Genomic DNA, 72,089 nt, shown 5'->3' with positions numbered 1-72,089 from the left:
TGACCCACACGGCTCCTCCACCGCTTCACTGTCCTCGAGACACACTTGTGGGGGTGGCGCCCAGGCCCAGAGCAGCGCTGCCAGCTCTGCCATCTTCCCCAGGTGGCGTTCGCTCTCCTGCCGCAGCTCCTCCTGTTGGCGACGCACCTCCGCCGCCTGCTTCCGCTGGGTGGCCGCTATTTCGGCCACCATCTCGGCCAGCTCTTTCCTTTCCTGGCTCTGGTAGGTACCCGCCATGCCGCCTCCCGGGTTTCGGCACCAATGTGGCATGAATAAGGCACGGCGGGACCACGGAGCGACGTTCAGAGCCAACTTTATTTGATTCACATCACACCACACCACCACCAACCCCTGAGTCCCCGTGTTTTAACACGGCGGGCGTGATTGCGGATGCCGTGCAGGTGCGTCCGTACGGCCCCGCAGACCACGCCCCACCACAAATACGTTTGTCTCTCTTGTAAATGAGACATCGAGTCTAAATGGGGCTACCTGTATAAACAAAGGTAAAATAAAAACCAATTTTGTCATCTAAACTCTGGTAATTTTATTCTTGTTAATTAAATAAAATATCATAAGATTCTTGTAGACTAAATCACAAGTTGATTCATTTGACTAAAATTTAAGGTTTGTTGTGTTTTTACCGGTAAAAGTTGCTCCATGTGGTTTATACAGAGTCGTATTGTTCTTGGCATCAAATGCAAAATGTGTCCAAGTGTTTTTACTTAACCTCCTAGGACTGCCGTCCACATATGGGGACATGACATTTTGGGTTGTCTAGACCACAAACTAAATTTTGCTCTTTCAAATGAGCCATATGGCTCAAAGGGGCACAGTTGTTGTTTCACAGTTGTTGTTTTTGTGCTCAGGAAAAATTCTGCTGTGTTTAGACACCAAATATAGAGTTTTGCACATCATTACTCAAATGTGACTTTATGGTCCCCACGGACCGGTTTATGTCCAACAATATTTTATGGACCGGCCTTTAAGGCGTCACCGATAAATACAACAAAATAAAACCAGTACCTGTACCAAAATTTGTTCATAACACACAGGAAAAGACCCAGGGAAACCTAAACGATAAAAACTGATTAAAAACCCCGAAACCATAAATTTCACACCCGAGCCTCAACTCTTGCGGCCCGGTACCAAACGACTCAAGGACTGGTATCAGGCCATGGCCCGGGGGTTGGGGACGGCTGTTCTATCGAACACTATAAAGCCGACAAAGAGAAATTAGAAATGCATACCATGAGTTCAGGTTTTAGGAGAATAATCGCTGTCTTGTTTTCGGCAAGGGAAAAAAGGTTGTAGAAAAAAAATCTTTAAAAATGGATCAAAGTAATCACAAGGAGGTTTTTTGTGTACCCAGCGACCGCCAGCAAGCACTTGCCAACCGATTGTGGGCCTTTGCTGTGTAAATGTAGCCTTTGTGAGGTCCTCTGTTGCTGTGATCAAGAGGGAAATCTTGTCCAGACCCTACTGACTTTTGCCTGTCTTTTCCTCTGCCAACACAATGTGGTTGCCTCTCTAACTTGTTTTTCTTTTCTTTTTTTCTTCCATAGGCGAAGCCCCTAAATGACCCTATCCACTCTGAATGAGAGGGCAAGATTCGACTTGTTTCAGACTCTGGCAAACCACCAGCATTCTTTACCAGTGTAGAAGATTAGACTTGACAGCACAGTTTTACCTCCCGTCATTGGTTCCAGTCAGAGAAAACCACATCTGCTTTCTACCTCGAAGGGAAATAGAAAAGGAAGAAACATCCGTTTACTTTCCATGATTAGTTCCTCATCTTCTTCTCATTGCAGTGTTTTTCCATTTTACCTCAGGGATCCTCTCCCACTGTCTACCTCCACCACTGAAACAGCCAGCCCAGTGACTGGAACACGAAGCAATAATACACCCGTGACCTGCCGCTGTTGTTACCGTGACAACCAGTATTGCCTCTCAAGATCTCAGTGCAACCGTGACGTGAGCAAAGACCTTTGACCTGTAACCACCTGCCAGCCCTTACCTGTTCACGGCCTAAATAGAACCGATCAACACAAACCTGGTCTGCTTCTTACCTAAAGGAAAACCCTCATTAAGCTCACACTTTCTACTTCAGGCAGACAACTGTATACCTCAGCAAACACAACTTCTGGATAGTCAGGAAACAGAAGTAAACTTTCAGTCACGACTCACTATCCTGGTGCTTTAATCTACCCAGCAGGCGACACATGCTCACTAACCTGATGCTTTAAGCCACGCAGTAGACTTCTCACTCTGGAATCTTCCAATTGCCTTAAAGGCACGAGTATAGCAACAGTAGCCAGGTACTTGCACAAAACTTCAGTTCATCTGATCCTCAGCAAAGTCACATCATACACAAGCCTCAAGATCTGAGCAGTAGCAGAAATCAGCAATCGCTCAGGGGACGGCTTTGGAAGTACCCCCACCGCCTTGAGTTTGGACGTCTCTGTGGGACAGCTGGAGTAGTGAAGCTACCCCAGGAAGAGGAGAAAGTATTGGGAGCCTCATGTTCTCTTACTACTCTGCAGGAAGATGCAAAAAATAAAGAACTGACTGTCAGATGTAACAGAGCGTTATATGCCCGAACGAAGTAAACACAGAACATATCCGTATGGTGACGGAGAAGAATAAAAGAAGGAAACAAAACAAGCTTCTCCTACAGATGAGAATATAATGGTGAGTCGTTTTTTTTTTTGTTTGTTTCACCCCCCACCCCTACCCCCTTTAGTTTTATATTTTTCATTTCTTATAGGTATCACTAACTGACATTTGAATGACATTTCTGCCTTATTAAATGATACAGAGTGGAGCCAGACAGAAGATTAGGGAGAGATGGAAGGAGCGCTATGCAGTAAAGGTCATTAAATGCTTCAATAAATCTTAACAAAGAAACATCACACTACTTTCTAGCCACACTGAGGTTTATTGCTTTAAACAATTGAAAGTTAAATATGACAAATTATCAGTGGCTGTGTCACATTTTGATGGTGCATATGGTGCCTTTAAGTGGTCCTTAACATTTAGCTTGATGGCTATAATAGAAACAAAGTCGACATTTAGGGCCATCTGCCTAAAAACTTGAGTAAAACGTCTTCTAGTATTTCGAAATCATGTGCTGTGAGATGATAAAATGTTCAAAATATAGATTTTTCTAGTATGACTCCAGGAAAGGATGGAAAACAGTGTTGCTCTGTCACTGAAATGTCTCGGTGTCCATCGTTATGAAATCTTGTTGAGACTTTTAGGGTTCCAGGACACTGTATCAATGACTTTGGGAAGCTCCTGACCTTTTCATTTGTCACTGAAATATCTCTGTAGCTGTTGGATCGGATGGTTTGGTATAAAATCTGGTACGTTTATATTCTCTATGGTGAATTTTGACAAGTGTGATCTTTCATTTTGCACCAATGTCACGTTTAGCAGTCGAAAATCTGCCATTCCTGTCAGCTACAGTAATACTTTGTGCTTGTGCTAATAGTTAGCATGCTAACACATTACACTAAAGAGAATATAACCAGCATGTTGACATTGGCAGTTAGCTCAAGGCTCTGATGTGCCTAAACTGACAGAGCACCTAGGTCATGAACATGTTCTGAACAGATCTGTGAACAAAGCTCAACTGAGCTCTACGAGATTAATTTTAAGCTCAGTGAGATTCTCGTGTGTTTCACCTGTGAGAACATAGCCTCCACCTGCAGATGTAGTTTGCTATAGAGAAAGTTTACTACTTTTGTTTGGGTCCTGCTCAGAATAATAATTTAGTAGGACTGAATTTTTCATTTAGGAGGTCTCCATCCTTCACTCCTGAGAGATTCAAAGGTCGTGCGTTGCATCTGCTGTCTTTTCTTTGGTCTTTTTTTTTCCTCTTTCTTTCTTCAGTACAGCAAACGACAGCTTGAATGTACGACATCGAATGCAGGGTTTGTTTATAGCTGTGATCATGGAACTGATCGTGCTTAGCTTTAATCAGCGTAAATCACTTTTTGAGGATCGAGTCGATGTGTTCCACTAACATTAAAGCCAGCTAATATTCATCAGATTAGCCCACCTGTCCCATGTTCTTGTTCAATCTTGTCTTATTTTAAGATATATGTAACCCATGTCAAGTATTGCGAACATGTCTTCCTTTTTAAAAAAAAAAAAAAAAACATGAAAAGAAAAAACAAAAAATGTCAATTTGCCGGTAAACAATTGCACCACCTCGTCTTCTAGTACATCAGAGGCTGTCCATGAACCTAAAATTAAGTCGGGCTAGCATTCATTAATTTATGCTGCATGAGTGACTGACTGGAGCTTTCAGGACTCGAAAGAGTCTAATGAGAGTGATGGAACAGTTTCGAGAACAAGAAACGGATGCAGGATAACAGAGCACACAATTATTCAAAGCTTGTTAAAAAAAATAAATAATTAAAGTCTCTAAGAGACTGAGGAGTTGAAACTTATCTCAACCATTTCGCTTAATAAGTGTGATAAGTGTGCAAATCAGGACATTTATGGTTGGGAGTTTAGACGAACGTGAATTATAGATTGAACTTTGGTGGTAGAGCTTTATAAATGGATAACGTGAGATGGTTTAACTTTGAAGTCCATCCAACCTTTTCTTACAGAACAATGGTGAGTACAAAATGTCACTGTGACATATACAGAGTTTCATTACTGAGAATATCTCCATAGTGTTAGACATTTGGTTGACTGCACAAAAGTTTTATGGTTGGAAGGAGGCAGACATTCTTTAATTCTTTACAAAAGCCTTGTTTAATTTTTAATTTCAAACATGCAGAGAGGGGTTACTGTACTGGATTAAATTCCTTGCAGAGCTTTCAGATGTTTCATTTGATCATGGTTAATGTCAAGGGTGTTGCATGTCTCTTTTATTTTTATTTATTTGTTATTAGATTGTTGTCTAACATATTGTGGCTAAAACTATCCGGTTGTTCAGTGATGACGCGACGAATCCTACTTCCGGGTCTAAAGTAGTCTGCGTTTAATATGGCTTTTGTGTTGTTAACATGTTCAATGTTATGTATTTTCTTCTATTTGATCTCAAAAAGCTCCTAAAACAGTCAGTGATCACTGTTGACCTCCCTCGGCTTTTATTACCGCTAATTATTTATTTAAGCTCAGTTTTTAAAACCTTAGGATGTAGCTACAGCCCAGCCCATGCAGCAGTATATGAATGACTAACCTCGTATTGTGGATGGATTATCTCAGTTGTTCTCCTGGCTGAAGTTTGGTCCTTTTACAGCATCCTGCCATGCGATTACATTTGTTCCTGACCACCGAGAACACTCACGTTAACTTTTATCGAGTGGAAAAAAAGTTAGCTTGTTTATATTATGCTAACATAGCTGTGTCACTAGCGGTCACGTAGCACATCATTATATACCAGCTAGCCAAACTTCAGTAACCCTACAAACGTCACTGCTGTTTAGTTTTCTGTCTTCATTTATGTTGGAAGTGATAGCAGAGCTGTACGTTTTAATTTGTTTCCAAAACCCCGCAGTCAGGACATGCTATATTGTATTTAGATAGAAGCTAGTGAGCTAACTCCCTGCTAACTTCTAACTCCGTTAAATATCATAAATTCCGTTTTCATGGATGCCTGGATGTTAAACTCAACTGTTACACCTGGTAGAGCAGAACGCTGATCATTTTATTAAAGATGAAAGACTTTAGACAGTTTTTCAACTCTCAGTAATGCCATAGTGATCGTTTCATATATGGACCTGCAGCGGAGTTTAGGTCCAGACACGGCTAGTGACGTCAGACTGAACAACCGGATAGTCCCCACCAAGGTGCTGTGACGTAAAACTACATTTAATCTGAGAACTGGTAGTTGGAGGTCTGGACTAAGCAATGTTACATTGTGGCTTAGATAAAAAAAAACTTTACTAAGTCATAAGGCGACGGTTGAGATACAGCTGTAGAGATGATGCATAACATTGGTCCTGCATGTTGACTGTTGTCTGAAATGCACTGACACAATACAGATATTTATTGATGTGGCCACACGCTGATTCCTCTAAGTGTGAAGATGTAGTGCAGAGGATGAGTTTGAAGAGGAACAGGAATTACAAAGTCAGATTTCAGCTGCGGTTTAGGGAACGGGAAAGATGGAAAAAGAAGTTTGAGGGAGGACGGAAAGAGACAAAGATGAATTCTCAGCCTCACCTGAGAACCTTTGTCCCCTCCATTCAGCTCTTCCACAGGCAGACAGGGAGTCTGAGTCATGCTTATTATGCTCCATCATTGATAGTCTCCTCACGTCATGCAGTGATGTATAGAACGCAAAGCCAGCATTAGTCAGTCAGGTCAGTGGTTTGTTAGCGTGGCAAGCACAATAACTGAGCAGTTGTTTTTGTGTTGAGTTTAGGAAGCTTTGGCCATGTTGAACCAGTCAGAAGGCTTGGAAAAGCACACAAGTGTGTTAAATGGCCCAGCTGTTCTGTCACTGCAGAAAGGGCACATGGGGCAACGGAGGCTGGATGACATCCCATTATCTCGTCGTGTGTGCGTGTGTGTGTGTGTGCGTGTGTGTGTGTGTGCGTGTGCGTGTGCTTGCGCAGATACAAGAGAGTGGAGCTTTGAATGAGTCATCCATGTGCTCTCTGAGACAATTGCTGCAATCATGCTCTCCCTCTCTGTGTGTGTGTGTGTGTGTGTGTGTGTGTGTGGGGGGGGCAAGGAGCATGAGACCAAAACAGAGTCCACAAATACAAAAAAATGGATCAAAACATGGAAGCACTGCCCAAAGAGGTCAGAAGGTTAACCCGGGGGGCGACAGCACAAAAGTTCACAGTTCAGCTGTTCCGGGGGCCGGCCACGTAAAAAGTGGCAGTGGCGGCAGAACAGATCCGGAGGCCGGCCGCGTGGAAGACGGCAGTGGCTACAGAGCGGGTCCGGAGGCCGGCCGCGTGGAAGGCGGCGGCGGCGGCGGCTCCCAAGCGTCGGGCGTACTGGTCGAGGCTTGGTGGGCACAGGACGAGGCAGGATGAGACGAGGCAGGACGAGACGGTGGCGTGGCAGCAACAGGCGACGGAGCTGGAACAGATGCGGGGGCCGGACCAGGCGAAGCCGAAGCGGTGGCCGGACGAGGCGAAGCAGAGGCCGACCGCTGGACCAGGCGACGTTGAGGGCAAAGCAGAGGCCGGACCGGCGTGGGTGCAGCTGATGCAGAGGCCGGACCGGGCGAAAGCGACCTGGACCCTCCAGCGGAGACGAGGAGGTGCTGGCCGGGCTGACCAGAGCCGCTAGCGGAGATGAGGAGGTGCGGGAGGGGTTCCCCTGAACCCCCAGCGGGAACAGATGCAGAGCCAGCAGGTGCAGAGACTTCTGGCTGAGGGGACGCTAACTGTAGCTGCACAGGGCACGCAGTCGGCTTGGGATGCAACGGCTGGGGCTGTGGAGGGCAAACAGTCTGTCCAAAGTTTGTCAGCATCATGCAGTCCTCAGCTGGCGGAGAAAGCTCACAAAGGCTTCCAGCTGAGGTTGGCAGTGTCTGAATGGGTTGCTGAGCTATGAACTGGGCTGGTGACTGAGCTAACAACTGAACTAGAGACGGAGCTGGTGGCAAAATGGGGAACTGGGCTAATAACTGAGCTAATGACTGTGCTATGGACAGAAGTGCAAGTTGTAGTTGTGGTTGTAGTGATGGTGGAACAGCAGGTAGTTGAACTTGTGATTGAGCAGGTGACTGACTCTTGGCTGCTCTCCTCCGGGGAACAGGAACGGGTGCTGGGCCTGGCCGAACACCAGCCATCCCCACCCGAGGAACTGAGACGGGTGCAGCAGCCAGCAGGGTCACAGTTGACCTCACCCGGGGAACTGGAACAGGCGCAGGCAATGGCTGGGTGTCCATCAACCCCACCCGAGGAGCAGGTATGGGTGCCGGGATGAATGGAACCTCTGCCAGGCTGAAGACAGAAGCAGGGACCTGCTGGACCTCAGCCACCCTCACCCGAGGAACTGATACGGGTGCGAGGGAAAGCTGGGCCCGCGCTGCCCTGGGTACAGGAACTGGAGGCAGAGTTAAACTGACATGACCGGGGAACAGAAAAGTTAACCTGTGCAACCAGCTCTGCAGTGCTCAAACTAAAATCTTTTGCCAGTCTGTGTATAGCAGATGAAACCTTGCGGCTCTTAACCTTAGCAGGCATTGAATACACAGTTTCAAGGAGTCCACGAGGAAAAACAGAAACTGTCTCCTGCTTAGCAGGCACGAGAGAAGGTGAGGTTACACAGGTAGCGTCCGAGTTAGCACTTTCAAGTTGTGGTACAGAAAAAACCACAGCCTGAGAAACTGACGGAGCAACACTGGGAGTCACAGATACAAGAGCTGGTTCAAAGATTAAACTGTTCATAGCAGAGGAATGGCTACTAGTCTCTGTGTCACCTGGCTCAGGCAGAATGCTAGGAGTAGACCTTAAATTTGCTTGCTCAGCAACACAGGTCTCATTCTCAGTAACTCTTTGAGGAGCTGAGAAAGCAATGGCTGGTTGAGGAATATCAGACACGTCTAAAGACAAAACAGGCTGGAACATGAGACAGTCACTAGAAGGAGCATCACCTAGAGAACACTCAGTCTCAGATGGTTTGTGCTCCTCAGCCTGCACTGTCACATCTAGAGCTAATGATGGTGGTGGTGTGTGGCTGAGCTCAGACTGGGAAACCTCAGAATGTACAGGCTGATTAAAGCAGTTCTGCGGGGCTACCATGCTGGTAGCAGTATGTAGGTGAGTCTGGTGTGGAATAACAGTCTAACTCTACAGGTGAAGCATTCATATTAGTTAACTCGGGGAGATCACTGCGAGCATTACAAGAATCTGAGGGCTCAAAAACACAAAGATTACTAGCGAGAGCAACTGGTGAATAATCTGACACGGAGGTGCCTCGCTGTATAGTGTCTCTAGAGTCCAAACACAAAGTGGCAGAATTGTCTGAGTTAGGCAACACAATATCCACGGAGGGCCAAACAGTGCTACTCACGGTGGTGGATAAGTCATGAAGTCCGTGTTCAGAACATTTGGGCTGAGTGTGTGACGCACAGACGCTGAGCTGTACTGGCACGACGGCGGCGTGAACGCCGTTTACGTCGAGAAGGGGGAGGAGATGAACCAATATCTATTGATGACATATATTTAGATTTGAAGGCTGCTGTAAGATGAGGCAAAGGAAGGGGACTGTAATTAAATAAAAGATCAGTGATTACTGCAGGGCTCAATGAAATTTGTCTCTAGTGACTGCTTTGGAAACTTTTTAGTTGGATACTAAGCTGATTTGAAAATATTACGTCGGTTAAATGCTGATGGTGTTTGCATGTATTAGGTTTAGTTTTGCTCTATTTAGATAAAGCAGCTGTCTGTTCTTGTAAATTAAGAGGAAGAAGAAGTATTGTAATTATAAAGTCTTCGTTGCTTCTGTTTCAGTTAAGTCTCATATCAGAAATGTAAATCTTTTGAGAAATAGTCCCCGTCAAATGGGATGAGCCTTAATGGTAGCACTGCTGGTATAGTCTGTTGCTCTACTGCGTTGTTTTGCCATGTTATATATTTAATGTTAATACTTACCGTTCACCCGCATTAACAGTAGTTTTGCTCGTTAGCTTGCATTCCGCTAAATAGATTCGTTAAGTCAGCTGACAAAGTCGAGAGCTGTAGAAACTAGAAGCTGCTAGCGATTTACCTCCACTTTAAATGAATTAAATGTCATTATAATTCCATGCCCTGCTTCTTGTTCCTGCTGGGTCAGCAGGGCTGAGCATCAGGAGCTGATTGTTCCTACGTGTTTTGAGCAGCGGGGGCAATTATGCGGCTGCAGCAGGGCCGCAGCTTGTGAAAGAATAGCACCAACGGTTGACGGAGGGACGAGGGAGAGTGCAGTCATTCTGACACATCCACAGAAACATGGAGGAGAGGCGAAAGGAAGGTCAGCCGTGGCAGACCTACATTGTTGGCGGCCCTCACACGCTGGCTCATCATTAGAGAGGTACACAAAGGAGCAGAGGTGGAGGGGCTGCAGGGATGTGGAGAAAGCTGGACAGCTTTGATGTCAAAAGGCTGGTGTGTTTGTGTGTGTGGAACAAATGTATCTGCTGTGAATAAAATATGGGCTTGCAAGTCTTTGTAATCTGTTTTTGTGTACATGTTACACAGCGTCCCAGCTTTTTTTTTTTTTAACCTACAAATAAAAAAAAATGACTGCAATAATTTATTATTGTTTAATCTGTTTATATTTGTTTAGTTTTTTGTGTTTAGCAGTTTGTCTCAAACTGTAAAAAAAAAATCAGGTTCTCACTAAACAACAAAACATTAAATGTTTTGTTATCTGTCAGCATTAAGGTAAAATACACGAAGATTACAAATCCTCACATTCTCAGGTTTTAGTATTTAATGTAATCAGTATCTGTTAATCAGTTGATAAGCTGAACTTTATGGCTTTTAAATTTGGACACACAAAAGATCACACGCGAGCTAGAATTTGGTTACTGTAGCTTCCAAATTCAAGGTGTTATTTGTTTTCAGACACAACTATAGCTCAGGGACTTCTAAATCATCATGCTGTGTAAAATCAGAGTGTACATGTTATCCTGTTAAGATGCTACTTGAGAAAAATGTCTTTGAACTCTTGTTTCTTTTTGCTTTTTTTAATCTATTTTCCCTCTGACTACGGAATAATTACTGAGAAGTGCATGGTACTCTTTAGACTGGTACTTTTCTACTCTATTTGACCAATGAAGGAACTTTCTTACTACAAGACTGACAAACACATTCATACAACATGCAGACTCGAGGAATCGGGGATCACACCGCCAGCCTTCTGAGCCACAGCCTTTCCTATTAGGAATTTTATCTTGATTGATAAGAACTAGTAACTACTACAAGTCCTTTGCAGACAGAGTACTTTGGAAAAGTCTTCAGCTACTCTTGTTGAAGATCTTTCAAAGATTTTCTTTGGACAAAGGCTACCTGACTATTTTGATAGGAATGATACTTAACACTGGTTCATCCCTTGAGTTGGGCACGTTTTTATGCTTGACTGAGTCAGTGATATCTACACAGAACTGACAATTTGGTAAATAACCAATTAATTTATAATAAGTGAAAAAGAAACAGTACATCATGTGAAGCGGGCTAACCAGGCTAAATGTCACGGCTAAAGTAGTTTTCACTTATGGGATTTTCCGTACAGAAAAGGACAGAAAATTAATTGTCCTTTCAGATGGAATGGTACAAAAGGAAGGCTTTGTGGCTGTGCTACATTAAACGAGCCGTTCTATTTCATATATCCAAAAGCAATGCAATGAAATTCCATTTTATGATTTTCAAAATGAAAGTAGCTCCTCAGTTGTTCAGGCATCATCTGACGCCCACACAGCTACTTTAAAATGCAAGTAAACAGATGAGGGGAAAAATGGGGGGTGATGCCCACTCAAGTGCACGCACAGATGCAAATTAAAAGGATAGGCATGCATACTGACTCGGTGCATACAGAGACAGTTGTATAGAACGCAAAGCCAGCATTAGTCAGTCAGGTCAGTGGTTTGTTAGCGTGGCAAGCACAATAACTGAGCAGTTGTGTTTTTGTGTTGAGTTTAGGAAGCTTTGGCCATGTTGAACCAGTCAGAAGGCTTGGAAAAGCACACAAGTGTGTTAAATGGCCCAGCTGTTCTGTCACTGCAGAAAGGGCACATGGGGCAACGGAGGCTGGATGACATCCCATTATCTCGTCGTGTGTGTGTGTGTGTGTGTGTGTGTGTGTGTGCGCCCACCAGAGAGAATGAAAACAGTCCGCCTGTGAAAAACCTTTTTAAGCACATGAAACATTTACAGTGGTTCGCTGTAGTCTTGTGTGTTTGTTTAGTTTGATGTTGTTCAATCTGAACAATTAACATGCAAACTTCATGCATGCAGACACATAGACGTGGTGAAGAGGACCTGCTGAAGTCCAAGCTGAGCATCAGAATGAGAAATAAAATGAAGATTTAAACGACTTTGAACGTGTCATCGTTGTTGGTGCCAGATAGGCTGGTCTGAGTCCTTCACAAACTGTCGATGTGTCAGAAAGAAACAAATATTCAGTGGGCTGCAGTTCTCTGGGTGCAAATGTCTTGTTGATGTCAGAGAAGAAAGGATTGACTTCTTCAAGCTGCTAGAAATGCAACAGTTTAATCAGGGTATGCAGAAGGATATGTGTTTGGAAAACACACCAAGCCTTGAAGCTGACAGGCTGCAGCAGCAGGAGACCACACCGGGTGCCACTCCTGTCGGCTAAGAACAGGAAACTGAGGCTCATAATGGCTCAGCAGACATTTGGATGGTAGGATGAACGACGTGAAAGCACAGATCAAACCGGCAGGTGGTGGCTGTAATGGTGTGGGCGCATAAGCTCAAATCATGTCAAACTAGTTTCTGCTGTTATATCATTGATAGGAAATTATTAATATTACTGTAGAAAACCTAAACTAACAGCTCACCAGTATGTACGGTCTTTGGTGAAGCCCTTAATCGGTAATTGCGCACATAGCACTTGATTACTTGTTGCTTTTATTTGCACTGTGTTAAACTCTTTGGATCCTGACCAGAACATTCACACAGAAACATTTTTTTTTTCCAGCATTTTTTTCTCTTAAATTATTAATCCATAAAAATATAATGAAGAGGGCTTTGAGAATATTGAAGCCCATTCCAACGCTCAGAGAACAGGCGTGCAAGAGTTTGTGTTATTTATATCTCCTAAAATGTCAGCTCTGTGAAGTTGGCGGTTAAAGTTTGTCGAAGCTGGCCTGTACAGAACAAGTGTGTTAACAAGTTGATTTGTCTATGACCAGTAAGACCAGACTTGGTTACAGCTGCTGGTCAGATTTCAGGGAGGTCTCGGCAGCTTTTAGACTTTATAACAGGACGATGCTGAGGAAGGCGACCTCTGTCATACCTGCTGCCGTTATCATGGTTAATAACACTAAACCATGAGTGTTGTTGCTACTACTGCACATTGCACTTTGTTGATGATCAAATTATGCTGTTGTGTCTGGGCTGGTTTTTGTGTTGTTTCATGCGTGGACATACTGCAGATCAGTTTTCCTTTGGGAACAATAAAGTTGAAGTGCTTTGGAGCTTCTGCTCACAGCAGCTACATAAAAGTGTCATGAACTGGCTGTGTGGAGGCAGATGAGGACCCAATCGCAAACTCACAGAGGCAGGAATGAACTCAAAATTCACAGCTTTATTGCTGGAGAGCAGAACCATACAAATTAAACCGGGAAACTATAACGTAACACACAGAGAAACACACGGCCATGGATGAGGGAGAACGCGACACCGAACTGAGGGAGACGCAGACATAAATACACAGAGGGTTAATGAGGGAAGTGGGAACACACGGGGAACACAGGTGACACCGATAATCATAACAAGACACGGCAGGAGTAAATGCAACACTGACGGGAGACTGTCAAAGTCTCCCAACAGCCCAACAGCCCAAACCCGAGAACCAAAAGACAAGAAAAAAAAGGAACAACCCACCCAGGGCGGGAGGCGGCGGACCAGGACGGAGGGAACGAAACCAAACAAAAGGCAAGGAGCATGAGACCAAAACAGAGTCCACAAATACAAAAAAATGGATCAAAACATGGAAGCACTGCCCAAAGAGGTCAGAAGGTTAACCCGGGGGGCGACAGCACAAAAGTTCACAGTTCAGCTGTTCCGGGGGCCGGCCACGTAAAAAGTGGCAGTGGCGGCAGAACAGATCCGGAGGCCGGCCGCGTGGAAGACGGCAGTGGCTACAGAGCGGGTCCGGAGGCCGGCCGCGTGGAAGGCGGCGGCGGCGGCTCCCAAGCGTCGGGCGTACTGGTCGAGGCTTGGTGGGCACAGGACGAGGCAGGACGAGACGAGGCAGGACCAGACGGTGGCGTGGCAGCAACAGGCGACGGAGCTGGAACAGATGCGGGGGCCGGACCAGGCGAAGCCGAAGCGGTGGCCGGACGAGGCGAAGCAGAGGCCGACCGCTGGACCAGGCGACGTTGAGGGCAAAGCAGAGGCCGGACCGGCGTGGGTGCAGCTGATGCAGAGGCCGGACCGGGCGAAAGCGACCTGGACCCTCCAGCGGAGACGAGGAGGTGCTGGCCGGGCTGACCAGAGCCGCTAGCGGAGATGAGGAGGTGCGGGAGGGGTTCCCCTGAACCCCCAGCGGGAACAGATGCAGAGCCAGCAGGTGCAGAGACTTCTGGCTGAGGGGACGCTAACTGTAGCTGCACAGGGCACGCAGTCGGCTTGGGATGCAACGGCTGGGGCTGTGGAGGGCAAACAGTCTGTCCAAAGTTTGTCAGCATCATGCAGTCCTCAGCTGGCGGAGAAAGCTCACAAAGGCTTCCAGCTGAGGTTGGCAGTGTCTGAATGGGTTGCTGAGCTATGAACTGGGCTGGTGACTGAGCTAACAACTGAACTAGAGACGGAGCTGGTGGCAAAATGGGGAACTGGGCTAATAACTGAGCTAATGACTGTGCTATGGACAGAAGTGCAAGTTGTAGTTGTGGTTGTAGTGATGGTGGAACAGCAGGTAGTTGAACTTGTGATTGAGCAGGTGACTGACTCTTGGCTGCTCTCCTCCGGGGAACAGGAACGGGTGCTGGGCCTGGCCGAACACCAGCCATCCCCACCCGAGGAACTGAGACGGGTGCAGCAGCCAGCAGGGTCACAGTTGACCTCACCCGGGGAACTGGAACAGGCGCAGGCAATGGCTGGGTGTCCATCAACCCCACCCGAGGAGCAGGTATGGGTGCCGGGATGAATGGAACCTCTGCCAGGCTGAAGACAGAAGCAGGGACCTGCTGGACCTCAGCCACCCTCACCCGAGGAACTGATACGGGTGCGAGGGAAAGCTGGGCCCGCGCTGCCCTGGGTACAGGAACTGGAGGCAGAGTTAAACTGACATGACCGGGGAACAGAAAAGTTAACCTGTGCAACCAGCTCTGCAGTGCTCAAACTAAAATCTTTTGCCAGTCTGTGTATAGCAGATGAAACCTTGCGGCTCTTAACCTTAGCAGGCATTGAATACACAGTTTCAAGGAGTCCACGAGGAAAAACAGAAACTGTCTCCTGCTTAGCAGGCACGAGAGAAGGTGAGGTTACACAGGTAGCGTCCGAGTTAGCACTTTCAAGTTGTGGTACAGAAAAAACCACAGCCTGAGAAACTGACGGAGCAACACTGGGAGTCACAGATACAAGAGCTGGTTCAAAGATTAAACTGTTCATAGCAGAGGAATGGCTACTAGTCTCTGTGTCACCTGGCTCAGGCAGAATGCTAGGAGTAGACCTTAAATTTGCTTGCTCAGCAACACAGGTCTCATTCTCAGTAACTCTTTGAGGAGCTGAGAAAGCAATGGCTGGTTGAGGAATATCAGACACGTCTAAAGACAAAACAGGCTGGAACATGAGACAGTCACTAGAAGGAGCATCACCTAGAGAACACTCAGTCTCAGATGGTTTGTGCTCCTCAGCCTGCACTGTCACATCTAGAGCTAATGATGGTGGTGGTGTGTGGCTGAGCTCAGACTGGGAAACCTCAGAATGTACAGGCTGATTAAAGCAGTTCTGCGGGGCTACCATGCTGGTAGCAGTATGTAGGTGAGTCTGGTGTGGAATAACAGTCTAACTCTACAGGTGAAGCATTCATATTAGTTAACTCGGGGAGATCACTGCGAGCATTACAAGAATCTGAGGGCTCAAAAACACAAAGATTACTAGCGAGAGCAACTGGTGAATAATCTGACACGGAGGTGCCTCGCTGTATAGTGTCTCTAGAGTCCAAACACAAAGTGGCAGAATTGTCTGAGTTAGGCAACACAATATCCACGGAGGGCCAAACAGTGCTACTCACGGTGGTGGATAAGTCATGAAGTCCGTGTTCAGAACGTTTGGGCTGAGTGTGTGACGCACAGACGCTGAGCTGTACTGGCACGACGGCGGCGTGAACGCCGTTTACGTCGAGAAGGGGGAGGAGATGAACCAATATCTATTGATGACATATATTTAGATTTGAAGGCTGCTGTAAGATGAGGCAAAGGAAGGGGACTGTAATTAAATAAAAGATCAGTGATTACTGCAGGGCTCAATGAAATTTGTCTCTAGTGACTGCTTTGGAAACTTTTTAGTTGGATACTAAGCTGATTTGAAAATATTACGTCGGTTAAATGCTGATGGTGTTTGCATGTATTAGGTTTAGTTTTGCTCTATTTAGATAAAGCAGCTGTCTGTTCTTGTAAATTAAGAGGAAGAAGAAGTATTGTAATTATAAAGTCTTCGTTGCTTCTGTTTCAGTTAAGTCTCATATCAGAAATGTAAATCTTTTGAGAAATAGTCCCCGTCAAATGGGATGAGCCTTAATGGTAGCACTGCTGGTATAGTCTGTTGCTCTACTGCGTTGTTTTGCCATGTTATATATTTAATGTTAATACTTACCGTTCACCCGCATTAACAGTAGTTTTGCTCGTTAGCTTGCATTCCACTAAATAGATTCGTTAAGTCAGCTGACAAAGTCGAGAGCTGTAGAAACTAGAAGCTGCTAGCGATTTACCTCCACTTTAAATGAATTAAATGTCATTATAATTCCATGCCCTGCTTCTTGTTCCTGCTGGGTCAGCAGGGCTGAGCATCAGGAGCTGATTGTTCCTACGTGTTTTGAGCAGCGGGGGCAATTATGCGGCTGCAGCAGGGCCGCAGCTTGTGAAAGAATAGCACCAACGGTTGACGGAGGGACGAGGGAGAGTGCAGTCATTCTGACACATCCACAGAAACATGGAGGAGAGGCGAAAGGAAGGTCAGCCGTGGCAGACCTACATTGTTGGCGGCCCTCACACACTGGCTCATCATTAGAGAGGTACACAAAGGAGCAGAGGTGGAGGGGCTGCAGGGATGTGGAGAAAGCTGGACAGCTTTGATGTCAAAAGGCTGGTGTGTTTGTGTGTGTGGAACAAATGTATCTGCTGTGAATAAAATATGGGCTTGCAAGTCTTTGTAATCTGTTTTTGTGTACATGTTACACAGCGTCCCAGCTTTTTTTTTTTTTTTTTTTTTTTTTTTTAACCTACAAATAAAAAAAAATGACTGCAATAATTTATTATTGTTTAATCTGTTTATATTTGTTTAGTTTTTTGTGTTTAGCAGTTTGTCTCAAACTGTAAAAAAAAAATCAGGTTCTCACTAAACAACAAAACATTAAATGTTTTGTTATCTGTCAGCATTAAGGTAAAATACACGAAGATTACAAATCCTCACATTCTCAGGTTTTAGTATTTAATGTAATCAGTATCTGTTAATCAGTTGATAAGCTGAACTTTATGGCTTTTAAATTTGGACACAGAAAAGATCACACGCGAGCTAGAATTTGGTTACTGTAGCTTCCAAATTCAAGGTGTTATTTGTTTTCAGACACAACTATAGCTCAGGGACTTCTAAATCATCATGCTGTGTAAAATCAGAGTGTACATGTTATCCTGTTAAGATGCTACTTGAGAAAAATGTCTTTGAACTCTTGTTTCTTTTTGCTTTTTTTAATCTATTTTCCCTCTGACTACGGAATAATTACTGAGAAGTGCATGGTACTCTTTAGACTGGTACTTTTCTACTCTATTTGACCAATGAAGGAACTTTCTTACTACAAGACTGACAAACACATTCATACAACATGCAGACTCGAGGAATCGGGGATCACACCGCCAGCCTTCTGAGCCACAGCCTTTCCTATTAGGAATTTTATCTTGATTGATAAGAACTAGTAACTACTACAAGTCCTTTGCAGACAGAGTACTTTGGAAAAGTCTTCAGCTACTCTTGTTGAAGATCTTTCAAAGATTTTCTTTGGACAAAGGCTACCTGACTATTTTGATAGGAATGATACTTAACACTGGTTCATCCCTTGAGTTGGGCACGTTTTTATGCTTGACTGAGTCAGTGATATCTACACAGAACTGACAATTTGGTAAATAACCAATTAATTTATAATAAGTGAAAAAGAAACAGTACATCATGTGAAGCGGGCTAACCAGGCTAAATGTCACGGCTAAAGTAGTTTTCACTTATGGGATTTTCCGTACAGAAAAGGACAGAAAATTAATTGTCCTTTCAGATGGAATGGTACAAAAGGAAGGCTTTGTGGCTGTGCTACATTAAACGAGCCGTTCTATTTCATATATCCAAAAGCAATGCAATGAAATTCCATTTTATGATTTTCAAAATGAAAGTAGCTCCTCAGTTGTTCAGGCATCATCTGACGCCCACACAGCTACTTTAAAATGCAAGTAAACAGATGAGGGGAAAAATGGGGGGTGATGCCCACTCAAGTGCACGCACAGATGCAAATTAAAAGGATAGGCATGCATACTGACTCGGTGCATACAGAGACAGTTACCTAAATTCACCCACACATACACACTCTTCCAACAGCCCGTAATTGCATTCGCTGGCAGAGAAAACAGCAGCTGTACATAGTCAAAGAGAGCGGAGGAAACAATGAACACACAGAGCAGATGACTGCTGTAAGTAAAAGAATGAAAGTGGAGCAAGCGAGGAATGGAGGAGGGCACGGCGCTGAAATGAACAACGGTGGAAACAAACAGGGTTTGAGTTTGAGAAAGTCGAGGCAGAAATTAGCATGCCGGGATTACAATTTGAAAAACATTTTCTACATATTCACGTTTATTTGTAATCAAACCATTACCTAAAAAGTCTTTAGGTAAAGGTAGCTTTAAATGTGCAGAGGGCTCTAAAGCATTTAATGGAAAGGTAAATGTCGAAGCGACTGATAATTCCATGTGGTTTGGTGGAAGGAAATGAAAAGGGTAACAGACATGATAATGCTGAGATGATCTTCAGATACTTTGGTGTGATCTTCTTTGTCTGGGCTGGTTTTCAGCAAATCTTAGAACAAGGTTCACATATACAATACTGTGAAAAAGTCTCAAGGCACTGCTTTCTTTTTGACATTTGTTTAGGAAAATGGGAAATGGGTACATTCTTGAAATAAGCAAACAAATGAAAATACACTATAGAAGCTCACAAGCTCAGAAGTCAATGTTTGGTATGATGACCTTTATTCTTCACTCAGTCTGAACCTTCTTAGGCGAGCTTTCTGCTTTTGCCTTTAAATATTATTCAGGAATATTTCTCCAGACTTCCTGAAGGACACATTCCAAAGCTCCTCTTTGGATGTTGGCTGTCTTTTATTACTTTCTCTGTTAAAATGGTCCAACACTGCTTTAATAATGTTGAGGTCAGGGCTCCGGGGAGGCCGAGTCCATGACTATGAATCCTGTTCTATTGTGTGTTTTTCTATCCAGGAATGTTTTTACTGCACTGGCTGTGTGTTTGGGATGAACAAATGAGACCTCAGAGAAATCAGACACTTTCCTGATGATGGTTCAAACTCTAACAGCATTTATGTGTTTTAATTTCCATCAATTTTGACCTGATCGCCCACACTGCTGACTGAACTGTAGGAGCAGGCAACATATCGAACGTATTTGATGTATCACAGGTTATTCCATGTGCGTTGGTTAAAATGGCTTTATTGTAACCATCGAGCATGTTGCCATGAAAATATTAAGCACTTTTTTTTTTTCTTTTAATGTCATTAACCCCCGTCCTACCCGGCACACTGCGCTGAGCATGCGTGTTTATGTCCTGCCAGATAGGGACAAAGCGAGGGAATGAGACTCGCTCGTCATTTGGACTTCAGGAGGAGGATGTCAAACAAAATGCGAAAATTTGCAAAGCATGCAGTAAAACTGTTGCCACTAAAGGTGAATTTATTCCACCAGCTGAAAAGTCTTTCACTATAAAATTAAGACTGTTCTTGGTCAGTCGCTTTTTGTAGTCACTGTCTAGACTTTTGTTTCTGTAATTTGACGTCATCAAAAATTTTATTTAACAGTTTTCTTATGTTAGAAGCACAAAAGACACCCTTTTAATTTCAGTTGTTTTGTTTGTCTCATGAAGTCTTGCTTGATGTACTTTTTTGTTGCTGTGATCTTTTGTTGTGTTGATCACAGAAAGACACTGTGAAAAACCTCGGTGGAAACTGATGGTTAAAGAATGGTTAAAAATAAAACATTTCAATTCATTCTGATTTTTTATTTTCACTAGAAAAAATCACTGAATGGTTGATTTGAATGAGTAAACCAGTGCAATTCTAGGCACGATATGACTGAAATAACATTGTTTTTGGAGTTTATTTAAACATATCGTGATATATATCGTGTATCGCGATATTGTAACAAAGTGCCTAAAGATACAATTTAATGTGTTACTTGCTCATTTTTCTGCAACAGTGGAACATCATTTGTGTTCGGTACCTTTTTCATGGTTGCATGACTCATGAACCAGAGTTAAGTGGTTTAACCAAAAAAAAAAAGGTCAGGTACAAGAAGTAGACTGACTTACAGTGAAAAAATTATCTTATTTATCTAATAGGTGACTTCAGTGCTGCCTGAGCCCTCAAATAGTAAGAGATCCATAATCAGTGGTTCTGACCACAGCGTCACCACATGGTTCATTCTTCAGATACTTCCTTGAAGTGCTTAGCTGGAAACTGGAATGTGTAACTGTAGAGAACTAACTCAATCTTAGATGTAGAAGTAAAATATTCAAGAATTTGTGTTAACAGCAAGCCCTACCTGCCTTTTGACATATTCTAAGCTTATATTACCATACAAGTATACATCTTCTCAAAAACATGTTTTGGGGTGAACTGTCCCTTGTAGGTATATGACGTTAAAAGGTTATATTATAAGGCTTATTCACAGTTGTTTTTTGGATTCAGGGCTGGCATTGCCTGTCTTTCACCACTCTTTAAAGAGATTCTTCCCTGTCGTTACCTGCTGACTCTTCTTGGATACCTCCAACTTGTTTAGTGTATTTAAATATACATCTGATCCACATGTCCATAAACACAATTTTTAGTGTGCACATTAGTTTTGGTTTCACTTATACCTACAAAGCTAACGACGTTTTGATGCGAGCCACAGGTTGCCGAGCTCTGGCCTAGTTAGACTGACAGCTGAGTGTAAGCATGTATACGTCTGTAGTCAATGCACAAAACATTCATCGTAACGTGGTCGAGCAGGTTTGACAGGGGTTTTACACAAATGAGTCGCTAACTGAAACTTCTTTCGTTTTATGTCTGTGAAGGTTCTCAGTCATCCAGGTCATCGTAGTCAAAGGAGCTTGCAAAGAAAAGCGTCTGGACTTCTTTAAGTTGCTTGAAGACGTTTCACCTCTCATCCGAGAAGCTTCTTCAGTTCTAAGGTCAAATGGTGGAGAGTCCCAGATATAAACCCAGTGGGAGTGACCCCCCACAGAGGGACAAAAGGACCCCCTGATGATCCTCTAATCGCCTGAGCCAAGGTGTGAAATTGGGAGTGGGACCCAATCAGCCAGAGTTTCGGGTGTGTTCATTGTGAAACCTGGCCCCACCTTATCATGCGAATTCCTGAGGTCAGATGGCCCAGGATGTGAGTGGGCGTTAAGGCGTCTGGGGAGGGAACTCAAAACTGGATTATAGATGGCAGAGAGTTGGCCATTCCTGGGCATTCCTCACTGCACTCTACAGCATCTTGACTTCTTTCATTTTAGTAACAACAATGCAATTCAAATAATATTAATGAATAAGAATTATTTTTAAAAGACACATTCAATGAGCATCATAAGAAATACTTTTTTCTTTTTAACTGTAAAAATAGTATGTGTTTATATTAGATTTATTATATTTGACTAATTGTTAGGACAAACATCTAACCAGTGATCACAAACATCTCAGTGTAGTTAGGCATGTAAACATGGTCAGGATGATCTGCTGAAGTTCAAACTGAGCATCAAATGAGAGATTTAAGTGACTTTGAATGTGTCATGGTTGTTGCTGTCAGACGAGCCGGTCTGACCTGAGGTCTGTAATAGTCAACGAGCAGCAGTTCTCTGGGTGATAACACCCTATAGATCCGAGGGCAGAATGGCTAATCCGCTATGTCGATATGAATGTTTACAGTAACTTAAATTACCATTCATTACATCCACAGTATACAGAGGAGACTCTTTGAATGTACAGCACGTCAAACCTTAAAGTAGACGAGCTACAGCAGCAGAAGACCACACTGGGGTCCACTCCCTTCAGCTAAGAACGGGAGACTGAAGCTGCAATTCACATAAGGTCATGAAAGTGAAATGATGGAAAGATTGTAAAAATGTTGACTGCTATAACAAGTCTCAATTTTTCTATGACATTGAGACGGTAGAGTTAGAAGTCACAGCATGAATCTATGCAGCCTTGTATCAGTGGTCCGGACTGATGGTTGTGTAATGGTGTTAGCACACTTTGGGTCCTTTAGTACCAACAATAGTGAGTCTACCTGAGTATTGTTGCTGACCCTTCATGAGGACAATGTGTCCATTTTCTAACGCACCGTGTCCCAAAACTGAAACAGTGTCAAACTGGTTCTTAATGAATGACGTGTTTACAGTTCTCAGATGCCTCCCAACCAACGCCTTTTGTTACAGCAAGCCTCCGGAAGTGACATTAGGTTATGCATACATTAAAATAGGCTTTTTGCAACATCATTTTGCACATTTAGATAAATATAAAATGTGAATATACAAAAAATTATTAATAACATTAATCATTAACATCTGTCATGGTGGAACATCTGTCTTCTGCTGCAGGTATTTTGCATCAAAGCACAGGGCGAGCGTCGGAGAACGCTGGTGTGCTCACATTTCTTCACTGCCGCCACCACCACAAGCTCGTTAAAGGCTCGAACACACAGAATCACTCATGTGCAAGCAAAGTCACACACATACACAAACGTACATGTTCACAAAAACACAAAACTGTCAAAACTCTTTGATTTTTTTTTCCCTCCTTCTAATGTGAGGAAGCCTTCCAGACTACATGTCTGATTTTATGGCTTTAAGTTAAATGCATATTTGCCATTACTGTAACTGATGGTTATTTCTCTGCACTTAACAAAATGTTTTCTTTAAAAAGCGATTTTAATGTGACGTAAATGAAGTTGAAATCACGTCTGCCAGTTGGAAATGCTGGAATTTGAATAGTATGTTTGTGTTAAATCATTTTAAAGATATCGTGTCCATATATTTTATAAAGTATCTGTGTTGTAGATGAATTTCTAAGCGCTTGGCTAAAAAAAATTTTTTTAATCTTATCAATAACAATGATCAGACGAGGCAAAGCAGGGTGAAATTCTCTCTGTGCAGGTTTGTATGGATTTATACATGAAGAGAAGATGTTGATTTAGTCCTACATGATAAAAAATGCAATAATTCATAAGAGCTTACAGTGAAATCATGACACAACATAAACGTTTACTGTTGTTGTTGCTTTGATTCACTGAACCGATAAATAATTTATAACATCCAGATGATGCTTTGCAAATGTTTTTTGTCTGTAAATGTAATTAATGTTTCATTGCTCCATTCCACTCTCTGGAGATATTACAGCTTTAAAAGTCTTTGAATTCTCCTGGGGACTAAAGTGTGTGTGTGTGTGCGTGCGTGTGGTTACAGTATTTGGACTGTTGGGTCAAAAGGACATTGCATCTATAGATTTCTCACACTCTGATGCCACCTAGTGTCATATTTGAAGAAGTGAAGGTGCTCAGGCAGCAATATTCAAATCTGTTCACATAGAATCACTGAGACGGACAGATGCCGACATGTTCATGTAAATATTTAGGAATGTTAGTGATATTTCATCATGATGATGAAGACATGTATATAACCAGTTACTTAGTATGGAACCGGTTTTGAAATTAAGCAGAAACTAAAAAGAGACCAAATCTCAAAATGTCTGTGAAGGTTCTCAGTCATCCAGGTCATCGTAGTCAAAGGAGCTTGCAAAGAAAAGCGTCTGGACTTCTTTAATTTCCTTTAGTGTTGGGCCCGCTGAGCCTTGTCCACAAACTTGTAAACCTCTTCTAAGATTGGAGAGGGTAGAAGGGTTTCCAGCCAGAGTCTGGCTGATCTTGATCTGGAGGGCATCCATAGTGAAATGGACCTGTCTTATCCTTTCACTTCAAAGGTGATTTTGTCCTCTCTGTAGAATCAAGTCTGCTCTGTATCCCCTGACAGTGGATCCAAGGCGCAGGCTCTTAGGAACAACTCTGCTTTGTCCACATCTTAGGTTGAAACGGAGATAGACGCTAGTTTCCTTGATTCCCTTTCATACTCCCGCACCAGTTGAAGGGTGTTCCTCCCAAAATGTACGGCAGTATGTCTGTGAAGGTTCTCAGTCATCCAGGTCATCGTAGTCAAAGGAGCTTGCAAAGAAAAGAAGTCCAGACGCTTTTCTTTGCAAGCTCCTTTGACTACCAAATCTCAAAGTTTTACTGCTTATATTGATTCCAATAATGAAAAGCTGCAGATCAGGTAATAATCTCTTCTGTTCCTGTTATATTTGTGCCCTCACAGAAATGACCCCCCCCCCCAGTGGTTGCTCAGCAGTTGTGAATTGGTTTCTAGGCCTGTGTGATGGACAAATCAGTGAAGTTAAATAATTTTGATGGTGCTTTTATATGACGCACTGATCTACAGTGGACTATTTTCTCTTTATTGCAAGTTTTGCTTTTGGATTGTTGTTCGATTGATCAGAGACTTTTGAAGAAACGAGTCTGAGCAAACTGTTACCTTCTGATATTAATCTGGAGTAGAAAAAATAAATTCTTTAGTGAATTCTTAAACAGATTCTAATCATGACAATAACTGTTCTTGAAGTCAGTCTAAGGAGCTTGGAAAGAAAAGCGAATGGAAAGTTTCATGAAGACGTTCACCTCTCATCCAAGAAGCTTCAGAAGGTCTTCAGGAAGCTTCCAGCCCTTCTTCTTTCCAGCCTGCTGAGATTACCATGAGCTGGCTGACTGAGAACCTTCACAGACGATCTCTGTGTTATTTTCCAATTAAAAAGAGGGAAAATTGTCGCTCATTTCTTTTTAATGCAGTTCTATTAAGGTTTGTTTACAATCTTATCAAAATCCATATAACCCCTGTGTCATTAAAACGTGATTGTTTAGCATTTTAAGGGTCTGAGCTCTAACACTGTGATGAATTTAGGCATCAATTCATGAGTGTGTATTCAGACCTCTCGGTTTTCTTCACATCTAACTCAATCTTTAAAGTCACACTTCAGAAGTTCTCATTAGACTTGCTGCATGTGACAACACAGAGTCTCTGTGCCGGACGCAGGTCAGCTCAGGTTACACAACCAGAACAGCAGTGCTGCAGTGACTCTGGTGCCCTCATCTGGCCCTTCTGCTCCCCACACAGTAATACTGTAAGCATGCACTGACGGATGGTGGGCTGTGAGGGGTTTGTGGTTGTAGTCATACATAGTTACGTGTGTCTGTATAATCAGCTGGATTAAAGGTGTATTCTAGTTTTTATAGTTGAGTTCAAAAGCCTCAGTGAGCGGCCAGCTTTGAAAGGAACAGTCACTGTCCAAAAGGATCATGACTGTAGCACCAAACTATTAGCAGACAGTAATATTTTAATCCCTGGCAAGTGTCCACAGTGTTGACATACTAATCCGTGCTGAACCCTGCAGCTGCTGAAACATGATAGTTAATAATGAATAAAACTGAGAGGGCATTGTTTTTGTGAGACTTTGGAAGAACATGGCTCATGCAGTACAGTCCTGTAAACACAAAGGGAGTGTAAAGACGGGAGTGGAGCAGCGGTCCCAGGAGCCTGGTTCCTGATGGTTCCTGATGGTTCCTGATCACATGGTGCACGACTGAGTTTGTCAAAAAGGAAAGTTTGAAGTCTTAAGTTTCCTGAATCGAGTCGGTTCGACAGCTGAAGGCTCTGCTTCCTGTTCTTCACTTGGATGCTTTCAGTACACATTACAATGCACCGGCTCCAACTTTAGCATCATCTTAGAAAATGCAGGGTTGTCCATAGACATCAATAGAAGTGCTCACGGCATCATCAGACATCATGAGACCAAAACGTTATGAAAGGCTCCGTTTTAGTTTGTTTGTTTTTTCAAATGCACGATAAAACATTTTGCTCGTCCCCTCACACCTTTCTCATTTTAGCAACAAAAACGTAGAAATGAGTTGTACAGACCTGACCTTGTGAACCTGAACTGCAGACTAATTGAGAGCCTGATGATGCTGTGAACTGTGAATCTGTGAAAGTTGTCGAGGATTTTAGTCGACATGTCAAATCTGAGGTTGCTGTGGTTGATTTGGCTTGAAGGTGAGATGGCTGTGATTTCTTCACAGCTCTTTGGTGTTGTGAAATCTGGTGAGATCCTGATTATTTTAACAGTTTTCATCTATGAATGTTGAAGTATGCTGCTGTGTCCTCCTCTGGTCTTACCTGCATTTAGGGAGAGATCATTTTGCTGACACCACTCCTGCCACTGCTCTTGTGTTTTCTATCACCTCGCCGTCAGCGATCAGCACAATGACTGTAGTGTCATCTGCTGAGTGTATAAAGGGAAGTCTGGTCTGGGAAGTCACCCAGTCATATGTGAAGAGGGCGTATAGCATCGGATTCAACACTTATGCCTGGGGGAATCCACATGCTCACAGTTGCTCACTTATGCTTAACTGGTTTCAGACTCTGATATGGGTGTATGTGATGGATCCACTTATCCAGTTCAGGGTCGTTTGGGGCTGGGTACGCCCTGGACAGCGTGCCAGTCTGTCACAGAGCTCACAAAGAGACCTATTCATTCATGCTCGCAGTGATTCACACATGGCAAAATTTAGACTCTCCAGCAAACCTAACATATATATCTTTGGGCTGTGGGGGCAGCCGAGGTGCCCAGAGAGACCCCACACAGACCAGACTGGCCCCGGCCGGCCGAGGGATTTGAACCCTGGACCAGTGTTGCTGTAAAGCAAGTTACATGTATGAAATGGCTGTTAGGTTTCTGCAAACCAACCATATTTGAGAATATTACCAAGTTTGTGTTTACAACATTGAATTGCTGCATTGCTGCTGAAATAACAGTTGTTGATATTTGATGTGTTCAGAGCATGAAAGCCTTTCTTATCCTGCCTGAGATCCACAAACTGTAAATCTGTATTATCCAGATCTGTCTTTTAGGTGTGAGGATTTTAACAAGCTATAACAAGGATCGCACACAGCGTTTTAATTGCACACTTTATGGTGTACATAAGAAGTCTGATAAAAAGTGTAAAAACTGCAGACAAGTAGAGAAAGTTTCGTTTGCTGCTCTTGCTCAACAGGGTTTAAATGTAGCTGTGTGAGGGGGCAATTTAGCCTTCGGTCCTTTCAGAGGACTTGTAAGTAGCTTGTAGTAAATTAGATTTGGCTGGAGTCGGTTTCCTCTAATAGAAGCAGGATTTCTGCCGTTAACATAGTAGTGAGAACACAGATGTTGTTTTTATAAGAGCAAACAATCCCTGAAGTCTGAAGTCGGCCTCAGAACGTTTTCAGATTAGGCCGCAGTAATCTGCACCCTCCCCAAGTACCACTGCCCCTCCTTCCTAGCTCCCCCGTTGGCCAGCGGTCCCATTACATCATTGTTCTGGAACCAAGTACCCTTTACATCATCATTCACTCGACTCTTGCGCCCATGCTACGACGTACGCCAAAACCAGTGATGCAGTACCTGCGGCTGCCTTCACAGTCGAGTCCTGCCTCGACTGTGAAGGCGGCAACAGTGAGGACGCATTCGTAACTGTCCTGAAACCTCGTTTTGTCACACGAGTCGATGCAGGTGTGGAGGTCTGCAAAGTTTTCACCAGTGTTCTGTTTTGTTTTTTTTAATTTTTTTTATACACATCCTGGAATTTGAGTTACAAAAAACAGACGTGACAGGAGTCAAGAGAAGCCATCATGAAACCACCCCTGAAAATGTGACGAAGCAATTAAAGCACAAACTGGGTCGGAGGGCCTGATCAATAAAGTCAAACGTTACATCGGAAGCCTGTTCACGGGAAGATTATTGTTGTTACATAATAATAATAATCATAATAATACTATGGGAAAAAGAATTCTTATTATAAGTATTTTTGTGCGGCGTAGAGGTTAGCAGTGTCGCCTCACCGCAGCGAGTGTCTGGGTTTGAATCCACAGGCCGGGCCTTTCTGCGTGGAGCTGCAGTTTGCATGTGACTGCCCGAGTTCTCTCGGGATACTTTCCTCCCACAGTCTCGCATGCTTGTGTGTGTGTCCTGCCAAAAATCACATTTTATCCTCATTTCTTCTCAGACTTGTTGCCACTTGTTCTGCACATATTCAACTCTGTATATTTTATATATTTTATTATTATTATTATTATTATTATTATTATTATTATTATTTTTTTTTTTTTTTTTTTTTTTTTTTTTTACTATTTAATTTGTAAAAATGTGTATACACACACACACACACACACACACACACACACACACACACACACACACACACACACACAGGAAAATGTTTAGTATACACATCCAGAAATGCATACACTATTATATATTGTACATATATTTATTAGTTTCAGGTTGGCCATTCTTGTATTTTGCTCGTTTGTGTTGTTGTGTTTGCACATCTCTGTTGCTTGTGGGGCTCGCACACAAGAATTTCACTCGCATGTGCTGTGCCAGTGTGCCTGCACATGTGATGTGACAATAAAAGTGATTTGATTTGATTTGATTTGATTTTGACTTTCCTGATTCAAGGGGTAAAAATGTGTAAATCTAACACAACGCTTTGTGGGAATCTGTGTGAAAATTGCAAATCGGATTCAAATCTATCGCTGTCTGCATACACAAGCTGGCATTAAATGTGGGCACACGGCAAGCTTGCGTTCATATGGGAATATAAGCATGATACAAAGGTTTGAGCCACTCGTCTTAGACGTGCTGTGCTCATCGGCTCAGACTGATTACAGCTTGCTGCCTCTGTCTATGTTTATTAATGTAGATGTCAGTTATTTGCAGACCTTCAGCAGCCGGGCCAACCTGTGCGATCTGCTGCAGTCACAGTTAATTATTTTGATTTGAATTACTTTGGATTATAGATAGAATTAGCTAAGCGCTACAGACATTAATACTACAGCTACCTTAAATAACTGTGACTTTGATATTGAAAAAATAATACATTTTTTTAATCCAGCCTTTCATTCACATGATTGGATGAACATCCAGCGCTGAAAACAAATGAAAAAATGTCGTTTGGAAACAAAAGAAGAACCTGAAATATCACAATCGCATCTGTCATTATGTAACGCTGTGAATTAAAAATGTAGTGAAATAATTTATGATCCACATCATGTGACTGCCTGTTTCTCACTGCATCGTTTCTCTGCCCTTCCAGCTTTCTGCTCCGCCCACTGCGCTCCTCCCAGCCAACCGCTGCCTACAGTCTGGGATGGTTAGCTACTGAGCGGGCTGCCAGTGAACACTGAGCAGGCTGGCGAGCTCAGCGTCTGCCTCGCTGTCCTGTGATTGGCTGCTGGATGGGACTGAGGCCGAATGGAGCCAATGTCCAACAAGCAGGATAGCAACTCGTCTGAGGGAGATGAGAAAGGGTGAGACAGAGGGGTGGTGTGTGTGGTAAACAAAATGTGATGGAGTGTACATCTGCCTTTGGGGGTGTGTGTGTGTGTGTGTGTGTGTGTGTGTGTCCATTTTTGATGTAAACATGAAAGGAAAGCTAAGATTAATGGTGTGGCAGGGACAACAGATGAAAGCAGAGCTGTAGGCATGGATGATTAATGAAAGATTAAGAGCTACAGCAACACACTTTTTTTTTAGCTACCAGTTCAAATAATTTGAGGTAAGAAGTGAAAAATAGAAGCTGAACAAATGATTCAGACAGGCTGTTGTCTCAGCGGGTAAAGAGAAGGAATGCCATGAATTTAGCAGAATTTTAGGAGCAGTAAAAGGGACGGCTGAGCACTGTCACGCTGCCTGCTGTACTCGCTGTTCCTCCTGCACGTGCAGCTACACACACACACACACACACACACACACACACATGCTTTTACCGCTTCACGAGATAAATTCACAGAGACTCACTTCAGGCCTGATGAAGAAGAAACTAAAGACACAGCAAACTGAAGCCACTGCTGTGTGGCGAGGATGTTGGAGTACAGAGACCCAAAGAGTGTATTAATTAAATAAAACTAAACTAAATTAACAAAAGTGTAACAAAACGACGGTGAGGAGGAGCTGCAGCTGAACCGTTAGAAGGGCCAAAGTTTGTAAACAAACGAAATAAACATGGACCAACAAGAATCCATAGCTTGTCCCACACGTCCCTCTTTGATGCTACAGTCATGTAACTGTTTATAAATAAGTGATTATTATGTCTCAGTTCTTTTCTTCATAGTGCTTTCATTGTGAAGCATTTTGCCATATGTAGCAACAGTCACATGGAGTTTCTTTCCCTCTGGGCTTTATTAGTCACACCCACTGGTTTTATTTGTCTCCACTGGTTTTATTTGTCTCCACTGGTTTTATTTGTAGAGATTGTGGAAATTGCAAGAAAGTTGAAAAAGTAAATTTATTGAGATTTGCTTTATGTCGGCACATATAGAAATCAATATTATAGATATGATCACCAGCAAATTTAGCAGAACACTATTATCGCGCGTTCCTCCAACAAGCTGCACTGCATCCCCTTCTTTTCTTTTAGCTGCCAAATATATTTTCTTTTAATGAGAAGCTTTTCTTGTGAAGCTGCTGTCAAATATTGAGATTAGTTTAAGCCTGTCGGTGAAACACATGTTCCAAATCAGACACGTCCATTATCACATCCAAACTCCAAATTGGTAAACTTGTATTTTTATTGCACATAAAGCAAAATCTTTATTTTTTTTAATAATGAGACATGAGCTGACTAAACCATCTTGTTTGGGGGCTTTAATAGAAACGATATTGTAGTCAGTCAGTGTATACATCATTACAGCTTCCAACAAACTGCATTCTGATAGTTAAAATAAATCCATAATACATTACAGCAGGCGCTGGTTTGTGGAAGCCGCCATGTTGCCCGGTCATTTGAATACAAGCTGAACTGATTGTCCTTAATCATGTTTTATGTGTGTGGCTAAAGAGCAGAATCAGTAAACAAAGGCAGAGAAGAGGACTTAAAGGCATTCACGTGTCGAGGAGGCGAATAATTTGTGCACCATCAGACTCAAGATGTGAAGGGTCATAACCGGTGTTGGGCAAGTTACTTTGAAAAGGTAGTTAATTATAGTTACTTCTTGAAAGAAGTTACTGAGTTACGAGATTCTAAAAGTAATTAATTACTAGGAAAAGTAACCATTTAAAGCGTTACTTTAAAGAATCTCTCTCTCGCCGTCACTCCTGAAACTTGCCCCTCTTCCTAAACAACTAAATGTCAGGATGTTTTTGTTTTGTTTCTTTTTTGCTCATAAGCAGAGAGTGCTTGTTAGCGTTGTCCTTCGATGTTAAACGTGACGAAACTATTGAGGAAAAACAGACGTGTATATTGTTTATCATGACTCTGGTTTTACGTGGCCGATCAACACAATTAAAACACTGGTATATATCACCTTGTTGCTTTGTCATCTTAAAGTGGTCATGTGATTGTTTAACCCCTGAGCTCCAGGTGTTGTACCAAAAAGTGATCATCTGTCAGAAAGTGATTGCCGTCTGCGCGCAGCTGCTTAAAGCTGCAGCGCCCAGATTACTTACAGCTACTTCCGTGCAGCTGATATAAGCTGCGGTAAGCTGAACACAGCTTCAACCGTCTGTTTGTTAAAAAATAGTAATGCGACCGCATTTTCTTGTTAGTAACGGTAACGGCCTTGTAACGATAGGAATAATAATTAGATTACTCGTTACTGAAAAAAGTAACGCCATTATTCCCATCACTCGTCATAACTACTATGTTTTATCATCCAGCAGTAACCGGCATCTGGATAAAATGTCAGCCTCTTCCTGAGCAAAGTCAGGGCTCTAATGCACAGAAATGTGCATAAACATCCTTATTTATTTCTTATATTGTACTTAATGTCAACAGATTAGACATGCGATCCTTCTGGACAGCTGACCACAAGCCAGAGTTGTTTGTCCTACAGCGGACGATCCATAGCTGAATGCAAATTAAGAGTGTGAGCTGATCTCCACCATTCAATCATACAATCATTCTGTTGCTGCTATTTGCTATTTATTATGTTTCTTTGTCTTTCTTTCGTGCAACATTTTGTTCTGTGCAATATTTCGGCAGATGTGCAATTTCCATCCCTCAACATATCCTTAACGACCACAGCCATTCTGCCCTTATTTATTATTTATTATATTTCATTATGATGCCTGGAACACACCCCATGCTTCCTGTAACCCAACATCGTGTATATACTGTACATAGTGTTCTTACTTTTCTTACTTGTATATTATTTTCTTTACTTTTGCATCTTTGTGGTCTTGCTACCTAATTTCATTGTGCAAGCAACAGTACGATGTCTAAGTCTAAATCCATAGCTATGACTTTCCACATGAACCAGGAGATGGTGAAAACAGATCTCAGCTGACTGCACTGTGTGATCTGCTGATATCTAGATTTTACACACTGTTCCTTTAAATGTCAGGGCGTGGCTCGTTTGATAAATGCAACCTTTTTGCACCCGTGTATGTTACTCGGACCACATCACACACTCTTTAATGTGAAACACTGACTATACCTTAAAGTCACATATAGATTGTTGGATTCAGCACGGCCACATGTTTCCAGCAGAGCCTGTTTGGTGCTTCTGGGGCAATCAGAAGCACAGTGTATGTTTACAGCGGTCCCTCGTTTATTGCGGTTACGTTCCAAAAATAACTCGCGACAGGTGAAATCCGTGAAGTAGCCAGCTTTTTATTTATTTTTTTACAATTATTATCGATGTTTTACGGCTGTAAAACTCCTCACTACACACTTTATACACTTTCCAGAGACAGGCGTGAACATTTTCACACTTTTCTCTCTTGTTGAAACTCTCAAATTTCAAACCTTCGTAGAAAAAGAAGTCCAGTATTATAGAATGAAACCAAAGATCAAACCTTGTTTTCAGGTCCAGAACATCGTAATAGAGCAGCTGTGAGAGAATTCAACATTAATGAATCAATGGTACAGAAGTAGAGGAAGCAAGAAGAACGAGTTGAGTAAAGTTTGACTTATCTGACTGTTTTGTTTTGCTTAATTATAATCTGAAAAATATGGTAATTGCTACCTTCCTTTAGTCCAACTTTTTGTGCGATGGCATCTTCCCCTCCCTTTTGGGTGCTACCGCAGGTGCCTTTGACGGTGCAAAACATTTCATCGACATTGTTGTGTTTGTTGGGGAGAAAACAAACATACAGGCTGTGCGATATGACCAAAATCTCATATCCCGATAAAAGACATTTATCGTAAATTCTGTAAATTCTGTGAATCTCAGGCAGCTCGACTTGCGTGAAGTGTTTTCATCTGGGCGTCGTGTACCTGGAGTCCAGTGTTTTCCCCGCAGCATGAAGTATTTATTACGTGCTGCGGGGAAAAGCCTGTTCTAAGGTTTCTTTTTTTTAGCACCTGACGGCTCTTTTCAGCTTCTCATCTGTAAACACTCTGCATACAATTACACGTGATTCAGGTTATTTTGAAAAATCTCAAAAGAATCTTCAGCTTTATTGTGAAAGGTCTATGTGCATAATAAGCAAGCAAACCGTCGTTGTTGCTAACAACAACGCATAAAAGCAGTCGCTGGTCCGTCCGCAGTGTGGTTATATTAAATATAAGAGAAAGAACAGAGTACTTTGAGAAATGAATTCTATAGTGACCATCAAAACGATGAAAAACATATTGCCGTAAACAGTTTATCTTGCGACACCATGAAATAAACGATAGTGTAAAATGAAACGATAGACGTTTTCATATCGTCATCGGATATATATCGATATATCGAACAGCCCTGGTACAGCACTTCAGAGTCACACTGCTAGCCATCGAAGATTTATGTAAATTTGACCAGCTGAACGCATTCTGTACTGACCGGAGACACGGAGGAGATTGATTGACAATGGTCTACAGCCAATCAGGACGCAGAACACAATGCGCTGTTTTTTTTGTTTTTTTTTTAATTGCACACAAAATAAATCTGCGAAACAGCGAGGCCACGAAAGGTGAACCGCGTTACAGCGAGGGACCACTGTACATTCATTACACATTCACATGTTTGAAATTGTAATCATGTATTTGGAGTGCTACCTATATTTCCTCAGACACATAGAAGAACATCCAGACAACAGTGTCACAGCATTTCCTCTTGCACAGAGCACAGCAGAGAGCCGTCCATTAAGCAGAAGGAAAAAGGCCTCAAAACAGAGCTGCTGTGAGTCTCTGGTTATCCCAGTCACATGAGCAGAAATGTTGCTGGGACAAATCAGAGTTATTAAAGAGTAGGGGTTTATAAATTCTAAGAAATGCATTTATCGTTGAGGTGAACAGATGTCATATGCACAGTTAAGCAGGTTACCTCCTCTAACAGGAAAAAATATCAGCCGGATATCAAACAGAGCTGCCAGCTCTTTACACCATGGACTCACCCAGACTAGAGATGGCACGATACCACTTTTTTATGTCCGATACCGATACCGATATCATAAATTTGGATATCTGCTGATACCGATATGAATCCGATATAGTGTTTTTTAATCAACAAAACTGTTTTTTAAAATATCTTGCTGCATTTTGCAAGTCTGCAAGTTCATACTCAAGTTTAAAACAACAACTACACTAAAGCTATTCTGTTATACCTGTATACAAAAAAAATATTTCATAGTTCAGCAATACTGATCAATCTAATAAACTTAAACCTACACCATCCTCCCTATTCTGGTATTTTAAAGAGTACTTAGCGTAAATATTAAGCAACCTAACTAACAGGGTTCCAACTCCCAGCAACAACATAAATAAATAAAAAATAGAGAACCACCCCTCACGCGCCACCTCATGATGCTTAATCGACGTAATCAACCTTAATTTGATGCAGTGTGAAAAAAAATGCACAGAAATCAATTATTTTTCAAGAAATATTAAATAGATTCAACATCTTTCTTCAACAAAATTGCAGACTGCACAGATGGTACCTTCCCAAAGTAAAAAGTACTATAGCTTACTAGGGTATATATATTAGACTTAATAGTCACTATATACAGTAATTGACTTCTATTCATTTTACATCAAATTAAAACTTTGGGTGTCAGATAATTATTTATTAAAAGCTAGACATTTTAAATGAGAATAAGAAAGAAAAGTCTGTCTTTGTGCCCCCTTTTCCCTGTTAATGCCCTATCGGCCCCCCTGGCTAAACTTTGCTAGATCCGCCCCTGCACAGTTACCAGCCGTCAGCTGCGTAGAAAAAGATCCTCGAGTAGAAAGTAATAATAAATACATTCTAACAACAGCTTATCAAGCTTAAACGTTCTGCTGTTGTTCAGCCGCTGGTTTCCTCTTTCTGGTGCAAAGTGGACCAAAAACAAAGAAGAGACACGGACTCAGACAGAAAAGCCGATCAGCTGATCAGTTTCACGATTGAAGTAGCAGCCGGAGAGCGAGAGGCAGTCGCTTGTTAAGCTTAACGTGGGAATGCTTTACAAACATTCAGAGATGGACTTACACACTTGCTTTACTTCTCTCGGGATAACTTTGTCGGAGATGAAATGCCAGGTTGCTAGCGAAGCTCCACATGCTATCCAGACCACCGACAGGTCCCGCATGCCACAGCTGCTCTATCACGTGATGCATACTGCTCCGATGTGCTAACGTTCTGAGGTGAGTTACGGCGTGTTGCAAGTTTTGTGCGGTGCTTTCGTGATATTTAATGGATCGGATTACATTTTTTATTTTTCTCCGATATCCGATCCAGTAATTTAGGTCAGTATCGGACCGATACCGATACATAATATCGGATCGGTCCATCTCTAACCCAGACCACCACCAAAGACGACACAGGTGTGATTTTGTATATAAATAAAGACAACTGTCATAAACAGCATAAAGATGGTCAGAAATTAACACACAGGTCTCCAAAAAAACCAAAACAAACCTGCTTATTGCCATGCAGAGCTCCTCGCCACTCTGAGCCAGAAAAAAACCCCGATTAACTTTCAAAAGTTGCACGTGCCATGTACCTACCCAGCTGTATGAATAATGTATGCATGTTGGCGTGTGTGTGTGTGTTTACATGCATGCCTCGTACGAGCGCACGTGTGTGCGTCTGTGTGGGGATAAGCGCAGTGAAGAGAGCTGGATTAGGAGCAGTGAGGGCAGATGGAGCCGCAGAAAGCAGAGGACAGTTTGGGACGCCTCAGTATGCGACATCAACAGGGGATTGTCGCTTTGTGTTGTTTTTGCGCATGCGCACGTGTGATTCTCAGAGTATCATTGGGCACGCACGTGTTCCTGTGAGTGCTGCCTCATGCCCTGACCCCTCCCCTCTGTGCTGTCTGAGTCACGGCGTGTTCTAGATACAAGTGAGCACACACACACACACACACACACGGCTTCGCATAGCCTGGAGTCGGGGAGCTGAAATAGAATTTGGTGTGTGTATGTGTACCAATTTGTTTGTGTGTATGTCTCAAAATTAACCGCAGTGCAAAGCCTTTGAATGTTTCAGCAGGCAGTTAGCTTTTATCAGAGCAATTCAATTAATGTCTGCAAAGCAGAATTGCAACTGAGTGATTGGATGTGTGTTTGAAGAAGTTTGCATGCAGAATTTTGTGTGATTACAAGAATTTCTGTGCTTTTCTTTTTACTTCTGTGCTTAGAATAACCTCGTATGTTTGTAATGCAGAACTGAGATCAGTGCTTTCATATCGCTCTCAGCTAGTTGGATGGGGGGGGGTGGATTGGCATTTCATAGATACTGACTCCAATATCAGAAGTAAATTCTTTTAAACTCCTCGAGCCCACTTCAGTTCAGCTTTCATCATTTATGAGTAAAAGTTGAAAATAAGAATAGAAGGCAGTGATTTAAGATGTCCGGGACGCTGAGATATCGTAACACATGCAATATCCGTGCATATTGGAACAGGAATTGCAGTGAAGGCAGGTTCCAAATTTTTTGACCCTTTGCAGTCATTCCCCTGAAGTTTTTCACTTTAGTTTATTGTTGCCTATAAGTCAAAGTGGCAGTGGAGCCTTTGAATAGCTGAGACACGTGGAAGTCTTTGGAATGCAGAGATAATAAAATAGTTTTGTTTGGTCTTTTTTTCCACACACAACTCATCAGAAAACAATGTGGTAATTGAGAATTTGTAAGCAGAAAAAACTAATGGCAATGATGGCGGAAAAATTAGCTCCAGTGTATGAAATGAGTTGGTTGACACTGACTGGAGATGACTCACCGCTCATTCAGTGTTACACTTCCCCCACTTGAAATGCCTTTGAAACGTCAGCACAAAGGATGAATGACTGCATTAAAACCATGCTTCGTTTAGAGGCGTTTAAAGGCTCAACCTTTGCCAGGTTTGCCACCTCCAAAGTCTCTGAGATTCAAAGACAGTTATATTTCAGAGTGGTACCTGCATCTGTTTTAAACAGTCTTTGGTGTATTAGACCCAGAGCAGAACATATTAAAACAGAGTGCATTAAATATTTTACCTGTACTGATACATCCCAAGAGTCTCATTGAGTCACTGGCAAAACATTTTTGTCCACCTGTGGTTCCCACCATGATGTTCCTGTTTGTGTAAAATGTAAAAAGGTGGATTTCTACATATGATATTTAATTGGTGTCAGTATTTTTGCTGTAGTTTATCATGGCTGAATGCAGGCACATCGTCACAACACACTGTTTTGAAGAGGATCATTTCTGCTGAGAGGAGCTCAGATCCTTCAGATTTTTCAGCTCCAAAGACATAGCACAGTTCTCTGGGTGCTATTGCTAGGAAAGAGCACTGATGGTGGCATTTGCTCTGTGCTCTTGCGATTGCTATTGGCAGTCAGACTTAAAGAACATTTCTGTGCAGCTTGTTTTGGACATGAAAGACTGCACTAGATTTAGCTTTTCTACTCTTTTATGTGTGTATCTTTTTAGTCAGTGGAATCTCTGGTTTCACATTTCTCCTTTAAAAAAATGCTCTTTTCCTGTTTTATTCATTGATGAGTATTTTTTTTATCCTGACGTTTATATCAAACTGCATGGCTCTTTACAGCTTCCTTCATATTTTAGTAAAAGATTGAGCTTTTTGTAATTTTGTAGTGCATGTGCGCACAGCTGTTTAAAATAGTTGTTCTTACACTAAAATAAATGAGTTTAAAACAAGCAACAGAATCAACCATTGAATTCTGGGATAGATTGGGCCACGAAGGATACACCCGACCCATCCTTCAAATCTAGGGAGAAGGAGGACGCATTTGGAGGAGTCTTCAAACGTGGACAGCCTTCGTCGCGTCGCTGTCATGTAATCGGCCTATCAATGTGGACACAGCTACGATACCGAAGATTGCTGCTTCTTCTTCTTCGGGGTTTAACGGCAGCTGGCATCCTTGTAGATGCATTTCTGCCATCTTCTGTTTCAGTCCGTTATTACACTCTTAAATCCTACTACCTATTCCTGCGTCTTTCTGGTTCTTACAAAGCTTCAAACAACTCGTCAACTATTAAATTAGTCGTCAACAATTTTGCTAGTAATCGTGACTAGTCATGGCAGCCCTACCTGTAATTTAATTTTAGCACGAAGGTTATCTATCATATGACATCCTGTGTCAAAATCAAGTATTAAAAGCTACTGTGCAGTTTGGTTTTTAGGTACTTGTGCTGTTTGTCATCTCTTTTGGCCTCACATGCCTGCAGCGTCACTGTGAAGAACAGAAGACAGATCAACAGCCTGTAGGGCAAACATAAAGAGAGATGTCGCAGCAGTGACACCCATATGACCTCCCTCTTAACATCAGTAAGACTTAGCAGGTGGTGCCGGATTACGAGCATTCCTATATTGACAGAGGCAGAAAGAGAAAATTTAGCGCTTTGAAGTTCCAGGGTGTTAACAATACTTAGAACATGTTATAAGATCTGCACTCAGGAACTGAAGACACAGCTGTGAATTTGTTATCTGAGTCAGCTCAGCAAGCTTTACTCAGACCTTGAGCATTTCAGTCCACTCTACAACTGGAGAACATTCACTCGCTGTCTTCTACAACAGAGTCGCTTCTCTTAACCTCCACGCTTCAGCATTTGTCTTTAGGGAACGTTCCACCAGAGCCGCAGAAGACAGTATTCAACTGTTGCCACAGGATTATTGGTCCACATCTTGAGTAGAGTGAAATTCACATGTTAAAAAAACAACAGAAAAAACAGTTGCATGCTGTTCTTTAAACATTGACCTTGAACTCTCAAGTCTTCACCATTTATATCAAATATACAGATTAAAGGAGAAACTAGGGCTGCTCGATTATGGCAAAAATGATAATCACGATTATTTTCACTGAAATTGAGATCACGATTATTTGACGATATTTATTTAACCCTTTAAGACCTACTATAGAACCAAGTCCACCAGAGCTTAAATTATTTTTTTACATGTTGTAGTGCCATTTGTGGGAGCATTTCAAGTTGCTATACATCAATACAACTGTTATAGCCCATATTTTAATAATATGTATGCATTAAGTGCATAGTAATTACATAAATTGCAAAAAAGTGCAATAAACTACAAAAAAAATTGAAAATCGCTTTTGTTTTGTTTACATATATTTCTACTTGGAGAAGTTTAAGAGGTTTATCCCTCAAAACTTTAAATACAATAATGTTGCAAAAAATAGTTTCCCACCACAGGAAATTTATTTTGAGTGTCTTCATAGTTTTATTTTGGAGATACAGCAATTTTTATATACTGCAGGAAAAACAAAAAACAATCCTATGATGCAAATTTGCAAAGAAAACAGCATGTGCATCATTTCACTGTGGGAAGTGTTACGAACAGCTGATAGGAACGGCAAAGCGTGTTTCTGGAATATTATGTTTTTGTTCCTGCGAGCGCTTTTTATGCAATTTTTGCAAAGCTATATGTGGAACGAAACCGTGACCGAGGACAAGCTGATGGCATCAGATGTAAGTACAACTCCTCCGGTTTCATATGCAAAACAAATTATTGCGCTAGCTTACACGGTTCCGGTTCTACAGGGATTTAAAAATAGTTACGCAAAACGGAGCGTGCTGCTCTGACCGGCTTTAAAGGGTTAACAATGACTTTTAAAAAATAATATAAAATAGTGTGCAACACCACTGAAGTTTTTTTTTTTTAAACTCTCTTTTCAACCAACGGCAGTCACTCTCCAAATAACTTCTGCTTAGCTTTCCGAGCTTCCCTCGGGTCCTCTTAATCAGCAGTCTCCAACCTTTTTTGCGCCACGGACGGTTTATGCCCGACAATATTTTCACGGACCGGCCTTTAAGGTGTCGCGGATAAATGAGGGAGGGGCTAATAATCGGCTCAGTCATTTTTAATGATCGTTGAAAGCCCAGATCGTAATCGTGATTAAAATTCGATTAATTGAGCAGCCCTAGGAGAAACCACCATGAAAAGGTCTCAGTGACGGATTGGGCTGACTATTGCAGAGTCGTCAGAGAACTTCTGCAGGAAGCACTGGGTGGAGTTGTGGGAGAAGTCTGCAGTGTAGATGGTGAAGAGGAACGCAGCTAGAACCGTTCCCTGTGGGGCCCCGTACTGCAGACGACCCTGTCCAACACACAGCCCTGAGTTCTCACATACTGTGGTCGATCGGTGAGGTAGTCCAAAATCCAGGTTGTGAGGTGATGGTCCACTCCAGAGTTCTCCAGCTTGTCCTTCAGGACCGTGGGAAGAATGGTGTTGAAGGCACTGGAGAAATCAAAGAACATGATTCTCACAGTGCTCCAGCGGTCTCCAGGTGAGCGAGGGAATGATGTAGGAGGTGAATGACGGCATCATCCGCTCCAATGCCAGGCTGGTAAGCAAACTGAAGTGGGTCCAACAATGAGCTCACCAGGTGCCGAAGCTGAGCCAGGACCAGCCGCTCCAGGGTCTTCATCAGGTGGGATGTCAGAGCCACCGGCCTGTAGCTGTTGAGGTCCTTGGAGCGTGAGGTCTTTGGCACTGGTACAACATAGGAGGTTTTTACAGAGCTGTGGGACTCTCCCCAGCCTCAGGCTCAGGTTGAAGAGGTGCTCCATCACCTCACACAGTTGGTCTGCGCAGGACCTGACGACCCTCGAGCTGATGCCATCATGATCATGGCTAAGCTGGAAACCTGGACCCTCCGTGACTACATGAAGTACCTTCTGAAGGTCTACTAGAAGGTGTGAATGGGGCATTATGGGCAATCCCTACTTGCTACCATCACGAAACCAACCAGCTGATCTACACCACAGCAGCAGTGATCACTGAGATGAGGCTACAAGCTGAACAGCAACAAGGAGAGTAGACTTTATATCTCAAGATTCAGTTATGCTTCCTTATTTTATACAAGTAAATATGTAGTCCTTAGTGTGGCAGTTTTCAGTCCTCTAGGAAATAATTAGGAAGGACACCAGCACTGCAACATGAGTACCCAGCACTGATAGTGACATAACACTGCCTCTATCTGTGTGTGTTTTTTGTGTAACCACCAGAGGAAAGCAACTGTATGACCCTTCCACAGTCACAGAGGTCAGACCTCTGCATCATTTTTTTAATGCTGCAGAGACGATGACACTTACGGAACCATGAAGGCTTTTTAAAAAGTTATCAGTGTGGGCAGATGCATACTGTAGCAACACATTCCTGCGTCAGGCGGGTTACCTAGTGTGTCTAACAGCAGAGTCAGACATAAAACTGAACAACTGCTCTGTCAACAGTAAACTAAATGTACAAGTATCACCACAGTTTTCTATAAAAACCTTTTCAATGCTGTTTCCAGCTCTTCAAGTCAGCGACGCAGCTGACAGATAGCTGACGCTGTGGAATTTACCTTGAGGTGTTGCTAAAACTGTCAGTGGTTTGTTGGAGCCTAACAAAAAGGGTGACATTGTCAGTAAAAAGAAAGACGTTAGCAGAGGTGGGGAACTAAAGGAGAGGAATGACAGACAAAAAGACACGATGCAAGATAGACAGACATAAATGAAAATATTCTATTCAATAAAAGTTACATTTTATGCATCATTTGAATGCAGAATCATTGAAGAACTGTTTTTAAGAGAGAAAGAAAGATGAACAGTAAAGTGGGGAGCAAATATAACGCTACCTGAACTGAAGTGACTTTTGCAATTCTTAATGGACATTTCTTCCTCACCTTGTAAAGAAACGCATGGGAGTTTTTGCTGTTGTGTACATCAAGGACTTCTCTGTGTAGTACAGTGTACCCTCTGTGCCAGCACTGATGTCCTCGTATCCACTCTTGCCACTCTAGTTAAGCTAATAATAAATGTTTAATAGGTGAGTATTTTTTCCTCTCAAGCAAATCCATTTGATGCATAAATTGCATTAACTACTTAATTTCATTGGTAGTTTTGTGGCTCTGCAGCATTCCCTCCTTTCTGTTGGTGGTTATTTTATTAAAAAGAGCATGTATTATGTGTACCGCCTTGTTGTTTTTGGATGCTGTTTTATTGTTCAGGGTAACACAAAGTGCAGATTGTCTGGTGGGAATGGGTTAGTGATGATTGGATCTTCTTAAACTGAAAAAGATGAATTAATTGCATTATTAGATTTTGCAAACTGAATAAGCAAATATTCTGTTTGCTCACCAGGAGGAAGAAGGTGATGTCCTTTCATTTCAGTGTGCCACATCAGGACTACAATTATGTTGCCGTTGTTTCTCCCTCTTTTTAACAAGTCTTAAGCTTCGTGAAACAGTTTGTTTTTTCACCTCATCAGCTGTCCTAAGGGCTAACATTTTTGGATATAACCCGTGTTGATTGGTGTATTTATTTTATCAGGATTTAGTTTTAACTCTCTTCCTAGCAAATGTCATAATTCTAAGACTTTTCTAAGAATTTCGTCATGAGGAGTTAATCTTAGTACAAGGACGCTTTGTGAATACAAGCCGTGGTTGTATTAGTCTGTTTAACAGTCCATCAGTCTATTTACAGCCACAGTCATTCAATGAAAAAACAAGATTTGGAGACTGCGGCATGACTGAGATTACTGCCAGCATTTACAAGGAACCTGACATTTTGTTGCCTGTTTTTAAAAAAACAAAAAACAAAAAGAGACCATACTGTAGTTACAGATGCATCTATAGGCTGCATGTGTGCAAGGCAAAAACACACATATGCTTGTTAGGCAACATACAAATAAAATACTAGAATTTCATTCATGCAAGTGAGAGAACATTTCCTCATGTTCTTTCTCAAATTTGCTCCAGAAACCAGCAACATGACAGACGTGATGGAAACGTGTAGTTCAGAGGAACTTCTTGTACCTAACGTACAGTATTCGAAAAGCTGGAAATTAGCTATAACACTAACTAAACTAGGGTATGCACCTGCTGTTTAGCAGTGTAAAATTCAACATTATAAAAACTCTATTAGCCAGTGCAGTTTTTGTCTCCATTGGCTTCATGTTTCAGGCCACAGGTTTCTGCTTGTCTCATACCCAGAATCACCGTTTACTTTATAGTAAATCAAGAAAACACAATTAGTTCCACTTGGAGTTGGACATCTCCCTCTTAATTTTAGTGATGTGGTTTTATAGATCTACAAGTCAGTCGACCGCTTTTACCCTGATCTCTCATACTTCTCTCCAACTATTGGGTGAATTGCCATGAAAATTTGGCATTTACATTCTCCGGAATAGTAAGTCTTATCACTTTGAGGTTGACATTTCCCTGACATTTTCCTTTGGTGAAACCAGCAAGCTTGAAATGTCTTGAAAAATAATAGCTTAAAGCAGACCATAATACATTTGATTGAAGACACACATGATCCCCTCAGGATAAATGTTATCACTCTGGTAGTCCCCGACTTCCCCGACTCCCCAACTTATCTGGACCTATCATTACTTCAGCATTCTCGTTTGCCAAACACTGATTTGTTTTGTTTAATGGTAATTACCTAGTTTTGCCACACTAAAATGTCAAAGCAAGCTGTTATGCGCATTATCAAAATGTTGACATCAGTTCATATAAAAACTTCTTGCTTAGTTGCTTTTTTTTTTTAAGTTTAACTGCTGCTGTCAATAAAAGGCACCAGAGCTGATCAGTCGTAGATGTGTCTAATATGTTTAGCCTTTACTGCGGACGACATGCTAGGAGTGCACATTTTGCACTCTCATATAAAAACAGGTCCTGTGATTTATTGCCACAATAGCTAACATAAATGGAAACATGTGGAAGCCAAAAGAAAAGTCATCTTTATCATTATTTTTATTTAAATTAGCGAGAACTCTCCTAGGCAGCTTTCTTTAAGTACTCTTCAGGAAAAGTTCAACAGGCTTCTAGAAAGGCATCCAAAGCTCTTCTCTGGATGTTGGCCACCTTTGTGGTCCTTTCTCCACACTGCTTGAATAATGTTGTGCTCCAGGCTCTATGGAGGGCAAAAAAACACACGCACTGGAGCACTATCCAGGTGTGCTTTTACTGCATTGAAAGTGTGTTTGGGATCATTGTTGTGGTGAAAAATGAAGCTGTTGCCAATCAGATGGGCTCCAGATGGTACTGCATGGTGGTTCGGAATCTGATGGTACATTTTTATGTTCATAATTCAAAGAAGAAGAAGAAAAAAACGGAACAACAAATAAAGACATGTCATTATTATGTAAGCAGTTTGCGTTTTTAAGAATGACAGAGTCGTGGATATTGGTTAAAGTGGGACGTACAGTAACCTGTGGAGTCAGAAGGTCCTGTATGAACGTGCAAGATATTAAATGACAATATTTTATTTTGAAACAGAATATTCATTTAAATAAAAGTTTGACAAATAAATTTGCATGCTGTCAGTTATAGTTCTGCATCTCTAAAGTCAAAGCAATCCATCAGTTGGAAAGGCAAAGTCAGTTTATAAGTCATTCCCTTTCATGGTCGGCCTTTAATGTTAAAGCTGCTGGAAGTGAAACTGGGAAAACAGCAAGAAGAAATAATGAGCAAATGAAAGCGTTACTTATGTATTTATGGCTTGTTGTGGAGCTTGTTGTTTGGCTCTTCTGCCTCAGATGAACCCTGCTTGGGATCATTCAGCTACACCCTCCCAGGTAAATTTGAACCAGCTGCAACTTATGATTTCACAAGGAGCAAAAAGAGATCACAGACAAGGCTAATTCAATTGATGAGATATCTAGCATCTCTGTGTCCTCATAAGACTTCGCTTGGCTCTACTAGGGAGACTGCATCAGACTGCTGTTATGTAATCAAGTTAGCATTAAAGCTTAAGTGAGTTTGGATCCAGAGAGGCAACAGTTTTGTTTTTTTCCTCTTGGGGAACGAAATAAAAAGGGCAAAGTAGAAGGATGCTAGCAAAGAGGTCATGCACCAGAAAAGTGACAGGAGTCAAATGTAAAAATATCAGCAGGAACGACAGGTGACAGAGCCGGAGAGGGAGAAGAGGGAAAGTCGCGCTGAAGAAACACGTAACGTGAGTAATAAAGCAAGGACAGGAAGAGACAGAGAGAGGTTGTACAAGGTAAATCTGGGCATGACGAGTTGTGTTGTGATGACAGAGAGCATGACACTTAGGGGGGAGGAACTACACCATGCCGTGCAGACATGGAGGGAGGGAGGGAGGGAGGGAGGGGAGGCTGGACGAGAGCAACTAGAAAGAAGGGAGAGCAAGAGGGAGGCAGGCTGGTGGAGGGAAATAAACAGAGTGGCCGTTCCTCCCAGCAGCCAGTCTGAGGCACACAGCTACTAGTGAAGTCTGTTTCAGTTGATTGCAGCAACTCAAGCTCAGTTCTTTTGCATTTGTCTGGGATCAACTCGTTGCTGAGTTCAGTGGGAGGCTTATCGTCGGGGATTTGAGGTCTGCAAACACAGCTTGTGTTCATGTGAACCAGGCTGAGTGGGACACGTGCAGTAACTTCCTGGGAGGCTGGATCAGCAGACGGTGCTGCTGGGCTGCATCATCTCCTGCTGATATTCCTTCAAAAGGAGCAACATGCATATCTTACAGTCGTACTGCATCAACAGGTTGGTGTGATTGCGGAAATGCATTTCTCTGCGATTGCGTGTATGTCTGTTGGAAGTGGGTGTGTGCTCTGCTGGCATCTGTGCCCCCTGTCACATGCTCATAACAGATTAAGTATGAGATGTCTGTGTGTGTTGAGTCCTGTTTATGGTCTTCGCTATCTGTAAACCAGTTTATTAGTCACAAATTCATAACAGTAGTCCAGAAATTTGATTTCCAAGGGATGATTGCATTAATTTACTTTCATCTGATGAAATGTCTGAAATCTGAAAGGATGTTAGTGATTCTGTAAGCCTTGCTAGTTTAACAATAAATCTGTTGTGAGTGCATGTACCACATCCAGATCATTCAACTGATGCCCCAGGTCAGAGCTCTAGACCAGCTCCTGTGTCTGTCTTTGCAACCACATAATTGTTTCCATTTTCACAAAATGTATGTTATATTTTAACAGAAATGCACTTTGGATAGTTTCTATTTATTTCTTTGTCAAAGGGAATCTCATTAAGGCAAAGGTTCTATTTAAAGCTGCCGTAGCATGGATGCCAAGTAGCTTGTTACAAGAGTAGTAACATTAACAAATCAGCCTAAGACTGCTTGTTCAACTAACTCACAAAGTTATCAATTAATTAATTAGGTAGTTATAGTGTTTAAAATCTAACGAAGATGGTAATGGTTTAAACAAGCTCATTAAGGGTGTCACAAGAACCGATCATTACAATCCGTTTTGAGACCAAAAGCCAGGGCAGAAAATCCTCAGAACTCCAGGGGACATCTATAAGAAAGTTGTGTACACCCACACACAGTGAAAACTACTGTCATTGGAAGATGGGCTAGTCCAACTGTCGCAGTATCTCTGTCCCAACTCATTGATAAGAATGGCAGTCAAAGTTGGGTATGGTGATATTTGATATGCAAAAGACAATATGCGAAAATGCTGCCCTGCTTTTCAGAGCAATTAAGGCTCATTTTCAATTCAGTGACGCACCTGCAAGAGATCCATTGTAAGGACTCAAGCTGACTGAGTTTCAGCTCAACATGTAAAATGATCTGTGCATTTCTTTTTATCCTAAAATTATCCAAAAATGCGTGTTACCGGTTTGTCTGGCAACAAAATAAATGTTCCCATTTCAAAGTAACATCCTGCTACCATCCTGTCAGGCATTCAAACAAACTCATTAACGGGTTTATGTTTAAGGACACATTGGTTTGGTATGAAAGTAGATATTAAGAATGATTTTGGTACACAAATCAAACGCAAAGATTTGTGCTCTGATAATTGTCATATATGACTGATTGTTTGCTCTAGCAGTCGCCTTTTGCATAGATTTGCAGCTTACTGAGATTCACAACATATCAGGTTTTTCTCATTGATAAATGGCAGACACCACAACAACTTGCTAAAAAATATATGTATAAATACAAAACTGTAATTGTTCACCCTTCTTCTCTATAACCACCATGGAGACCACTGAGGGCTGGACGTCTTCAGCCTGTTCTGTTCTGCTGCCCCCATAGCGGTCAGGAATAAATGGTTGCAGCTTTATGATTGCAGTTTTCAAAAGACGTAAACTTCCTCTCCCCTGTGGATTGTCATTTTTTTTTAAGTTGGATTTGGATTTCAAGTAGCGCTAAATCGTTCTCTGGAAATTTTTCCAAACCTCACTAACTTGCACATTTGAGTTATTCCTTCACATTGTAGAAAATGTATACAAGAGCTGTCAACACTGACATAAACTCCAGTTCAGTTTACATTGATCAGCTACCAGAGCAGGCAGTTTCCCACCATGTTACTGCCTCACCATGTGCACTGCTTTAAAGATAATATGTTTCATGGACCGTGAAGAGCAGCAAGAACTGAAAAAGAGACGTCAGAGGATTTTTTTTCTTTTCTTTTTTTTAGGTTGGAAGAGCAAAGTGGATTTGACAGCCAGTGAGCAGGGGGAAGGAGGGACGACAGTGGTGTTACCTAATAGTGTTGATGGAAGTTGAGGGAGGAGAAGAGGAAAGAGGTGGGGCGGAGGGAAAGACAGAAATCACTGGGAAGATCGAGGGAATATAGCAGTAGCTGTGAGCCGACAAAGTGACAGTGGTTTGGAGAGAGAGCTTTTAAAGAGACAGAGAAAATGGGAATGCGAGGGGTGTGGAGCAAACAGCCAAACATGTGGATAGATGGGGGGGAAGGGAGGGGGAGATGGAGAGAGTGTGGTAATCCAAATCTGCTGCAAATAACAGAATTTGTCATGTGAGCGTGATAAAGGAGAAGGATACAAAATTATAGAAAGCGACAGAAGGTGGGGATGAATGGTGCATGTGCAGTCTTTAAGTGGAGAGGATAGAGTGGAGTGGCCTTCATTTCCATGCATGGGAAGCATTGGTATGATTCAGTTTTGAATCCGTGACCAGAGTTTGTCAGTAATCCCCCAAAAGTGTTGGAAGTTAAACTTTGTTGCCTATCAGTTCATTTGTCCATCCAGCCATTCATAGTATGCTAACATGTGCAGAATGCTTGCAGTACAAACTGACATTAGAGCCCGCCATAAATGACGCGACAACACTCGGTAATTTGTAAACTATCCTGTTCTTATTCTATCGTTTTATTTGTTTGTTTTTAAACCGGTCATTACCGTGTATGGTCAAGTGTTTGATCTGTGCCATTATCGACTAACACTACTCAAGCTAGCTTGGGTAGCATAGTTCGTCAAGTAAGGTTAAACAAGGTAAGAATTTTGCCTAGCAACAAAAAGGAAATGGGCTCAAACCAAAGTCTATTTGCAGAACAAACTCAATAGTGCAGCGAAATAACAAGATTCAAATATACCAGCCTGTTTCTGCTGTAACCATAGACGAGGCTGAAGTGGCGTTTGAAGAGACTGTGCTGTATTTGTTTACCATGCATATTGTGGTGGTTTGGATTGCTAATTAGCACCACGCTCAACCATGACTTTAGCAAATTTATCACAGGAACTCATTTTGGGACCACGTGTTGAACATATTTCAAAACAAGCAAGACAAGGAGACACTGAGATCTTGAAAGATCTTAGAAATTAAAAAGATTTTCTTCTTTTTTATTACTTAGTTTTTAATAAAGGTTTTACGTATTTTAACAGAAAAGGAAAACAACAAACAACCAAAAACAACAATAACAAAACAAGCAGTCGACTGAAAAGCACAGCTTTTTCCCACAAAGCAATTCTGGCAGTGAGAACATGACTTTATATCCATGAATTGACAGCACATATACAGATGTAAGAGCAGCCTCGGAGAGGCATGCAAGAGTTTATATAGATGTGGGTAGGCACAAACAGGAGAAAGGAAGAAAAAAAATTCTAATTTCGGATATATTTCAACCACTTGTCCCATCTCGTGGTATAAATATTAGCTTGCAGCCTTAACAAAAAGGTAAGTTTTTCCATTTTATGAATCTCCTCAACAACGCTCAACCAGTCGACCAGAACAGGGGGGTCAGTACATTCGGCAAGTACAAAAGGACATCATCAGCTATTTTGTGTTCTCTTGAATTAACTACGACCCCATGAATACTATTATTTTCTCTTATTGCCTGTGCTAAAGGTTCAATGTAAAGAGCGAAAAGAGTCTGAGACAAGTGACAACCTTGACGAGTAGATCTTTAGAAATTAAAAACATTTTCATAGCAAACTAACAGCTCTTATATAATGTCAAGTGTCAGACTGGTTACCCAGCAAACCAAATGTAAAATGTAAGTCTGTGCTATGACTGCAGACCAACATATTTATGGAGAGGATTCCTTTAAATATCTAAAATGCAGCATAGTTTCCACGTTTCTCTACCAGTTTTTCTAGCAGTGTTATCTTATGTCTTTTTTAATGTAGTTAATTACCAAAAAAAACAAAACAGAAACTGTCTTTGCATTATCTGACTTGGAAAAAGAAATCTTATTAATGATCTTTTTCCTGAAGCTGCTATAATGTTATCTTTTTTTAATCACTTATGTCTTTTTTCCCTTCCACCCTCTTCTCCTCCACCCTCCCAGATGGCCAGATGTGCCGAAAAGGAAGAGAAAGAACAGCCAGTGCTCAGTGAAGAGCATGTCTGGTAACTAACTTCATTATCTCTGCCTCACTCGTGTTGTTTGTGTCACCCCCCACATGGAAGTGAACACAATTCAAAGCATATTTCCTCTAAGACGATGTCTTTTGATGTACTGCTGGATTCGGCCAGTGATTGGTTTAAATCCGTGACTCGGCAGCTCCCCTGGGTTTTCAGTGGTGTCCTTATTGTCAGGAATATGATTATTCCTCGTCACCATTGTATAGTTTCCCTCAGAGGCCTTGTTGAACACAAATCAGCTAACCAAGGGGGATTGGTTAGGCAGGTCTATGAATGTTCAGGACTAATCTTTAATGGATTATATCAGAAAAGAAATAGATGTATGCAATAATCATTATTCATGTTATGGATAAATAAACAGAATCAGCATTTATTTCTACCTGTAAACTTTGTATTTTGTTCATGATTTTTTTTTTTTCCTGATTTAATATGCTAGCCTCAGATATCGTCGAGCCAAATTAATCGGGGCAAATGTAGTGTTTTCCATAGTGGTAGCTTGTGGTGTAGGGGTGCTTAATTACAAATCTGGATTATGAATTGTATGTATTGAAATTGCAAAATCACAACAGTCTTTGAACCTAGACATGTCTTTAATTGGGCTCTTCCTGCGCACTAAAACTGGAACGTTCACATTTAATACAAGGTGGGCCTTAATGCTGGAACCAGTGCATTTCAAAAGATCCAACTTTTACTTGATGGCTAAAGGTCTGGGCCACACTTTTCACAGTAGTTGCGTGTGGTTTCAGACAAATTAACATTTTCCACAGAATCCGTAGTTGAGTGTGCTAGTCTGCTAACGACCAAAACAGTCACAAGGAATTTTTGGATGCATCACTGTCAGGAAATACACTTTTTCCCGAGATCCCAATGGTTGCCAGTCACCAATTAGTTGGTAGGTCTTGTACAAGATAACTGTTACATCACGACCAAAGCTATGTTGCAAATCCCGTCTGTGATGAAGATGCAAAGACTTCTTGTAAACCACTTGACTCAGCAACTGCATTGTTCGTTCACTTTTATATGTTTATTATACATTATCGCATGAAATTATACAGAATCAGAATGGATCTACTTTTTTTCCTTCTTCGCTTCAGTAGTACAAGAGGATTGGCTGAAGAAGTATGCTCCCTGTGGAGCAGACTTTACTTTTGTGATTTCCAGCAGCGTCTGTACATGTGGGTTATTGTTTGCACCTGTGCTTTGGGTGGTTGGTGGTCCTTGTGCAACTACATGACAGCTTAGAGGTTAGAATTCTTATGTACGTTACATATATTCATATTGTGTGACTTCAGAGGATCAAAGAGTTCAAGGAAACTTCTGAAGAGAAATAAATTAGTCAATGAAATGTGAAGATGAAAAGCATATTTCATGAATTCTGGGAATGTGAGTGTAAACCTTATAAGCTGGCATGATATCGGAGTCTGCGGGGAAGACGGCCTGTCTTAAAGTTGCAAGAAAAAGGTTGTTATACAAGGATTTAATTAACCGGCTTTCCACTCTTAATCTTTGACCTTAAGTCTAAGTCACATTTAAAGACAAAAGCAGGGAAGAAAAACTTTGTGCGAGTGATTTCTCCAAAAGGTTCTGGGAGTGAGGTGCTCCTATTAAGGAGACTGCAATTGTTGGTTATAGAGCCCCCCTCCCCCTATTAGTAAAGCCATAAAAAATCTGTTTACTAGTCTTATCATCTTTAAAAAAGGCTGGCTGGTGTGAACTCTTCCTCAATTATTGCTCAAAACTTTTAGACGACCTTAAAAGAGGTATGAAGCTGGCAAAGGCTACAAAAACAAGACTTGGCTGTACATCAGTCCATGGATAGGCAAACTGCCCACAAATGGAGCAAAGTTCAGGACACCAAGAACACAACATGCAGTCCTGGCAGATTGGAAAGAACCCAGCGTTTGGAGTAAAATGTTTGCAGAAATCCCTACACTTAGCTTTAGTCTTTGTTCATGAAAAAGCACGTAACGTGAAGAGACAAAATCTGAGCTTTTGCCTGACACTGAAAAGGTACTGCACCAAAACATCATCCCCACCGTGAAGTGTGGTGGAAGTAGCATTGTGGCTTAGAGTTGATTTCCTCAAGGCCAGGATCCTTGCAGTCATTGAGGGATATGGGAATTCAGAATTGTGTCAAAACATATAAGATTATAGGAGAATGAAGCTTCTGATCCTAAAGCACACAAGTGAACAAATATCAGAATGGCTGAAAAAGAGGAAAACTCTGGTTTTGGATGTCTGTGAAGGTTCTCAGTCATCCAGGTCATCGTAGTCAAAGGAGCTTGCAAAGAAAAGCGTCTGGACTTCTTTAAGTTGCTTGAAGACGTTTCACCTCTCATCCGAGAAGCTTCTTCAGTTCTAAGGTCAAATGGTGGAGAGTCCCAGATTTAAACCTAGTGGGAGTTTCCCCCCACAGAGGGACAAAAGGACCCCCTGATGATCCTCTAATCGCCTGAGCCAAGGTGTGAAACTGGGTGTGTGTCCCAATCAGCCAGAGTTTCGGGTGTGTTCATTGTGAAACCTGGCCCCACCTTATCATGCGAATTCCTGAGGTCAGATGGCCCAGGATGTGAGTGGGCGTTAAGGCGTCTGGGGAGGGATCTCAAAACTGGATTATAGATGGCAGAGAGTTGGCCATTCCTGGGCATTCCTCACTGCACTCTACAGCATCTGGTTTTGGAATGATCAAATCAGAATTCTGACCTTTGAGATGGAGCTTGCTGTGTGATGAGAAGAAATATCGATGAACTGAACTCTCTCTCATCTTGATGTGCAAGTCTTGGCAATAATCAGGTTGTGTTGTCTGTAATTGTGACTAAGATGAAGTTTAATCGTCTGACTTCAAAACTCACATGTTATTGGTATACTGTCTTATTCTTGCAACTGTGTATATGTTTCATCTGGTATCACAGTCTGTAGGGGCCATGTATGCAGGTCTTTCATTGAGGCCCCTGTGATAACACTCATCCTCGCCCCTCCTTTCCTTCTCCACTCCTCCTCATCACTACTTCTCCTCTTCTTCTCTTCCTCCCTCTGACCCCATTCATCCTGATCTTCCTTTATCACTCTTGCCCTTACGTCATCACGCCTCACCATCCATCTTGCTTGTACTCCCTTGTTCGCACTCCTTCACCCATCTCTCATTCCATCCTATCTTCCTTTTCGACCTCCTCTTCCTCTCCTATAGCTCTTAGCGTCTCTGTTCCAGGGTACATCCCCAGCTACCTGGAGAAGGACGAGCCATGTGTAGTGTGTGGGGACAAGGCGACTGGGTACCACTACCGCTGCATCACCTGTGAGGGCTGCAAGGTACATAACACCTCTGTTGTATCAACATGGTGCAGATATTAGTTTGTCATGTATTATACACTCTGACAGCTCTGGCAGGAGGTAGAGGTGGCTGATCCAGCTCTAAAATGACAGTTAACATCACCACAAAGGAACTTATAAATCTGAAAGCAGTTACTTCAATTCTTTGTTATCTATATATCACCAAGTCAGAACAACAGTCATCTCAAGGCAGTTTATATTGTAAGGTAAAGACTTAATATAATCGAAAGAAAACCTCAATAATCACACAACCCCCTATGAGCAAGCACCTGGCAAGAGTGGGAAGGAAAAACTCTGTTTTAACAGGAAGAATCTTCAAGAAGGAATGGGTTCAGGGCAGAAAGGCAGGACAAAAGACACACTGAGGAAGAAGATCTAATGACTAAACACAGAGTGCAAACTGTATAAACATGTGGAGAGTGAAAAGAGTGAATGAAAAAAGTGTTTCATGGAAAGCCCACAGCGGCCTGGCCTGTTGGAGCATAAGTAAGCAAGATTCAGGCCATAGCGATAAGTTTTATCAAAAATGGAAGGTGTAAGCCTAATCTTAAAGGTAGCACACTGTCTTGTAAACTGATTTCAAAGAGCTACAGGTAGCTGAATAGTTAAGCGTGAAAAAGCTCAGTGTTCGAAACACATAAACGTGAAGTTGGGTGGGCTGCCCAGGTATCATTTGTGCTGTACTTTAGTACTTTTGCAGATAGTGAACAGTGTGATTTGTAAGTTCTTTCACTGCTAACGAGCTAGCCCCAGCCCGTCATGTCTTCTGTTGCCCTACCAGCAACTGACTTGTTCACTGTTATGATGACATTCAGCTGTTTCTCCAGGACGTCTCTTGTCTTGGACAGACTCCAACTCCAGCGCCATAGGCTCCCGCCGCCTCTGTAGGGTAAACATGAGAGTCTGCATAAACCAAAATCATGTGTCCCTACGCCAAGCTAATTGAAGCTGCGGAGGAAAATGGTACAAAAGTCCGTCGGCTCCCTGACGAGGCAGCTATGATTACTCCTCCTGATTATGTTTCCTTTCACCTGCATGTGCCTCCACTCCCACCTCACTCTATACATAAAAATTGCATTTACTTCTTTAGGAAACACTGAAGGATCAGTAAGAAAGAACCATTGTGAGCTCAATGTATTTTCGCAGCTAACTGAATTATTCTGACGAGGTTAGCTAGTTCCCTCAGGAGTCTTTTGTTCAATCCGGAGCCGAGCTGAAAGCTACCATCAAAATTCATTCTCCAACCTCAGATTTTAGTATGTTCAGGCTGTCTCATTCTTAATGCTTTGTATTAATCCACCTCAGTAATATCTTACACCATTTCTTTCACTCGTACTGATGCAGAGCTGTGTTGTTGTGTAGATGAAGATGAGCTCATTCTGTGCAGCTACAATATGTATGTAGTCAGAGAGCTGAATAGATGCTCTGCAGTGGAGAGGAGCTTTTTCTCAGGATAGCATACAGCAGTTACATAGCTCCCAAACGCCCCTGCAGTGTTGCTATAATTTGAGTATTATGCAACCTTTGAACCATGTTAACAAGCATTCATGCAATTTCAGTAGCAATAGCCTCTTTGTTACTTTCTGATCACGCCACAATCCATCCTACACAATTTAGGTTGTTAACGATCCTCATGTGACTGGGCAGCATGACTGGTTTAAAAATATTCAGTTTTTAATATTTAAAGGAAATCACTTTAGTCTTTATTTAGTCTGTTTGGTACCACAGTTGCTGTACTCCCAGCATGAGTAAGAATGACAACTTTGTTTGGGACTGATTGCAGCCCAAGATGAAAACGCATTTGGTGTCCTAATATACACAGTAGGTGAGTTTGACTGAAAATCTGTCACTACAGTTCACATCAGTGCTGTCAGACTGGTCTCAGTTCATAAAACCAATTAAAGTTGAGTTTGATGTGAAGTAGAATGGACCAGTAACACCACTGCCTCATAAGCTACGCCAAGTTTTCTTCTAATGTAAACAAGTGGTTTTTGAAAATGCTCATATTTATAAACCCTTTCCACATGAGCAGATGAGCAATCTGACACGTGTTTAGAAAAATAAGTGCAGTTTCACATTCACTCAAAGCAGCCGGCTCTTTGATAGTAAGAAGGCTGTAAAACAAGGATTCACACACAGGAAATTAACAGTTCCACCTTAAATACTCTAAATGTTGTTTAAAAAAATGAGTTTCTCAGCACAAAACAAGAGTAAAAAGCCCCATCCCCCTGTGCACTGCAATTTTACAAAGCACAGCCAAAGAGTGGAAAGATTGGTTCCTTCCATTCTGTGATCGGGCCTCATGTCTGACACGTCTGATAGCGTCTTTATTTGTCCCTTTTGATTTGTGGGCTACAGAAAAACAGCCTTTTATGATGTTTAGAATCCAGGTGTTTAGCAGTTTGACATTCAGGGAAAAATCACTAAAGGAAGCACTCATCCCCCCTCCCTTCCAAACGCCTTCGATGCTTGTTTCCTGAAGGGGCAGCACGGCGGGTCTGTGTGCCGCGCTGGAATGGTAGCGCTGTGCAGGGTGGCTGCTGTGTTCGCTTCGGATTACTCCTCAACCCCCACCCACCCCTGTGGCTTGTCATGTCTTCACAATGTTGTGCTGTGGACATTTATGTGCTTCTTGTGCAGAGGAGTTTTTTTGTTTCCTGTTCTCATGCTGTCCTACCATGGAAGCATAGCATGAGTAGGGGTCTCTTTTTTTCCTCTTGTACTTTCCCCAGTGTAGTGTACATTTCAATGTTTTTTTCTGATTCTACCAATCTCTGACCTGTATCCCCATGTAATGTTTGTGCTATATGTGTAAGGTCGGGGGGGGTCCTATTTCACTGCAGGGCAACCTGCATGTGACGAATAAAGCTTTGGTTGATTGATTGATTGATTGATCAATCTCCTGTGTCAAATACAGTGATATGTGCCATACTGTACATTAGTGAGTTGCCAGCAGACTCCTTGATGGCTGGCACAGAGGTGCTGAGAACTGATCTATTATCTGAGGACTGGCAGCAGCCCCTCAAACTGGCTGCAGTTATTCTCAATATAACACACTCACAGGGAAGCAACATTTAAATTTAAATGTGTTTCCTCAGGCAGAAACACTTGTTTCGTATTCACTTAACTTTCAAATAACAGAGTAACACTTCCTACCTCGCTCCACTTTTGGTTCAAACCAGGTCTTTGTAAACCACGTCTGCTGTGTTATTCCAATCGAACCGTCTCGTGTAAAGCTTGCGAGAGATGTTCAGTCATGCCATCAGTTCATTACTTCACGATTTTTGGCAAGCAGGATCTTGGCTCACAGTCACCAACATGCCTTGTGATGTGACTCATTTAATGAACTTGTTTTATTGTAATCAGAACACAAGAACATTTAATTGGTGGATTTAATTTTCACAACAGTTCAATTCATTTTTATTTATACAGCCCCAATAACAGCAACAGTCACCTTAAGGCGCTTTATGCTGTAAGGTAGAAACTACAATAATACATGCAGAGAAAAACCCAACAATCATATTGACTCCCTATGAGCAAGCACTTTGGTGAAAGTGGGAAGAAAAAACTCCCTTTTAACAGGAAGACACCTGTTCCCCTTTCCTTCTCCTCAGGGTTTTTTCCGTCGGACCATCCAGAAGAATCTCCATCCGTCCTACTCCTGTAAATATGAAGGTTGCTGCATCATCGACAAGATCACGCGCAACCAGTGCCAGCTGTGCCGCTTTAAGAAATGCATCTCTGTGGGCATGGCCATGGACTGTGAGTTTTTTTTTTTTTTTGTTTTTAAGCTCGTCATAGATTTTAGAGAAAAGGTAATGATTTTTAGTTCACCGAGGTTCATTTATTTAAAAAGCAGCCTTCTTACACAAAGGCAGATTGAAGGTGCTGTGCAGAGAAAGTAACTCACACTAGAAAGCACAACAGAAAAGTAAAACAAAAAAATTACAACTAGTAACTAGTAAAAATAAATATTTCACATAGAAGTAAAAAAGTAAAATAGATTGTGTCTGGCAGTTACGGTGCTAGTTGATTGTAACTTCTCAGTTTTATCTGCTGTGTTGGACTTTTAGAGCCAGAAGTTACTCTGTTTAGAAGAGAAGGTGATTAGTTGTTAATCTGATAATGCCTGCAAGTGTGCTTAGCTACGGGCATTCATCAAATGTACAAGTGCTGATAGCTGCTAACCAGTGCTGAGTAATAAAGTGATAAAAATACTACAATTTTACTCATCAAAATCAAAATGTTCGCTGTGTTACCTCACAGAGAGTCAAATTGTTGCTCAGTTAATTCCACTAAAATGTTCCAAAAGACAGCAGGAGCACAAACAGGGTGAAGAGGTCCAGTTCAGAGGCTAGAGTTAGCTCCCTGATTTGTGACACCTGTCAAACCCCTGCACCAATCTCAGCATCCAGATGGATTGATTAAAAAAACAGAAGAAGAAGAAAGAAATCATGAACTGTGTCATTTTTATGTAAAGTGAAGCTATGCAGTAGTTTTTGCTACTTTTGTGTTGGCTTTATCTTTTTCGGCCCACGTGAGCAGTGCACATTGTTACAGTGTTTGGCAGTAGCTGTGCCTGAAGCTGTGCTGGCATAATCATCTATAGCATCTATAAAAATCCTTCATAAAACAAGCTAACGGAGCTTTGATTAGCATGAGCTAAGCTAGCTATCGGCATCTAGCGTTGTTCGCATACAACTACAACAATCAGTCATCCTTATCCTCAAGCACAGAGAGGGAAATATTCATCACAAACAAAACAGAACGATGGATCCACAGCCCCATTCAAAGTAAGTGAGAGGCAAGAGCATCGAAGCGTGAAACCCGTGCATGCGTGGGTAGCCTGAGCCTTTTGTTCTCACATAAAAACTTTGTACTGGACTCTAATTTGAGATGAACAGTACACCCTTTCAAAATTTGCAAAAAACGTGTTACTGGGTGTTCACACAGATTTCTGCACAACGTTGCAGTCTAACTAGTTAGAGTGATGAATAATGGGGAACTCTCACATGCTCATCAGAATCTTTGCAAGTGCATCTGCTTGTGTGGATCTAGGGAAGGGTTTGTTTTTCCCAGGATGTTTAAAAAAAACCTCGCACACACATTCAGAATATTTGTAGCATATTTACTTTATGTTTGTTTTAGTATTTGCTTTAGCAGCATTAGTGCTTTAAATTTGTAAGCCATTTACTGCAGTGGATTAGCAGAGGAGGAGACTTCAGTCACGTCTGATAAACACACTCAGTGTCACCAGAGCTCCTTGCAAGCACGAGGATGGCAGTGTACACAAAAGTAGGTGCTTTTATTAGCACTGAGTGCGTAACCAGGATATCATCTGTGCAACCTTGTATGCAAGCTGTTTGTGCCTTTATACAGCAGCATATATAGGATTTTACTACAAAGTGTTATGCAACAGAAGTAACATCTATTTGTGATTATTCTCCGCTTCTGTTGTCATGTTTGGAACACGTTTGCTAAAACTGATTTAGCCCGTGTCCTTACAGGAAGGGATTGATTATTACTGACTCTGAATGTGCACAGAGTACTCATGTTGGAAGAGAGCTGTGATTATAGGCACTCGGTGAAAGAGTCATCCAGGCGTAGTGCATAATTAGCCTATTAGCAAAGTCCTTTCAGTGTAAAACCTACGATCAACAGCTACTGCATTGGAAAGGTTTCCAGCTCAGCTGTAGACAAACGTATCAGAGCTCCTCGGTCCAATAATGCATGTTCACTGTGCCTATTTTTGACTAAACTGGCAGGCTTTCATCTCCCACAGAAAAAAGAACAATTCCATGTTACTGTGTCCTTCCTGCCCCTGTCCCTGTCTGATAGTGGTGTTGGATGACTCAAAGCGCGTGGCCAAGCGCCGTCTGATCGAGGAGAATCGCGAGAAGAGGAAGAAAGAGGAAATGATGCGGATGCTACAGACGAGGCCAGAGCCAGACACCGCAGAGTGGGAGCTGATCAGGATGGTGACCGAAGCCCACCGGCACACCAACGCCCAGGGCTCCAGCTGGAAACAGAAGCGCAAATTCCTGGTAGGCTTTTAGTTGAGTGGACATCGCCTTTAGGCTGAGCACTGTTGCATAAACTAGAATAGAAATCTTTTCACATGAAAGTCAATAGCAGTGTCATGTTCAGTTCAGAGAACTGAACATGACACTGCTGTAAAAAGTGATGTAAAGCTTTGCAGAGTTTTACATCACGCTGTTCGTCTGTGTCAGCCATGGCTGTGGCACACAGTCCGTGGAGGAAACCGAGGTGCCGTTTGCACCTTAATTGCCAACAATCGCTCTTTTGCGTCATGCAAAAATGTATTTATTACACACAGATCTATTCAATGTGACCGAGAAGGATCCCGTGCAGGAAAAAAAACTTCCAAACGGTCCAATAATGACTGCCTGCACACCCAAGGTGCTTTAGAGATAACAAATATGAAGATTATAGAAAGCAAAAATGTAAATTATACAGCAACAGAGATGGAAAAAGTATAAAGCATCATCTTAGATTATGAAAACGCAGCAGAAACTGCAAAAAAAATTACATAACACAGATCTGGGCATTTGAATCGGGCTGCTGTTTGGTCCTCGCAACAGCTCCTTCCTTCTTTCATGTAGCTCGTTATTCCAGAATTCAACAGCGCCTTGAAAGTCAGTTCCACTTCAGATATCAAACATCAACATAAAAGAAGGCGACTTCTTTTCATTTCAAAAGAAGCCGTTTTGAGAGCTCTCCTTTTCATCATGGCCAGCTTGCTCTGTGGCGTCCCATGTGATCAGTGTAACGTGCAGGCGCACGTGCTTTAAACCTCAAAAGGTTACCTTGACGCAAAGGTCAGATGTTTGTTACCAGGCAACAGTTCCATGAAGGTAAAGACGGCTTTAAAGTTTTTAACAGTCTTCAGGTTACAGTTCGATTCAGCTCACTTTTATTTATGTAGCGTTCGCCAGCAACTGGAAATAATTTCTTAGGCATTGTGCTCATATTACAAAAGAGCGAACATTCATGTGCTTAAACTAAAACAATGCAACGACTGTGATGTGATTTGCATCTTGCACACACCGCTGAACAGTTGGCATCAAAGACCAGAAACATGCAGTTTTAAATATTTGTTTCCGTTTTGTAACATCATAACGTAACATTGTATATGCTGCATTTACATTTATATTACATCGTGTTCTTCTAAAGCTGTAATCTCCTAAACAGACTCCATTTTTCCTTGAGCTTCTTTGATACGCCTCCTCTGCAAAGAGAATCAACCCACAGGCCGGGCGTTAAGCGCCTCATTCAGCAGATATTTCTTGTGGTATTTAATAGTTGAACAATGTCTCCTTTCTAGCCCGATGATATTGGCCAGGGTCCTATGATGCCCACTTCAGACGGAGATAAGGTGGATCTGGAAGTCTTCAGCGAGTTCACCAAGATAATGACCCCTGCCATCACTCGCGTCGTCGACTTTGCCAAGAAACTGCCCATGTTTTCAGAGGTATGTGGTATGCGTGGGGCTTTACATCACTCTTTGTTTTGTATTTATCTTCAGTCTTTGATTCTGCTTGCACATCACGTCAGTTTTCCAACTTTCCGATCACTCTCGCCTTTTATGCAGTGATAACTTCACAAGTCAGGATCCTCTGCCTTGGATGCTGTGTGTGTGCTCCAGACAGACTCGAACTTTTCTTCACATCCCGCTTACACAGGACTAGATTTATAGTACAATAAAACAAATCTGCTTTTTATGTGGATATCTTTAATATGAAACATTAGCTGTAAGATGGATTTCGTCTGCTATCAGTTTGCAGCTGAACAGGATTAAGTTAGCATGCAATCTGTTCGTGATGACAGAGTTGGGATAATCGCAAAACTGTTGCTGTTTATATACACAAAAGTTTCAATTACACAAAATTTCACATTAGTGGCGTACATTCCAGTCCAGACAGAACCTCATCAAAGAAAAAAATCAGATATTTCTCTTTAAATTGTGACATATTTGCTGCAAGACTGCAATTTAACAGTAAATCACATAGACTCTTATCAGTATTGCTTTTATGTAGGAATATAAGCAGAATACAACCAGCTGAGTCAAATCTCTTATTGAAAAGAGATGCAGACGAGTTGCAGTCATCAGCACAGCCTGCCTCCGATTGACTGCAACGTGTTTGCGTTTGTTTGCCGACAGGTCGCTTCCCACCAGGCAACCTGTGCCATCAAACTGTTGCCTGCCATCAAAATCATTTTACCGTGAAGGTCATGTTCTTGTGCAGCTCTGGACTGCTTCCACTTCTGCTGCTATTTCTAGATCACTGCCTGGAAGTCCCGTTCTGTCCCTTGCAGTTGTGCCTTTGCATTATATGCTGGATCTCCTCCAATGTGTCACAATGGCAACTCTTCAACTTAACTTTCCTTCAGCTGGCCCAGTGTGTTGCCTTCTGGCTTGGATATCATGAACTTTTGGGTGACCCCAGCTGTCATCAACAGAAATTACTCTTAACATGAAAGTCGGGTAACAAGATCAGTTAGCAGTACAGATTAAAGAACCTCAGTAAATAATGTGCAACATTTAACTGAAGAGGCTTCTAAAAATCTGCGATGGTATTGTTTAAGTTTATGCTGCATTCAGTAAGAGACAAGTTTTAAGAGAAACATCAGCAGCAGTCTGATTTCTTACTCTGTGCCCCAGGAAAGGTTTCATTTTCCCAAAATGTCAGCTCACACAGTACCTAAATATAGCCCGTCTACTTCAAAGACAAGAACAATTCAATCCAGCGGCTTTAAAAATGTGTCGCTCTCTCGAGCTTCCACTTTTACTGAAATTAACACTGTGAGTTTCTTTATTGTCATTTCTTTAAATTCTGATTTCCACTTTGAATTTAGACGGCTATAAATGATTTAACATTGTTATCTAAACTACACGTGTGCATACTCTGGTTTCACGGTAATGTTTAAAGGCAGACTGTGAGCGTAGCTCGCCGTTAAAACACTAACAAGCTCGTTAACCTAAGCTGGGTCTTTTGATTGGGAACTTCCTCCATCTGAAGCTTTTGTCCTGCTGCGTGTCAGCTGGGATTACACCGACTAATCCACCCCACACCCCCACCGCTGTCTCCCTCTCTCTCTGTATTAAGTGGTGACTCACCACTTACTGATATTGCTTTGCTCTCTGTGCAAACGATCTGTGAGCAAGTGCCATCGCATGTCTTCCCACCTAACTGAGTGCACTCATCATGTATATTGTAGGGGCTTCCTGGTTACATAAAGGCAAAGGACTTGTTGTGACTAGAATATTATAACCCTTCAACTCTTATAATGGGGTGGAGGAAAAGCAGTCCTAATCCATTTCACTGTGTGTTTCTGTTTGTTATTGTGAAAGAGTCGGGACACTGTGTCAATGTAAATAAAAACTGAAAAGATCATTGCAGTTGGTGTAACTTTATTTTTGTAAGAAATTGCTTAATGTTGCTAGCTAGCTTTTAGTTACTATTATATCATCAATGTCTCAATAGTTTAGAAAACAAACACAACTGTTGACTTCCAGGACAGACTTTTCTGATTGAAGTTCAGCATTGTCTCATTTCCTGACAAGCTCAAATCTTGTTTCCCAGCTGCCTTGTGAGGACCAGATCATCCTGCTGAAAGGCTGCTGCATGGAGATCATGTCACTGCGTGCTGCTGTGCGCTACGATCCCGACAGCGAGACTCTTACTCTAAACGGCGAGATGGCTGTGAAACGCGAGCAGCTGAAGAACGGCGGGCTGGGCGTGGTGTCGGACGCCATCTTTGATCTGGGCAAGAGTCTAGCACAATTTAATCTGGATGACTCGGAGGTGGCGCTGATGCAGGCGGTGCTGCTCATGAGCTCAGGTGAAAAACGAATATTGTTACCATCGTCTAAAATCTGTTTAAGAGAAAAGATGTGATGTTTGTCATTCGACACTGGTTTTGTTAGATTTCAGGTTGTATTCCCACCACAATCTTTACACTGAAAATATATTCATATATGAACCAACAAGTGAGGATTTTTTTTATCTTTTGTGGTCTTATGAAAGAACACAATTTCTTTTTCCCTGAAACATGTTTCAAAACAAAACAACAATGATTTTTTTTTCACATTAATGCGACACTATGTTGGAAACTAAGTCACTGTTGCTACATCACACAATGAAATTGCTCCACTCACGAGTACAAATCAGCCAATAATAGCAGGATTGATTTGTCTTCTCTTTTTTAATTTTATGGTTTGGTAGGTTTAAAAAAACATTAATAACATTACTTGATGTTAAATCTCAGGTGTGGTGGTTCTGACCGTCTACGAAGTCAACCTCAGGATTATAGTTGCTGTATGCTTCTGCATGCCACTTTGCAACCCCACTCCACCTGGCTCTTTTGTATTGCTTGTACAGTTTTAGTGTAAATTATTTAGTGCTTCAAATGTTCCACATTTTATCTTTTTTACAGATTAATTTAGCAAATTATTAAAAACAAAAAGCTAAAATATGTACATAAGTATTCACAGCCTTTGTTCAGTACTTCGTTTAAGCACATTTTGGGGCATTTTCTTTTGCAGAGTGTCTCTAACTCCATCAGATTAAATGGGGAGTATCACTGATCACTGCACAGCTATTTTCAGATCCCTCCACAGATCTTCAGTCAGCTTCAAGTCTGTACTCTGATTGGGCCACTCAAGGACATTCACATAGTAGTCCCAAAGCCCCCCTTTGTTATCTAAGCTATGTGCTCAGGGTCATTGTCCTGTTGAAAGTGTGAGGTTCAGAGACTCTGGAGCAGGTTATCATCGAGGATGTCTCTGTACATTGCTGCATTTATCTTTTTCTGCCTGCTGCCAAAAACATCCCAACAGCATGATGCTTCCACCACCATGCTTCACTGTGGGGATGCTATTGGTGATGAGCGGCGCCGGGTTTCCTCGAACACAATGCTTGGCGTTCAGGCCAAACAGTTCAATCTTTGTTTCATTAGACGAGAGCATTTTCTCGTTGTCTTGGAGGTGTCTTTTGTCAACCTCCAGGCGGGCTGTCATGTGCCTTTCACTGAGGAGTGGCTTCCATCTGGCCACTCTACCAAACAGGCCTTATTGATGGAGTGCTGCAGAAATGGTTGGCCTTCTGAAAGGTCCTCCTCTCTCCACAGAGCAATCCTGGAGCTCTGTGGTCACGCTGAACGACCATTGGGTTCTTGGTCATCTCTAAGGCCCTTCTACCCTGATCGCTCAGATTGGCCGAATGGCCAGCTCTAGGGAGAGTCCTGGTGGTTCCAAACTTTTTCTATTTATGGATGACGTGGCCACTTTGCTCATTGGGACTTTCAATGCTTCTGAAATTTTTCTGTACCCTTCCCTAAATCTGTGCCTCAATATGATCTTGTCTCAGATAATTCCTTGGACTTCATGGCTTGGTTTGTGATCTTTTCAGATCATGTTTAATCAACTGACTTTACCACAGGTGGACTCCAATCAAGTTGTAGAAACATCTAACAGACGATCAGGGAAAACAGGGTGTACATAACATGGCAAAATGTGGAACAAGTAACAGGAATACTTACTTTCTGCATGCACTGTAAATAATAGAGTTGACTGCCTGTTGTTTTCTGTGGTGGGTCTTGCTGCTGCTTCTCCTTTAGTCTCTCTATATAATTACATAGAAGGGCAGAGTGCCCTCCTGACAGAAATCACATTTTCAATTGTTTTCAGTCGTTAAACGGGAGATAGCTGGAAAGAATAGCAGACTTCTGTTCTTCCACTCTGTAAGGAACTTTCTGACAACATTCTTTTGTGTCCCAGAACGATGGCAATTAGGCAACTTTGCAGTTTCCAGTGCGTTCATGGTCAGTCCTTACACTGGTGCAGGTGGAGCTTGCTCATTGCCATTTAAAGATATTTGTAAGGAAGTTATTTGCTTCCCATTTTTCAATCATTTGTAGTGGAAAAAACCCCACCATGGGACTGGCCCTGTAGTTTTAGTTCTGCTCTAATGCTAAAAGTCTACCATGGTACCTACAGTTTGACGGACTTTAACCACAGACATAAAGCTGATCACACCGGCTTTATTTGCACACTGATGGAAAAGGGAAAAACACATTAACTAAATTCCCACACTCCCTAAACAACCTGAATGGGAATAATCTTGTCTAATCTGCTTTTAATCCTATCACCACACAGCCCTAATTCCTAGACAGTCACTGTCTCTGAAGCTGGGCCACAAAGCCCCACTTGAGGTGGATTTCTTCAAAGTGTGAAGTAAAAGACACCCAGATGCAACCTTAACAGTGTTGGGGAGTAATGGAATACATGTACCGCCGTTACGTATTTAAAATACAAAATATGAGTAACTGTATTCCGTTACAGTTACCGTTTAAAAAGGTGGTATTCAGAATACAGTTACTTTGTTGAAATAAATGGATTACACTGCGGTACTTTCCTGTTTCATATTGTCGCGGGTCAGGACTGTTTGGGTTTTGTTTGACAGCTACGTTCTGTTGTTCCAGGCGGCAGCGTTACGGTTGCCATGGTTACAGGGCGACGCTCTCTCTCTCTGCGACTGTGTGTTTCCTGGGTGAGAGAGCGCCTTTTTGTTGTTGTTGTTGTTGTTGTGCTTAGCTAACAGGCAGAATGCTACAAGCATAGCTCTAAAGAATGTAGCATCATGGGCAGTGTAGTCCGTGCTGCAGGGAGAATGGACTGCCATACACGTTATGGGTCTGTGAGCGCGAGGAGGGAGAAAAAGGGGAGTGGAAAGGTAGGAGTTGTCATCGAGGAAAAACGGGAGCTGGAAGCATGTAAATATAATAATAACCACTGCAGCCAAGAAGAGTGCCTGACGAGCCCAGTTGTAAGTAAGCTATTAAGACTCGACTGTACACCGTGTTCGTGTTTTCCTCCGAAAACAATAAGTTCCGTTGGAGCAGTCTTTCAACGCCTGTCTCTGTCTCTCGCAAGAAAAGTTGACCCACACAACAAAGTAAAGCTATTTTTCGGCTACGAGCCGACAGGGACCCCGCCGTATTAGTCAGAGGTCCCTTTACTACAGTTCGGAGTCGCGGACCTTCAGTAATAGTAATAAATCACACAGCAATAGTACATTCACGTTGTTGTAAAAAGCATGATAATATATTAAGTAATCTAAAGTATTCAGAATACGTTACTGTCATTGAGTAACGTAACGGAATACGTTACAGAATACATTTTGGGGCATGTATTCTGTAATGGAATACATTTTAAAAGTAACCTTCCCAACACTGAACCTTAACATTGATTATATTAGATGCTTATTCACAAAACCATCTGCTATAAAATAAAATGCAATAATAGTTTCTCATAAATCTCTAATTCTCTGTTTCATAGTTGAAATGATGTAACTAGTGTGCAGTGATACACTCAGAATAATATCTGAACAACACTACAAGGGAGGGACAGACAGTATCGGCATGATTGATAGTTGGAAAGCAAAGCACTGTGCATCACTGCAGATCAGAAGAGCAGATCCTGCAGGTCATTCAAGGTCCTGGAATCTCTCCAAGACCTAGGATGACCTAAGGCAGCTTATTTATGGACATGCTGCTGCTGGAATTCTGTCAGGGTGTGTTTGCTTCTGAGTACATTTGAGATATTTTTAGGGGTAAAGATACTGAACACAGCAGCTTTTTTCCAAATTGTGAATATTGGGCTTTTTTCCCTTGTAGCTGATGGGTGCTAATTCTCTGGTTGCAAACACGCAGTTCCAGTGTTTGAACTGCCACACTTTTGCCACTTTCAGTTAGGTTTGTCGACTATCAAAATCGTTGACAACTACTTTAATAGTTGATGCGTCGTTTGAAGCTTTGCAAGATCCTGAAAGACGCAGGAATAAGTAGTAGGATTTAAGAGTTTTATAACAGACTGAAACAGAAGATGGCAGGAATGCGTGTCCGGTATTGTAGCTGTGCTATAATAGGGGCCGCATCCTTCGGAGGCCGATTACGTCACAGTGGTGTGGCGAAGGATGTCCAAATTCAAAGACTCCTCCAAATGTGGCCGACAAATGTGTCCTCCTTATCCCCAGAATGGAAAGATTGGTTGGGTGTATTCTTCGTGGCCCAACCTATCCCAGAATTCATAGCGCAGCCCAGCTAATTCCAGCTGGCAACAATGGTAGCAGCTATTTATTTTAATAATACTCTGATTACTCTTTCTGGGTCACAAAATAAACTTTTAAGATATTTTCAGGTGAGAATGTAGCTGTGTAAACTTCAAATATCTGCTCTGTTTATCGAGACATCATATACTTGCAAAAGTGTTCCAACGTTTTCGGAAACGTTTGTTACCCTCAGCTCTATAGGTTCAAGGTTCTTTATTTGTCACATACATAGTTATACAAGTATAACACACAGTGAAATGTAGCCTGACACGCTCCTCGACATGTGCAAAAATATATAGCTGACCGGGGTCACTAGAGCCGAGAACAGCAAACTCCCTGCACATCATTTCAGACTTAAAAATTGTATTATTTGGCGTTTTTTAGTATTTTATTTATTCCTGAGTAAATCGGTTTGGCTGTGATTAAAGTTATAGTTTTTACACAGCTGAATAAACGTCAAGCAGACAAATGATTAAACAGAATTTGGTAGAGAATTTACTCCAGTCTGCTGTTATATTTTAGATAGCAAGGAGCAGACGGCTGAGTTTATTAAACTCCACCGAGACAATCTGCAAATTTCATTAAAAGTTCAATAAACTATCATCTTGTCTTTATTTTTAGTTAGCACATACCATAAACACTTAAAGCTGTAAGCTAATGATAGTTATATAAGAGCAGATGCTGCTGGTGCAATAAGCTGTACGTTTTACCTCCAATGGATGCATGATTAGTTGACTAATCACAAAAATAATCTGTGACTAGTTGACTATCAAAATAATCCTTTATACTACTTTCAATAAACCAACAGCTTCATTTATAGAAGTTATATATAAATACGATGTTCTGTTCAGAGTCTCTGTTTCCAGTACACACTGTCACATCACTTATTCTGCCCTCTCCAAGAAAAATGTATGCAGCATTTCAATTTGCAATCTTTCTCCTGTTTTAAAAGGAACCAGGCAGCGGAGGGCACATTTCCCATGTAATTGTTCCTTTGTTCTTTATTGCCTGCAGACCGTTCAGGGCTGACCAGCGTGGAGAAGATTGAGCAGTGCCAAGAGGCTTTCCTTCTGGCGTTCGAGCACTATATAAACTACCGCAAGCACAACATTCCCCATTTTTGGCCCAAGCTGCTGATGAAGGTGACAGACCTGCGCATGATCGGGGCTTGCCACGCCAGCCGTTTCCTTCACATGAAGGTCGAGTGTCCCAATGAACTGTTTCCCCCGCTCTTCCTGGAGGTGTTCGAGGACCAGGAAGTGTAACTGTACATCACCCTCAGAAAGAACACTTTTGTGGTGGCTTTGAGAGGAAGTTTGGCTGAAGGACAAGCGAGGACGAAAAACTGGATTTTTTTTTTCTCTTCATGGAGAACACACTCTGTAAATTTCTTTTGTTGCCCCTTTGTGTGTGTTTTTTTTGTTTTGTTTTGTTTTTTTGATTTGTCAAGCAACTACAACATCCACCACCAGCAAGCACACATCAATATTATCAGAGGAATGCAATCAGTCTCACTAGGCACACACACAAAGTACAAGCAGTGTAAATACTTACATAGCTATTCACACATTCATACACCATAAAAAGTGTATTTATATGCAAACAATTGCATTGCCTCTTTTTGCACCCCCATGGATACACAGCTGTACTGCTCCTGACTAATGCAAACTGAGGGGCTTGGTTATGTTTCTACTAGCTGCACAGCCACCTATCACCTCAGATAAGTGCTTTTTTTGTTTTGTTTTGTTTTAATCTCTGGGACCTGATCATTAGCTTCTCTTTCAATCCCTACACCTCCCTCGCATCTCCTTAACTGCAAAGTCATCCTCTGTCCGCAGCCTAGCCCTCAACCTGCCAAGGCCCCGTGAGTCTTTGTTGACCTACCTCCCTCACGTACTGACCTCTCTCTCTCTCGTGTATACACAGGCACATGGTGTACATGCACAAAAGACACCCCTACAATATTACCTCAAACAATATTACCTTTCTGATTAGAAAACACAGACTCGTGTAATATTTAGTCAAACCATATGCAAGCTACAGTGAGAAAACTTTGTATGAAGCCCTTATTTATATACAGATATGTCTTATAACTGCAGACACGAGATGGTATCGCTCTGTTTCCTGAACAGAGACTAAACCCAGTCTAAAAAAACACTAAAAACTTTGTTTTCAGTTGAAATCTTCATTGAATTTTCCTTCAAGTGTGGAACTGGGCTTAATCCATGCCTGGGACACTGAACCCATAGGTATTAATTACTGTAGTGCATCAGAGGTTACAAGATGTCATGAACATCACGGTGCTTTCTGTGATCACTAAGCGTTTTGCTTTAGTGGATTTGATATCCATCTTTGTGCAGTAAATTCTCCTTGTTTACTGACATGGTTTGATATTCTTGGAAACAGGTTTACTTTCTTTCTTTCTGTGACTTAAATATAAAGTTTGATACCATTCTTATGCTGTATTTGAAGCTAACGCTAGCGACTGCTTAGCTTAGCATAGCTATGTTAAGCTATGCTAAGCTATGCTAGCATAGCATCGTCACTGCCAGGCGATGAAGGCTGTCCCAATTCGAGGGCTGCTCCAAATGCGGCCCACAAATGCGTCCTCCTTTTCCCCAGATTTGAAGGATTTGTCGGGTGTATCCTTTGTTGCCCAGCCTATCCCAGGATTCATAGCACGGCGGTGGCTGTGGATGATTTTTTTTTTTATGTTTAGCTTAGTTGTTGTTGTTTGTTGGAATGTTTAAAGCCAGATGTTTTATTATTTCCTGTTTTGTGCTAAGTTAGTGTTTTTATTGGCTGTAGTTTATTTTTTAAAGGACAGATTTGGAAATTGTGTTATTTTTACCAAAGTAAGAAAGCAAAGAAAGAAATCCTGTTTCCCAGAATATCAGTCACTATTACTTTATTGCTTCTTCAGGAGTTATAGGATGTTGTTTTTATCATTTCCATGTCAACAGTAGCAGCAAGGAGTTATGAGGAGATTTATTCTAAAACGTATTTTTCATTCATGATCTACCAAAATAAAAAATAAAAATAATACTTTTTTTTCTTGTTCATTGGATTCAGTGGATTTGGATCATCTTTACCTCCATTATACCCGAACTGGCAATTAGCTGCTGAAAGGCTAATGGCCAGCTCCAGCCCCGTTCCTCAGAAAGCACTGATTTAGTCATGGCATCTTGAGCATCCAGGAAGAGAAAAGCTGATTGCGACGTTGTTTTTATACTAAATATAGCATACACAGGACGTCTGCTTATATTTATACACAGCTGGAATACCTCTCCAACACATACCTCCTGTTGTCTTTACCTCACATACTCATATGCATATTAAACACCCATTTAGTTATTATCACATGTATTACCTCAGTTGTTTTGTGATCAGCACTTCCTCCTCCTGAGTTGTGCACACTTCCTGTGTCTTTGGGTCAGTGTTTGAGTATCCCATTGGATCCCCCTGCTCTATGGTCCGCGCCCTCAGCTTTCCACTGATTTGTGTTAGGTTCAGCACTAGCACATGGTGGTGGTTGTGGAAACCTCTTCAGGCTTCTCCCCATCGCCTGTATCCATTTCAAGTCCCGCCTGAAACTGGCAGATTCTACCTCACCTCTCATTTAAAAGGAGCTCCCCCTCTACCTGCAGCGCATACACATAAACATGCACAGAGATATAAAAATACAGATATATGTACTCACCGTGCACAAAGGACTTGCAAGCATGGACCCACTGAGTGTCTTTTACATGGGCCAGAGAGCAACAGCTGAAATTCAGTCCCCCCCCCCCCCCTTTTTTTTTTTTTTCAGACTTTATCACAAAAAAATTGGGATCAAGAGTCATTTTTAATTTTTATTTAAGAACCTAAAGTGACAACACTGCAGACATGAATCTGTGAATCTGGATCTGTGTGCCAATTGAACTTGGAGGAAGCTGTCAGGACACAGTGACAGCTGGAAACTGGCACCACAGTTGATTTTTAGCCCTGTTGGATCAGCCCAAGAGACTCTTCTGGGTGGTGACTGGAAGGTAAATAAACAGCAACTGAGTCAGCAGAATCCGCCTGAGGATATGACTTTTCGTCCTGGCCGAAGCGAGGGAAACGGCGAGTGTGTGTGTGACCGTTGCAGTGTGACGCAGTTCAGGCCACCAGCAGATATACCAGCTATATACGCAGACACTGACCGGGCGATGCATCCCTGAATTCTTCCCTCGCCATTGAAGCACAAACGGAAAACACTGGCCCAGAAATTCAAATCATGAATTTAACATTGCTGAGACCATCTCCACCAACCATATCCCGCACTGCCATCCTCTACAAATGATTATCAGGTTTTTTTTCTGTTGCACTAAAACCATGCCTGTATTCTTCAGCAGCCCTGAACTCCTTTCCTCTATGACCTCTCCTAAATCTTTCCCTTTCCTGCTAGTCT

General features: G+C 42.0%; 1 protein-coding gene across 2 annotated transcripts; it reads left to right on the top strand.

Moving 5' to 3' along the window:
* The first annotated feature begins 29,486 nt into the window (after nucleotides 1–29,486).
* LOC146633063 (thyroid hormone receptor alpha) lies at nucleotides 29,487–70,476 on the top strand. 2 transcript variants are annotated; one of them, XM_085351300.1, is made up of 8 exons: nucleotides 29,487–29,561; nucleotides 50,119–50,180; nucleotides 53,383–53,504; nucleotides 57,140–57,287; nucleotides 59,364–59,569; nucleotides 60,871–61,017; nucleotides 63,131–63,389; nucleotides 68,672–70,476. In XM_085351300.1, the coding sequence occupies exons 1-8, from the start codon at nucleotides 29,506–29,508 to the stop codon at nucleotides 68,920–68,922; spliced, it is 1,251 nt and encodes a 416-aa protein (XP_085207426.1). In that variant the 5' UTR covers nucleotides 29,487–29,505; the 3' UTR covers nucleotides 68,923–70,476. The 2 variants fall into 2 exon arrangements, with proteins under 2 accessions (XP_085207426.1, XP_085207427.1); XM_085351301.1 differs by lacking the exon at nucleotides 29,487–29,561 and adding an exon at nucleotides 45,771–46,108.
* Nucleotides 70,477–72,089: the final 1,613 nt, after the last annotated feature.

This window comes from Diplotaxodon limnothrissa, linkage group LG4 (genome assembly GCF_057381915.1).
Source record: "Diplotaxodon limnothrissa isolate DT_005_m linkage group LG4, D_limnothrissa_male_GT1.1, whole genome shotgun sequence".
NCBI classification, from domain to species: domain Eukaryota; kingdom Metazoa; phylum Chordata; class Actinopteri; order Cichliformes; family Cichlidae; genus Diplotaxodon; species Diplotaxodon limnothrissa.
This window is presented reverse-complemented; position numbering and strand designations above follow the sequence as displayed.

What these genes read in the sequence shown, in the direction of transcription:
- LOC146633063 (XM_085351300.1), top strand. Translation starts at nt 29,506, where the DNA reads ATGGAGCCAATGTCCAACAAGCAGGATAGCAACTCGTCTGAGGGAGAT. An exon ending in TCTGAGGGAGATGAGAAAGG is followed by an intron (nt 29,562 to 50,118) that starts GTGAGACAGAGG and finishes CCACCCTCCCAG; the next exon opens with ATGGCCAGATGTGCCGAAAA. An exon ending in GGTGCTGCTCATGAGCTCAG is followed by an intron (nt 63,390 to 68,671) that starts GTGAAAAACGAA and finishes TATTGCCTGCAG; the next exon opens with ACCGTTCAGGGCTGACCAGC.